Raw genomic sequence first — 72,089 nt, 5'->3', positions numbered from 1 at the left:
TAATTAACTAATATTAATTAAAATATTTATGTTCTAGTTATTTATAAACTCAAATATTTACTACCACAATTTGAATATAAATTAGTATATAGTTGCAACACCATCTTTTTTATTATTCAGTAAATTGTATTTTATTTAATATTAAGTAGTATTAGAATGCATTTAGAAGTGAGTATGAAGAATTTTTAGAGGAATTTTGGTGTAAGGGGTCTCGCTTAGGCGAGAGGCAAATCTCACTAAAGCAAGACTGAGCACCCTAAACCCTAAACCCTAAGCGAGATAGGATAAATTCATAGTCTCATGTGTTCTCAATTTCCTCTTATTGATCAAAATGTCCTTTAAAAATTTAGCATATTTTGGTATTTTGGAGATAGCATTAACGAAAGGCATATTGATGTGCATTTTGCCCAGTAAGTCGAAGAATTTACGAAACTCTTCATCATAAGGAGGGTGACCTTGCAGCCGCTGTGGGAAAGGGATGTTAGGTTCATAGAGCTTTGGTTGAAGAAAAGGCTCTTCCTTCTTTTCTCTTTTAGGCTTTTTGCTTGAAGCACAACCTTGCTCATGGTGATGTACGACCGTGCTTTTAGCATTGTCATGGGCGTGCTCGTAGAAGCACGGTTGTGCTTCAATTTCAGCAGGGGCATGCTCACCAGTAAGCACGGGAGTGCTTGTAGAATCAGCATAGGTGTGTTTCTTAGTAAGCATAGGCGTGCATGTGCTTTCGTTCTGCGATTCTTGCAATATCTTTCCATTTCTATGGGTGATGACATTACATTGCTCCCTTGGATTAGGTTCAGGCTGAGATGGTAGTGTTCCCATCACTCTTTGACTTAGAAGATTCGTAATTTGCTCTAATTATGCACTCATCTTAAAAGAGTTGGCTTGTATTTCAGCTTTGACTTATGTGAACTTCTTATCAGTTCTCTCAACATGTTGGTCCAACTTGGATTCAAGCTCTATCATCCTCTTATCAGAGTAATACACATATTGCATCATTTGTTCTTGAAAGTTGGATTGAGATCTAGGGACTTTTTTCCCTTCTGGTCTTGCTCCTTGATTTTGCATATGGGAGGGCGATACACGCTTGAATTTTGACTTCCAAAGCCATTCCCCCAAGAGTTAGGATGATTACTCTTCTACCTTGAATTTTGATTGCCCATGAAATTTGTCTCCTCTTGCTTAAATTCTGGGCTTGCAGGAGCTCTTACAGGTTGGTCTTGAGCCTTCATTAAAGATTCTAGTTGTTTTACAGGGGCTGTCATTTAGTTCATTAGTGGGCTGCTGCTCTCCGCTTGGTAGACTAAGACGGTCTCTTTCCTCTTGATGCCGTAAGAGTTAGTAGTGTGTCATTGAAAGCTGGAAGATGTCATCTTATCTTTTAGCTTGTATGCATCATCTGGATCTTTTCTTTTGAGGGACCCTCCTGCTGCGGCATCAATTGTAACCTTGATGGAAATTGATAAGCCACTATAAAAGATTTGCACCTGTCTCCATGTTGGGAAATCATGATGAGGACATTTCCTCAAAAGCTCTCCAAATCGTTCCCACGCCTCAAATAAAGATTTTGCTTCATATTATTGGAAGCAACATATGTCCGTTATAAGCTTAGAGGACCTTTATTGGGGAAAGTAATTTCCAAGGAATCGCTGAGTGAGATCCTCCCAAGTTATGATAGAAGTGGCTGGGAGTGAGGAAAACCGTGCATTCACCTTTTTAGATACTGAGAAAGGAAAAAAGCGGAGTCAAATAGCATCGGTGGAGAATCCATTGTACTTGATGGTGTCTGTCAATTGGAGGAACTTTATCAGATGTAAATTAGGATCTTCGTTCAGCATGCCTCCAAACTGGATGGAGTTTTGGACCATGGTTATTAGCGTTCGTTGAAGTTCAAAGTTGTTGGCCTCGACATTAGGGGCCGCAATGCTTGTTGAATTGATCTTATTCCCTCTACCATTCTTTGCTCTCTCACTTCTTTTCTTTGTCTACGCATTGTTCTTTCAATTTTCGGATCAAATAAACAAGTTGTAAAACACTAAGAACAAATGTGCATACATTAGAAAGAATTATGAAATAAAATAAAAAAATTAAAATAAAATAAAAACAAAATTATAAAATAATAAATAAAAAAATTAAGAATAAACAAAAATAGAATGAAAATAAAGCAAAATACAAATTGCTCAAATCAATTAAATTTGAGATTTTCTTAATATTGAAAAAGCAATCCTCGACAACGGCGCCAAAAACTTGTTTGGAGGGCAAGTGTACCCATCGAGAAGTAATAAAGGGTTTTTAATTTAAGTTCTCGAAATATCATCCCACGAGGATTATTTTCCAATTATTAAGAATTTCTTAATTCAATTGTTTCAGCTTCAAAGATACGAAATTAATTAAATCAAGAATTTATAAAATCAATTATAAAACTAAGAGCAAGGAATACAATGCACGTCTTGGTTAAACTTATCAGAGAGGAACCTAGGGCATATGGATTTTCTCATTCAATTATTTATGTTATTTTTCTGTTTAACTCTAAATCTAATTTCTTTGTGATTACTAATAATTCATACGAATACTTTTAATACCCAATGGCCATGCAATATTAATATTCTTTTCTCTAAATTAACATGCTCAATAGTCATGCAAGACATCAATTTAAGAAAGCTTAAGGAACCTATGAACTTGTTAATTTAATAACAATTAGAAGAGAAAGATTGGTTTGGTCTATCTAATCCTTTGTCTCATTTTATCCTATGGATCTATTAATTAACTGAGGTACGGTCGCCTGATAATATAATTAATTAAGATTAAGAAAGAAGCGCAATAAGATAAAATCTAATCACGAAACAGACATTAAATTTAGATTCAAGCGTAAAAACCCATAAATTCATGAACAATAGTTCCCATAATCCTAGCTATAGACTTAGTTACTTATGCTAAAGAAAAGAACTAAAACAATCATAAACAAAGACATAATCGAAAGAAATAGCAAACTAGAATGAGATGAGTTCCAGTCTTGAAGTACGTTCGCTCAAAGCTCCAAGTTCTGCCAAGAGTGTTCCCAAGATCCCATACAAGAGAGACAAGATGAGATATATCCTGGAGCAAAATTCAAGGTCAAAATCGTGTCATGCGCGAGGCATGAGGTCCCCTTTTAATAGGTTTGAAAAACCTTAAAGACTCTTCATAATTGGGCTTACCGCAGATGAGCACGGTCGTGCAAGGCCTTAAGCACGATTGTTCATTGGTTCGAAGCACCTCCATGCTTGTTAAAAGGGTGTGGGCGTGCTGCCTACTACGAAACTCTAATCTTCCTTCAATTTGGGCCTAAAACACACTTAAAGTTCACTTGTGACATCTTTACACCAAACTGCATAATTAATATATAAATTAGTATAAACTTCAAATAAAATATAGGTCAAATATGAATATATTTGCTGTAAAATAGGGCCTAATTACAGGTTTATAAACTCCTGGCTATGTCTTTGCTAAAGGGCTCGACTATTGTATACGTTGTATCCGTGTGCATGGGCTAACTAACAACTATTTACCTAGTTGAGTAAGACTTCAAGAAATGCTGGAGGCATTGATATCTATGATCACAGTGTACTAGAAGTACGTATTAGAAGGAGAGAATGAATAATGTACCATCAATTGTTGAATTGTGTATATATGAATATGTTTGCAATATGAATAAGTGTGAAAATGGATATATTATATTTATACTATAAACTGTGATCCTGTGATATAATGTTTTGTAAATGATAGAATAGACGTTTATCCTTACTAATATTTTCAGAAAAACAGGATGATGGAGCCTCAAGAAAGAGTTAGACTACTGGATAGCTCAGTACATAATAGACTTAACTATGTATTTAATGAATATAAAAGATTATGTTATTTTAAGTTTGTTGTTTTTATTGAAAATAAACCTAGGACTTTTGTTATGTTAGAGATGAATTTCTTTTGTAGTATTGCTTTTGATTTCCCTAGGAGTAGAATATATCAGATCCTATGTATCTATATTTATAGTGGTATTATTAGAACTCTGACAGCCCTTACTTATCTATTCACCTACCACAACCACAACTATCTCGGAAGATCGTCCAGATGGACCTTAGAGCGGGTGACTGGCACCGAGGTCACCTCTGATTCAGGTGATCGTTACCTTGAATCAGATGATGACCTTGATTTTGAAGATCTGGCAGAGATAGAAAGCTAACATGGAATCGACTAGTGTTGGGTTCTCAAGGTTGGGATGTATTTTGGGGACTGCTTTGGGACTTAAATTTTCATATATGTTATAATTATTTTGGTTATGTAGATATTATTTCAAGTCCCATATATTCTGACAAACAGTTTGTAAATTATTATACTTGATATATGAAATGCATGTTCAGCTTCTTAAATTGAAAATTTGATTATGATTTATTACAGTCTTTAAATGTATTGTTGTTTCTATTAATATTGCACGTGAAGGAAAATTTTTGTTTACAACAAACACATTTATAAAGTAACTTTTATTAACTTGTTTTAATAAGATTTATCGTATGCAGAAATGACATTTTTATCCTAATTGATAATAAAGAATGTTATTTTTATTTTAAAATTTTAGGATGTTACAATAGTCAATTTTAATACTTTCAATTTTTACTTTTACATTTTTTTTAATTATCTAAATATGTTCTTTAATCGTAAATAAAGATATCAATTTACATATTTTTATGTTAATTAATATCAAAAACAAAATTTCCATTATCATATTTATACACTATTTTCCAAATATAATTTGTTATATAATTAATCAATCAATCTTATATAACTATTTTTTATTTTTCTATTTTGAATATTATTTAACAATTTATTATTGTATTTAATTATTTTAATTTATTTTATTTGTTTTTAAATTTACACCTCAAATTACTATAATAATTCTACATGCAAACTTTAATTTTTACAAATTAAGATTATTTTTATATTTTTATAAAATTACTTAAATAAATTTAAATCAATTTTTAATCTAAATATTTCTATAAATATTTTTTAATCAATAAAATTTGAATTATAAAAAATTTAAAATACATAAAATAAATATTTAAATACCTGGTGCTGGATTATTCGGCGAATATAGCGATTTCTAGCGACAAACGGGTTCTCAATGACGGTAGCAATTTATCTGCATTGTAGCGTGTCTCCAACGACCAGCTCCTACCTTTGTTCTCCCCTATCAGCCCAAAATAGATTGTTGGTTCTACCAACGTCTTCAAACTTCGAGTCCAAGAACAACTATGATGGTTGGCAATGGAAGCGAAGCTGGACACAATTCTGCAATAGATTACAAACAAGACGACTTTGCTTACTCAAAAATCGCTCAAACGACCAAGAAAATGATGTTGGTGTGTGACCGGAAAAATTGGCAATGGGAGGGAAAGTTTTTGAACCAGGGCGCAGAAAGGGGAGAAGAGGGTTTCGCGGTGACCGTTCCCTCCGCCGACACGTGGTTCAATCAGGAACTTTCGTCTATGATTCAGACAAAATCATTGTTTTGTTTGACTCAGAGACAAAACTGCCTCCTGATTGGGCCACATGTCACCGATGCGGCAAAGTTAAATTCAATATTTTTTATCTTTTCGTATTTCCTATATACGAAACACGTGACATATGTAACATTTTCACTTATTTTGTCCCTCTTTTAGATGAATTGGATAAATTCAAAAAAATAAAATTTTGTTTGACTTTTACACGAAACATGAAGTAACAAAAATTTACCCCAAACAGAAAATATATATATTTTTGTTTTATTATGATAAATAGTTATTAAAAAAGTATTAAATAATTCATTAGTTCTATAAAGTTCATAACATTCGTTAAGTGAACAAATTAAATATTCTTATGTATTTCTTAATTTCACCTATTTCACCTATTATATAATTTCACCTATTACACGTTATGTATTTCTCAATGATAACTTATAATGTATTCGATATAGTAATTAAATTATATAATATAACTTCAGAAAGATAAATAAAATAACAAAATTTTATTTAAATACAACAAAATAATTAAATTTTTGAAAATGATCAAATAATTTTATCCTTATTAAGATAGAAATTGAAATAATATAATGCATATTTTAAATAAAATTTTCTATTTTCTTTATTAACGCTAAAGTGCAACAAAATTGTATATAACCTGGCTTATATTGACATGCAAATATTTAAAAACTAATAACATTTTATTACATTTGTCAACGCATAACATTCATTATGAACATATACACTAAGGAGATATGTATCAGCAACTACTACTTTTTTTATGGAAAGATAGCTTACTATATTTGGAAAAAAATGTTATTAATTAGCATATGAATTTGCTTATTATATATTTGTCTTAATTAGTTAATTTTATATTTGTTTTTAAAAAACTTTAGAATGATTTGTAAATATTGAACCACGGGAAAATTAATTTTTCTTAACTAACTATTGTTTAGGTTTATTATTACACTTGTCTAAAAAAATTTAATAATTAATTAAAAGTTTATGAAAAAAAAAGTTATTTAAACAATCAAATAGTCAGAATATGATATAAAAATTATGGCTTTTCATTAAAATTTATTTAATAGTAAAAAAGACTTTCAATGTAAATTTTAATTTTAAATGATATTTTTGTCTTTATACTTTATCTGGATTTATAAGTTAGTATTTACATGTAAAAATTTTGTATATATAAGTTATTATTATACTCATTTCTATAATTTTAGTTTTTGTACGTACAAAATTTATAAATTTATATATATATATATATATATATATATATATTCAAATTTATTCTCTTTTTAAAGCTATGCATAGGAACTAATTTATAATTTTTTTATATATAAAAAAACTAAATTTTACATTAAAGTTAAACATAGAGACAAAAATATCATATAAAGTTAAATATTTTTAAAGAACAAATATTAAAATAAAGGATGACAAAGTAGGGAATACATAAAAGCCTTTAAGAAAAATTGAATAAAAGAGCTAAATTTAATCCTTTTTTAAATGTAATTCTAAATTTATACATAGCCAAATAATTGTAAATGCTCTCAATAATCGCTTTTATTTAACCAATAGTTTTTGCAACAGAATAAGGAGCTTGTTAATGCTTTTTCGGAGGAAGAAGTGGGAAAGATGATTTTGGAGTGTGAGGGTGATAAAAGTCTGGGGCTTGATGGTTTCAATTTTGTGTTCCTTAAGAGGTTTTGGGGAGTGATCAAGGAAGAAGTGATGGGTATGCTTACTGAATTTTGTAGAAATGGGAAGCTACCTAGGTCTTTATTATCTTATTTTGTAGCACTTGTGCCAAAAGTGTCTTGCCCACAACAGATATCTGATTTTCGGCCTATCTCATTATTAGGTTGTCTTTATAAGATTATTTTCAAGCTTTTGGCAAATAGGTTGAAAGGAGTTTTGGATTCAATAATTTCAGAAGAACAATCAGCCTTTATCCCGGGAAGGAACATGTTAGATAGTGTACTTGTGGCTAATGAAGCAGTTGATTATGTGCGGAGGTATAATAAGAGGTGTTTTGTGTTAAAGCTTGATTATGAGAAGGCGTATGATTCGATAGAGTGGGGATATCTTTTGTTTATGTTACGTAGCTTTGGATTTTCAGACAAATGGGTCAATTGGATGGAAACTTGTGTGTGTCGGGGAAGTCTATCAGCTTTGATTAATGATTGTCCTACATTGGAGGTTCATATTGAGCGGGGCCTAAAACAGGGGGATCCTCTTGCCCCTTTTCTTTTTCTTGTGGCAGCAGAAGAGTTAGGAGTTCTTATGCTGAAGGCAGTGACTTGTGGGTTGTTCTCTGGTGTGACGATTGGGGAAGGGGGACCAGATATTTCTTTGCTGCAGTTTGCGGATGACACATTGATTATGGGAGAGGCTTCGATGTAGAATTTGTGGACTTTGAAAGCAGTATTGCGTAGCTTTGAATTAATGTCAGGTATGAAAATTAACTTCCATAAATCTTTTGTATTGGGGGGATTAACACTGGTGATGACTTTGAAAACTTGGCTGCGGAGTTCCTACATTGTAAGATTGGTAGTTTTCCATTAAAGTATCTCGGGTTACAGTTAGGTGTTAACCCGAGAAAGCCGAGTGCATGGAAGGGTGTGTTAGAGGCTCTTAAAAAGCGGTTAGCGTCATGGAAGCATAGGTATTTATCGATTGTAGGTAGGGTGACTTTGATTAATGCCATTCTTAATTCTATGCCATTGCACTCGTTATCCTTTTTTAAGGTACCGAAGTCGGTAATAAAGGAAATTGTCACTATCCAACAGAATTTTTTATGGAAGGGTGTTAAGAATGGATCTAAAATCGCCTGGGTGAAATGAAAAATTGTATGTAGACCGCGGAAGAATGGTGGCTTGGGCATTAGGAATGTGCAGTGGTTTAATTGGGCGCTTCTTGGTAAGTGGTTGTGGCGAGGTGTTAACTGTTCTAGTTCATTGTGGGTGCGAGTGTTGGAATCTAGATATGGAAGATTAGCTTCTTCTCTTTAGCGTTCATCAGTTCACAACAGATGTTCTTTGTGGTGGCGTGATTTGCTAGAGGTTATTCATCAAGGGAATTCATGGCTGGATGAGAAGTTTGATAGAAGTGTGGGTGTGGGTGTAGGTTTACACACTCTTTTTTGGAGAGATAAGTGGGTAGGAGGGGTGCGATTGTGTGAAGCATTTCCGCGATTATTTGCAGTGGCGAGAAATGCTGAATCACGTGTAGTGGAGAATGGTTTTCATGATGACACTAGATGGGTTTGGAATGTTAGTTGGCGAAGAGGACTCTTTCAACATGAGATCTCGAGCTTTAATTTTTTGTTGGAGCTTGTGGATGGAGTTTCTATTAAGTTACTACAAGAAGATAAATGGGTATGGAGGGCAGATTCTTTAGGTTATTATTCAGTGCAATCTGCGTATTCATGGCTATTTAAACTTTTTGGTGGTCCTAATAGTGTAGATCAGTGTACGGAAGATGCCTTGCAAAGGCTATGGAGAGGGAAGGTCCCTCTTAAGTGTCTGGTTTTTTCTTGGCAATTGTTGTTGAATGCACTTCCTTGTAAAGGTTTACTGATTGAGCGTGGTGTTCAAATTGATGATATAACTTGTTGTTTCTGTCATGGTTTGGAGGAACTTCCAACTCATTTATTTTTAACATGCTCAGTTTCATCTCAAATCTAGTACTTTACTGTGCGTTGGCTTGGATTCTCACTGGTTTTGCCTTCAGATTTATCGACTCACTTGCTTTCTTGGGTTGGAGTTGGCTGTAGTAAAAGAGAAGGAATATGCTTATTAATTATTTGAGTAAGTGCAGTGTGGTCTTTATAGTTGCATAGAAATAGAATTATATTTTCCAATGGTGTTTTGGATGAGAGGGAAGTCCTAGATTCTATTATTCTGAGATCCTGGAAATGGTTATCACTTGTTAGTAAGGGAGAAGCTATTATGTTAGCTGATTGGTATTTGAACCCACGAAATTGCATCTGTCTTAATTTTGTATAAGTATATTTTTTCTTTTTATTTCTCTGAGTAAGTAATTTTTTGTGTATATGGGTTTTGAGTTCCCCTTGAACTCTTTTTAATAAGATTTGTTTTGCCTATAAAAAAAAAAGTTTTTGCAACCTAAAACAATTTTTTCAATAGGGATTGTGGAAATATTTATATTGGACTATATTATTTTAATAGTTGTCTGTAGTCGTGGTCAGACATTACATTTTATAAATTTTAACATTATAAGAATCCCTATTGTTGTACCAAAAAAAGGATATTAACAAATTTTATAGTTATTGGTGTAACATAGTAAACATGTTACTCACTGTTAGGATTGATTATAAAAAATAAAATCAGTTCGGATTCATTACCCTTTAATTCCTTTTAGAGGTTGCCATATTATATTAAAAGGCTTGTTATTTAAATATAATTGCCATTGAAATTTATATAATACAATGTTAGGATTTGTTAAAACTTTTGAAATATAAAACAAATTTGAATTTTTTTTTATTAAATCTAATTCATAGGCGATTTCCACATTTCCGTATTAAATAAATATAGAATATCTTATGGCATCAATTATTACAATTACAACTTAAATGTAATTATTATGAATAAAATCATTTTACAGCTATGACGTTATGTAAAACACCGTGATCAATTTGTTTAATTTTCAGTGTATGCAAATTATAAACATTATGTATGATTAATGTTGGGAATGATTTTATAAATTTGAATCATTTCTATGACCAATGATATTATTCAGCGTCTCTTTATTTTTGAAAGCATTTGAAACTCTAAATACATAATTGATTTTGGATGACTAGTGAAGATTTCAGCCGAAATTCAGTCCAAACTAACCAAACCAATGAATCAGCCATGTTCGTAATGCAATTAAAGATGAAAATGTCAACCGCTGCTGCATTCAGGCGTTAGGACCCACGATATGTTAATTATGCATTAGGCTTAAATATGTTTTACCTCTAAATAGAGCTTATTTTAAATTAATATCTATTAAATTTTTTCATTTTAATACTTAACCAATTTTTTTTTAATGTTATACTTGACTTTAACCTTCATCAGTTAAATGGTGACATGACTCATAGTTTTTCACGTCACTTTCAATATCTCTCCACCTCACCCTTACATTTCCACATCATGAATCCAAATCAACATTTTAAAAAAAAAATTAAAAACCAAAAAACATAAGATCGCAGTCCTGAAGGAAGGAGCACTTGACAGTTTCTCAATCTTAATTTTCAAATGAAAATTTTCAAAATATAAAGCAAAAATCGTTAAATCCCTTATCTGAAATTCAACTTTGTTTCTCATCTTCGTCTTCATTCTTCATTATTTTTCATTTTAAAAACAAACATTCGCGTTGTTGTTTGTTCCTTGTTTTCCAAGCACTATTTTTGATGATTGGTTGTTCATGGAGGAGAAGTGTCACTAGAGGTGACATTTCCCATAAATAGGTGAGGTCCTTTGCTGTTCTAGAAAGCACCCAATGTTGAGTGAAGAGTAATATGAAGCACCGTTTTGGACATTGTTGAAGGTAAGTGTTATTCAATTTGATTATTGAGGATTATGGTTTACTTTCGTTAATTTTGCTTTACTTGACACAAATATTTGTTCTTTTTTGTATATAGATGGCTTTCCATGCTATTATTCATCACATGGGTCATTTTGAGTTAGACCCCGCAATGCACTATGTTAGGGGCAAAGAGGCAGTTCTTGTAAACAACATTGATATGAATAGGTGGTCGTACTTTGAAGCACTTGGGATTGTAAAAGAAGACTTAGGTTATGAAGAGCACTCTGTGAGGATATGGTGGAAATTTGGTCCTTATGACTTCAAGGAAATCAACTGTGACAGTGTAGACTGGACAAGGTTAACTTTGCTATGTTTAACAGTGTGGAGGTTGAAATGTATGCTATTTGTGAAGTAGGCAACGAGGGTGTTGTTGGAGACAATTTTGCCAGTAGTGAGGAGGAATCTCTAAAGGAAGTTCATTTAGATGATAGTGAGGAGGATAGGACTGGTGACATGGATGATGAATTTGATAGAGACATTCCAGAATTTGGGTGAGTAAAACGCAGTCAAAAGAAGACATTTGCAAAGAAAGTGAATGAAGATATTGAGGCTGAGGAAGAACATATTGCTCACGGTGTTCATGAGCCTGAGAAGGTACGTGTTCATGTAAAGGTTGTTTGGATTTCTGAGATAAAAGAATCTGTTGAAATGTCCACCCCTGAAGGTAACTTACCAAGTGTGCTTCAAAGTGATGCTCAAAATAGAAAAATGGTTGTTGTTGGTGCTGGTGTTGCTAGTGGGGCTGGAGTTGGGGGGGGAGAATGCTAGTGTTGGGGATGGAGATGCTGATTTACCTTTACAGGAAAAAATGGTGCCAAGAAGACTATCGAAGGGACCAACCACAAGACAGAAGCAAACATGTCAACCAAGTACTCAATCAGAAGGAAGATCAACTATTGCAGATCTAAATGAAGACATTGTTATAGCAGAAGGTGTAGCTAATCAAGGGCCAACTCCACCACCTTTATTAAGTCAACCAAGTTTGGAGGCAAGTGCAGCAGCAAGGGTAGACAAGGGAGATAGACAAATGATGTGAATTGAAACGGGAACAGTGTTTTTCAAGAACCATTTTTTAGGAGAACAATTTTCAGAGTTATTTTGTATTGGGAGTAAAGTTACTGCATAAATTTTTAAGCAATGTGCAGCACAATATCTTTATTTTAATTGTGAAGCATGTGAACGAGAATCTTTTATGGACCACAAGGTGTACCTTTTGATGACAAATATAAACAATATGTAGTATGCAAGTGCACCTTTTGCCACTATTTTGTATTTTTTAGTCTTATTTTCACACATTTCTAATCTATTACTTATAACAAAAATATAAAATATTAAGCAGTAATTTACGTTCAGTTATATATTGAAGGTAGTAATATGAAAATATTTATTTATGGAGGTAGTAAATCTTAAACGGTTTAAAAATACAAGTTCTGTTTTGAAATACTAAAATTATGGAGGTAGTTAATAACTAATCAAACTTATACATTCGGTTATCAATTGTTATATCAAATCATAATTAGTTTTTACAGTGAATATGACCAAATTCAACAGAGTGAATAATGCAAGTTGTTGATGGAAATTATGACAGAATAAACAGTGTGGCGAGCATAAATTCTTATGTCATTGAATTTATGCAATCATATTCAAAACCACTTTCATTACATTGAATTACAAATTGTCATCTTTTAAAACTTTCCTACCAACAATATTCATTACTACTACAATGCTCACAATGGTAATGAAAAAACAAAGCGCAATCACTAAACATCCTAAAATCTTCACCTATTCCTTTCAACAGTAATCTTCTTCTTCTTCTAGGGTATTTTAAACTTCAATAATGTAAGTTATTGATGGAGATCATGACATTCTTCTTGAAGTCTCACCATCTCTTCTTTACTTTTTGCCATTTTCTCCTCAGTTACTTTTTCAACTTCTATTAAATTACTAATTTTTGCCTTCAACTCTTGAATTGTGCGGATTTGTCTTGAGATAACAGACTCACTTTCTTCATCTATAGGCTCTTTAACGAAATAAAAATAATTGCAAGAATTAGGTTCCTACAAACTAAATACAAACAAATGTGTAAACACAGAAATACAAATCCATTCCTAAATACAACCAGTTGAACTTATATTTCAACCAGAGCATCTCCAAAACTTTCTACCAGGATTTTCCTTGCTCTGTGAGATCAAAATTATAGCGGGTTTCTTACATTTACAAGTTACAACAGCTCATGCAGAAGATGACCACGAGGAACCACCCACACTACTCATTTCGTGAAGACGAATAACAGAAACTGAGACCAAGATGAACAATGACAACCAACAAAAAAGGAACCCTAACCTTCTTCTTCCTTTCGTGTTCATCTTTAGCTTGTTTTTCTCCCTAGTGTTCTTCTTCTTCTTCAAATAGGTTTTTTGATTTGGCCCTCTTTCCCTCATTCTCCAAAATGCAACGTATAAGTTTATGATGTGGAAATGTAAGGGTGAGGTGGAGGAGAGAAATTAAGGGTGAGGTGGAAAACTATGAGCCACGTCACCATTTAATTGATGGAGGTTAACATCTGGTATAAAATTAGGAAAAAAATAGTTAGGTATTAAAATAAAAAAAATTAATAGATAATAATTTAAAATAAGCCCTATTTTGAGGTAGTTAAAACATTTTTAAGCCTATGCATTATAATTGCTTACTATCAGTGCCTTATTTTGTAGGCTATATGTCGTATTAGTCACAGTCACTGCAAAAGTTTGTTGAAACTTCCTATGTAGGTGGTAAATTTTTGGTTTATAATGTTAACATCTTGACACTAATTAATAATTACCATTTATCGATTTATCAAAATGAAAGTACATAACCATTTTACTGATGAAAAAGACAATAAAAGGAAAAATACCATGGCACTATGGTGAAAGCAAAAAATAAAAAATAAAAATACTATGTTGTCCATGTAGGGTGTAAACTAGGAATATACAAGACTTAGCCTGAATGTCAAATCCATATAGTGGCGCTTGCTTCAAGTCATTTGCCAATCTTGGTGATACTAACAAAAATTGGTTCTACTATTGCCAATCCAAAGTGCTCAACTCAAAAGATACTTTAGGTCCAAGCATACATCCTTTAGGGTTTTGTGAAAAAAAAAAAAAAAACCACAAATTGACGTCCTTTTTGGATGTGAATATCTTCACAATACCAAAGAATGTTAAGCCCAATTATCCCTCGATGTCAATGCACATATAATAGGACAATATGCTAGTGGCATAACATTTGTGCAAATGATGTTACTTGGTAAAATGTTGTTTAGGAATAAGTAGGTGAGCATGAGCAAGAGCGTTTGTAAGTGTTATATTAGCAACATAATTTAATGTTTAGGTTGTGAAGGTTAAGTGTGGTTCATTTTAAGATTGTAGTTGTTGATGAACGCATTAAAGTATTTATCAAATATTTATGGTTGTTATATTTTGTTATACCATGTTTGCATTATTTATCTATGACAATGGTAGTGACGTAGGAGTTAAGAGGATTTTGTGAAAGCTTATTGCTTTAAAGAAATTCCTTTTGGGATGAGATTAAAAGCAAAAATGTCGACTAAGGATATTTCCTACTAAATGTCTCCAAATATGATCAAATTTTAAAATTAACCCTTCAACATAATCGACTAGCTTCATAAGCATTGTTACAATGAAACCATTACTAATTAAAACCGTAACATCAACATAATATTTGTCATGTGAGATTCATATGCAAATTATGGGAATTATTGATGAACGATAAGTTTTCATTTCGTTTTGCAAAAAAATTTGTCGTCAACCTTCATCAAAATATGCATAAAAAGTTTGTAGTATCTAGGGTACAAGCCTAGGTTGTCTCCAACGACTTTGGTTTGTAACATACATTGAACATGTTGTGAATATTTACTATAAAAGCAATTAAAACAAGAGAGTTTTGTGTAATTCCAATTTTAATGTAAAGGCAAGTGATGAAATTAATGAATCCAATAAATGAAATATGCAATCCTTAGTTTGTTCATGCAATTCTATCCTTATCCCTCTCAAGATTCAATGCTTTTCCTCTTCCTCTCAATTAGGGTAACTCAAAAAGCAAGAATTAACCTTAATATCCCATACAAATTAAGCAACTTACATGGGCTCCAATCTCTCATTCCCAAGATAACGCTACCTTAGAAATTAACTTAGAATTCAGCAAACTAAGTTAAGAATTTCATTAAAACGAATTATGGTTAATTAAGCAATGTCCCACTCATTCAACCATTAATTCAATTCAAAGAGTTGGGAAATGTAAATTCATGAAGAAAAGAGAATTATATTGACATTCATACCCAGGGATTCAAGAATCCATGAACTCACTAAGGATTACAAGAAAGTTTAGTCCTCCATAGGGATGAGTCTTACAAATTCAAGATGAAAACAAAGGGAAATCAACATCATAATGCAAGAATTAAAGGGAAATGAAGAGAAATTGTAAATCAAACCCTAAGATTAGCCTTGGCTGTCACCCAAGGATCCTAAGCTCTGCAAAATGCTCCAAAAGTGGCAAAAGAATCTAAGGAAATATAAAAAGCTCCGTACCTAATTTCTCAAATCCTCTTTATAGTGCAGAAATTTTTGCCCAAAGTGACAACTATGGTTTCATAGTGATAATGCGCAACGTTCCATAGTGTTTACGCTTACTCCATAGTGGTTACGCGCAAGACCTGTGATTTGGGCCTCTTTGGAGTTGTCACTTTGGCTTCATAGTGATAACGCACAATGCCCCAAAGTGTTTACTCTTACTCCATAGTATTTACCTGCAGGTCCTGTGTTTTTGGACTCTCTGGAGTTGTCACTTTGGCATCAGAGTGATAACTTTGGCTGCTCCAGAGTGTCTGCTATGGTTCTATAGTAGCTATGCGCAAGCCTTGTACTTTTTGGCCTCTCTGGAGTTGTCACTATGGGTTCATAGTGATCACTCTGGTCTACCTTTCTGGAACTAGCTTGCTGCAGTGTTCACTATGGACTCTAAAGTGATCACTTTCACCTCAAACTTTCTCAAATGCTAAAAATCAATGGAAAAAGTCTAGAAACTCCTGCATAATTATTCAAATGATCAAAATTGCAAACTTTATCTATGTAAATCAATGTAAATTAACCAAAAATTAAGAAACCTATGATATTTGACAAAAATTATGTTTTTATGTTATTTACAATTCCTAAGTTTACTTTTTCTATTAAGAAACATTAAAATGACAAGTAAAAAACTAATAAAATGTGGATTCATCAATTATGGGATGCATTTAATGCTCCTTCATATTGTATTAGATACAATGCATCAATAAAAAATAGTCCATCCAAAATAAATATTGGTTGTATACTTAAATTTAAATGAAAAATGACAACACAGACACTAAACATACTAATGACAACATACAATTATATAGTTTAACAATCCTAGTGAAAAGGTACTTATAGTTAAAACTCTATTGTTATAGGTATTGATTAAAGAACATAGACACAACTAAAGTGAGTAATGACAACCTTGAAGGGCTAAATTATGTCCAAAACCCAGCTTCAAAATTACGTTCCAAGGTTCAAATGTATTTTTGATTCATGTGTAACTATACCATTATTTGATTATATTAATTGTTGTAGATGAAATTTAATGTTTTAACGTCTGAACATATGTCACACTTTCAAAAAGATGGATCACAAGGCATATCCCACACAAATTCAAATGCATGGGAGAAAATTGTTCAAATGATACACATAGGTTTTATTTGTTTAAAAATTTCCTGGTGTATAAAATTGTCATGCACGTATTATTAGAGGTGTCATGCAAAAAATTATTTATTTTAAATATTATTTTCGTATTCTAATACCTGTATAAATTGCAAAGGTTGGGGAAGAAAATGTTTGCAATAAAGAACAAATTAGAAATAATAGAAGTTGGAGTCATAATGATGTTGATAATAATTTGCAAGGATAATTGTGTAAAGACTGACATTGTTGTGACTAAAACACAAATTCATCCATAAACAAACCCTGAGAAGTCAAATGTGGGCAGAACCGCAGATAAAGGGGAATTACTTATATCATCCACCATCACCCCATGTCGAATATCATTTACGATCGCATCGTATCTAAGAGTTAAACTATACAATCTCCAGTGTGAAGACAATGATGATACATACATTATAGTCATGCTATCTGAAGAAGAAAACATTGACAACGATGAATTGCTTTCCACTCAAGCACAAAACTCACCCACCTGTAGGAACATGAATCAAAAGACAACTAATAAGTATACTTTATCAATGAAAGACTTTTCACCAAATATTGGTATTACATCTGCACAATTTTGCAAGGTTTGTTACTACAATCCTTAATAACGTTAAGACTATTCTGTACGAAATGTTGTTAAGACCTTCCATACAAGAGAATGTTGAGAAGCAATTCCCTACCTCTAAGACCCCAAAAAAAAGGCTTCTCCAAGTTCAAGCAATATTCCAAGTTCAAGCTACCTATCACAATGCAGTTCTTTTCATCTTTATTTGTGGTATTAACCCTTATTTTACATGACTATGTGTATGTGAATAACAAACCAATTTAAAGAAGGAATGTATTGTATGTATGAAAAACCCTATAATTCATAATGCAACATAATATTTTGGAAGAAATACAACTTGGGGATTTAATGACAAAATAAGTGATTGAGTGGATGCCTCTAACTATTGAATTATCATATGTTAGTGAATTTTTTTATCCTAATTTTATGTATACATACAAATTAGACTGCTATGATAATACTTATAGACCTGGTTATATTATATCTTTACAAATATATGTCCCATTCCATGAGAACAAAACTCATTGGTTGTTGATGGTCATTAGTGTGAAGGATAAAAAAGTCTATCATTTTGATTCATTTCAAGATGTGAACCAGTTAGAGGAACAAAGAAGAAACATGAACTACATGATAAATATATTTGAATATATTTTCCATAAATTATCTTACCCAACATTTCCACCAAATTACAAATGACAGAAAATATTAGTTATTATTTTTTTGTATAACAAACCCAAAAATGTATTTTGTAGTGTGTAGTACTTGAAAGCGTCTTATGTTCGGACTATTTTGCTCCTAGAATAATCACTAGTGGAGATGTTATTGGGTTAGGGCCAGTGGTAGAACCTAGGGACATTCCAAATTGTTGACGTATATTTGTTATACACTAATTATTTTATTTGGTAACGCTTGTCCTTCTTTAGATTATAACGAAAATAATTACACTACTTATAATATTTGATATTTAGTGGTGACTTTGCAACATGGGTTCTCGAATAGCTATCCATAGGTACTGCCTTTCAAAAATATTTATTAGGAGTGGTAAGGTTGTATGTGTATCGTAATATAGGTGGTTAGACATTGTACATCGTTATATGTGTCATTTTATGTTTTTTTTTCGTGCAGGTAGGTCAACCACAACAAAATGTGGATGAAGACAGTTTTATGGTTGTTATTGTATCCATTTAATGACATACAAAGATGTATGGAAACAAACACATAAGAAATGTGGAGACAATTGTGAAAATAATAGTGCTCCACGTGATGTCATATTTTGCTACCACTGTTTTGTCTCTATCGTTGTATATTTGGTACAAATTTCTCGTGTTTATTAGACTCTTGGTAATTTCATCATAGTTTGACGTGTATTAATGGGAAAATTACATAGAAACCTATTCCAGTTGTGATGTTTATTAAACCACCCTTGGCTAGTACCACAAACATGGAGTCATTTACAACTATCGCTTTTGCCATGGTTGGTAATGTAACATTTTATTTACGGTAAAAGTTTATAGATTGTAAACAAATAAATTCAAGATCAATCTCCTTGAGTTCTTTTAAGTGTGTTTTTTTTAATGTAATGACCGGAATAACATTGTAGGGCAGGAGGTTAAACAAGAATAATATATAATAATCATGTAAAACTGAATTTAATGTAAAAGTATATAGAAACGTACTGAGCAAGAATGAAATTGCAGGAATAGAAATGTAAAACAAACTAGAAAATAACAAACTGGAATTAAGCTGCAGAAATGTAACATATGACTTCTGTTGGGAACAACAACAATCGTGAATCTGCTTATAGCTAGTATCTGGTTTGGTGCAAAATTTTAGCATGCAGAGTTATAGGTGCAATGTCTGATGCAAAAAGTCATCCTCCATAATGTAAAGTTTGATAAAATTTATAGGCAGATGCATCTGAACAACTCTCCTCCTTTTGTGGGTCTCTTGATAACTACCTTTTGCATGTACTTGTCTTCAATTCCTGCCGTCCATTATATATAACCGCTTGTGATTATGCCTTCTCCATAACTGTTCTTGCCCACGATCAGTTCTTCGTGTCTCTGACCTTCAACTAGTGGTGACTACTAGCAATTGCTACTTTAGTAGTCGCTTCAAACCTTGTAGTTCTTTTGACATGTTTCTTCACTTTTTTAGCTCCACTCTATCTCTTGAACTTAGAACAATTTTCTTGTCAATTTTTGTTTCGACAAGTTTTAGGAGAAATCTGTGAGCTCCATCCTGTCTCGTGAACTTAGAATAATTTCTATTATTGATTCCTATTTCGACAAGTTTTAGGAAAAATCTGTAAACTCCATCTTGTCTTGTGGACTTAAAATAATTTTTCTTATTAATTCCTGTTTTGACATGTTTTCAATCTAGGATTCAAAAATCGCCAAAACTCCTTAAAATACAACCCTTTTTCCGACAAAAATTGAGGCTCCTCTTTTGACCCTTTAAAACTTCTCGAAATGTGGCATTCTTTTCGATAAAAAAATAAGGTTCTTCTTCTAACCCTTTAAAACTCCTCGAAATATAGCCTTCTTTTTAACAAAAAATGAGGCTCTTTTGCCAATCTTTATAGAAACGTGTCGAAAAGTAGTTCTTTCGACAAGATTTTAGGATTTAGATATTTTCATAAGTTCATGGCTCATCAAGGTGTAAGAACCTAGAATTCTCTTTGATTTTAGTCAAAAAATTTGTCCATACTACCAATTTTTTAGGTTTGTTTCTCCTCATAAAACAGTTTATTTTCTACCATGAAAGTCTAATAAGGGCCTTTGTAACTTAAAAATTTTTCTTTTCTCCAAACACATTCCTAAAAAATAAGTTGAGATTGAACTGAAGAAGGCTAATTGCTGAAAAAAGGCTCAAGTTTAGTCATTATAAAAGTTTCTTAGTATGCATGGGCTAATAACTCTCTTAGATTAAGTGCTCAAGCAATTCTAGTAATAATGAAAACTAAATGACATTAATGTGAAATTAGTATAGGCATATGATTCTAAGATGGATTTAATAATGTCTGTAGAGAATAATAAGTAAAGATGGATTTCTAATTTAACCACGTTATATGTCACCTCATCATGTCATTTCTGATAATTTTTCACCTGATAATTAGTCCTAATTAATTTACATCACATCGTATGCCTATCGGCTATCTTACACTTACACAAACGGTGCTACTATTCAATCTGATATTAGTTATTGTGGTTAATTTTCCTATCTCAGGTAGGCTTACTATCTGATGAGGTTTCACTACATAATGTGCTAGATGATTGCTGATTGGATCCCTGAAGACAAGCAGAATTTAAGAAATAAGGTAATGAAAAATACCATACCCAAGACATTTATATTGTGGGGGAAATTAAATGTTTGTTGGCTAGCACTCTTCTTTGGGCTGGATCTAATTCTTGCAGTTTATATGCTTAAGTTCCTATGACTAGTTTAAAAACTCCATTTCAAGGTAGATTGTTGCAACATGTTGTTGAAGATGTGTTGAAAGCAACCAAGGTGTCTCAAATGTCAATGTTAATTTTTTTAATTTTACTGTCTAGAGGTTTGGAAATATGTCAAGCATCTATCACTTTGCAAAATGACTTGGACAGAAGATGCTTAGGCATTTAATTTATTGAATTACATATTTATAAACTCAATTTTCCTTTTTCCTTTCCTTCTTTAACCTAGATGGAAAACTTCTCACTTAATGCTGCTCAATTGATCATAAAACATTGGACTTGTGAAAAAAAATCTTTCTCTGTTTGTATTCCCATTTTAACGATCATCATCTATGTTTATTTCAGCGCTACTAGTTATAACTTTTGCATTGGATTCATGTTTACATAATTTTAGTAAATATAATTAGTAGTATTAAATTTATGTTTACATAATTTTAGTGAAAATAGCAAGTAGTATTTAATGTGTTAAAGATCCTAAAAAAATGTAAAGTACATATAAAAAAAAGTAATAGATATACATAATAGAACTTAGTTTCATTCATGCGACTTTTGTTTTATTTATTTTCTACTTTAAAAAAATACAATTATTTATATATGTATGTAAAATTTCTTATAAAGAATTATTTAATATTCTATATCTTTACATTTATAATATACTAATTTTTTTATAATAATACTCAATAATGGATATTAGTATACTGTCAATATAAAGCACTAAAATTATTATTTTTTATTGTACATTATTTTACATGTTAATTAATAATAATAATAATTATTATTATTACTATATCAACAAAATAACATTTTCTTTAAATTTGAAGTTAAATTATTGTGTTTTCCGAAAAATTCGAAAGGTTTAAGAGAAATCATCGTAACATATAAAATATGTAAACGCGAGAGTTAATAATATCAAATTATGAATGTAAAAAGATACAAAAGCAAATACAACGTAAGGAAAACACTTATGTTAAATCAAGCAAATAAATTGTATTTTTTGATGTGAGATTAGATTAATAAAAGAGAAAAGTAATTATCACTAACAGGAAGAAGGTAATTAAGAATGTATTCAGGTTGGATAAAGGTAATTTAATGGGGTAAATGAGAAAAATCCTTTTAAAAATGCACGAAGGCAACCATGTGTATTCTGTGTACTGTGCGTATGGGAGTTGCACTGCCACGCTCATTTTCTTCTTTCTCGGGTAAGAATCAGTAATTCAGTAATAATATCATTATTAAATTTTAAAATTATATACTTTAAAAAATTTAACATATGTTTAATGATATATAGTAACAGTTTATATACAATAATTTTTTATTAAAAATATAAAATTTAATATATTAACAATATTAACATTATAATTCATAATAAAAGTATTATAAATAAATTTTTTTATTGTAGAATCTGTTAAAAAAATTGTTTGAAAAATACATTTAGAAAAGATGGAATTGTCATACACCAACTAACGAAAAAGAAAGAGACAAAAATGAAACGAATTGTTTGGCGGTAGAATAGTGCGTATCAAGTCCACAAGATTACTAATGTAAACGTACCCTAACTATGGAGTTGGTATATATCTATTTGGAAAGAAGCTTTAGTGTGGGATATGATACAACAGAGAAAACTATTTAATAAATGTTAAATTAATAAACCATTGTTGACACGTATTATTTATCTTAAGATGTTTTTATATCAGTGAACCAACAAAGGGTTTTGGTTGGTCAATACAGCAAAAGAAGGGTTAAAAAGGCCCTCGCAAATCTGGGGTACCGTACAAAGCACCTTAGCTTATTATCCATCCATCAAAAGCCTCTCCTTCCCCTTGACTTCGCTTACTCTGCAGTTCTTGGAAGGTAAACTAAACTGCAACTTGCAATCTCTCTCTGCTATTTGCTATTTGCTATTTGCTATTGCTTCGTGTTTGGTAGTTACTGTTACTGTTAGCTATATTTGAAGTGCGCACATACATTAATGAATTGGCGGTGCTGATAGATGGGGAAGGGTAAACCTAGGGCTGTGGAGAAAGGTGTGGTAGGGCCAAGTCCCAGCGTTACGCCGTGTGGATCGTCCACTATACCTACGGGGCCTGTCTATTACCCTACCGAGGATGAATTCAAGGATCCTTTGGAGTATATTTACAAGATTAGACCAGAGGCTGAGCCTTATGGAATTTGTAGGATTGTGCCTCCAAAGAGTTGGAAACCCCCTTTTGCTTTGGATCTTGAATCTTTCACTTTTCCTACCAAGACTCAGGCCATTCACAAGCTCCAGGCACGCCCTGCTGCCTCTGATTCCAATACTTTTGACTTGGACTACTCTAGGTTTTTACGTGATCACTCTAGTAAGAAGTCCAGGAAAAGGGCTGTGTTTGAGGGCGAGGAGTTGGACTTGTGTAAGCTATTCAATGCTGTTAAGCGGTTTGGCGGATATGATAAGGTTGTTGATGGAAAGAAATGGGGGGATGTTGCTCGCTTTGTGAGGACAGGTGGGAAGATTTCAGACTGTGCTAAGCATGTGTTGTGTCAGTTGTACCGTGACCGTTTGTATGATTATGAGAGTTTCTATAATCGCATGAATCAAGGGGCAACCCTGAATTGTAAGAAAGGTGGGCATGAGGACCGCAAAAGTGATCAAGCCAAGGGGCATCACAAGAATGTAGATTGTTTGAAACGTAAGGATTGTAAAGTGCAGGAAGAAGAACATGATCAAATTTGTGAGCAATGTAAAAGTGGTTTGCATGGGGATGTCATGCTTTTGTGTGATAGGTGCGACAAGGGCTGGCATATTTATTGTCTTTCCCCACCATTGAAACAAATTCCTCAGGGAAATTGGTATTGTTTCAACTGCTTGAATTCTGATAGGGACAGCTTTGGTTTTGTTCCTGGGAAGCACTATTCATTGAAAGCTTTTAGACGCATAGCAGAGCAGTCAAGGAAGAAATGGTTTGGATCAGGACCAGTTTCAAGGGTGCAAATAGAGAAAAAATTTTGGGATATTGTGGAGGGATTGATTGGTGAGGTTGAGGTTATGTATGGAAATGACTTGGATACGTCTGTCTATGGTAGTGGTTTCCCACGCGCATCTGTTCAGAGACCACAATCAATTGATGACAAATTATGGCAAGAATACTTGACTAACCCATGGAATCTTAATAACTTGCCTAAGTTGAAAGGTTCAATGCTTCGAGCTGTTCATCACAATATCACTGGTGTCATGGTACCCTGGCTATATATTGGGATGCTGTTCTCGTCATTTTGCTGGCATTTTGAGGATCACTGCTTTTACTCAATGAACTATCTACACTGGTATGCCATAATTTATTTATTTGTGCTTCCCATGTACAATTATCCTTTTGTTTTTTCATAATATATATTAATTATCAACATAATCAAGATATCAACTCTTATTTGTTTTTCAAAATAAAATAAAATAAAACCCTTTCTTTCAGGAATCATGTGCCTGTTTTTGTAGTATGTAAATAGGATAATTTAAGGTGATGTAGAGTTGGAAGCTGAGCAGTTTATGAAGAAAATTTGTTCCATAAATAATAGCATAATCATAGGAGCAAGATCTGGTTGTATTAGGGAAGATTCAACTATATTAAACTTGTCATTAATCATTTTCACTTTTGATGTGCCACACGTTGATTCGGTAGCAAAAATATTAATGAAAGAATCACGATGGGAAAGGTTGTCAAAATCAAGTTTCAAGGTTGGAACGGAACGGGGTGGTTGGTTTGCAGGAGTGGTGAATTATAACATGATTCGTAGAAGGCAACTAAAATGCTGAATTATATGTAAATGCACATATATACATGTAAAATATAGCATAAATAAAGAAAAGTAGCCCTTAAATCACAGGAAACACTTAATAAAACTTAAATTAAAGATTCATGACATCTTATACAAGTTAAAAGTCATAAGTCACATAAGTTTTTGACTTAACAAAGGCAATGCACCATGAAGTGTAAAATAGAATACCCACAGTAGGTATGCAGCAAACACCCCAAACATTGTTTTTTTGGCAACAACAGAAACCCAATTGCCCACATTTTCTCTTTAGAAAATCTCAGATATTTCTTGTACACACAATTCCGGCCCTTAATTTGCCCAAGACTTGAATCTGGATCACAGCATTTATTTGCACATCAAGGAATTCATGAATTTGGCATTTTCTGCCCTGCAATTTTGGCTCTGATTTCTATTTTGTTCTAGGGGAGAGCCAAAGTGCTGGTACAGTGTTCCTGGTAGTCAAGCCAGTGCATTTGAGAAGGTAGGTCTTGGATTCTTGTTATATCTATACACTATTACTTTTTTACCCATTTTTTAAAATGTATTTAATTGATTTTTAATTCTGTTGCATCTTCCAACATTTGCACTTGCAGGATTAAAGGTTTTCATAGGAATCAACCAAATTTATTTTGTTATACTTGCTATTAGATCCTGTTTATTTACCCATGTAACTTTTCTAGTGTATTTGCACATAAATACTTGCATGCATGTAGTTACTGTGGGTGCACATGATCTGTGTGTGAGAAGGAAATAACATTTTTTTTTTCATTCAGTAAACAAAGAGTTTATGAAAAGGGAATAGTTTCAAATGGATTCTACTCATTCATTGAAATCATTTTGCTTTTAATCTAAAAGGAGAAAAACATGAGAGTGTAGGTGGACTTCTAAGATGACCATAAAATGGTTGGCCACCTTTTCCTTATTAATGAATATATGGAAATAGAGTCATATGCGTTGTAGAAGGATTTTTTTAATAATTGCATTAAAGTGATGTTTGAAATTTTTGTTTCATTTTACCAAATTTTGACAATGTTAGTGAAATTTCAATTAAATAAACAAAATAAACTCATTATGTGAGATTATCAAATTTGGGCAACTATATTATTAAAATAATCTTTCAAGTGGTCTCCTATGAACTAAAATATAGTTATACTGAGTATAAACTGTTAAACATTTGTGTGTTAATATAAAATGAATTTTCAATTAAATAAAATCTGCTGATTATCTTTGCTAATAAATATGAGGTCATTATGTTTTTCTGTTTAATTCAAGTTTTTGGTACTACTGACCACATTTCATTTTATGTGAATTTATTTATTACTTGTTACATATTGTACCTCCGATATTGAAATCCAAAATCTGAAAAAAAATTATGTATCTTTTGAGACTATATTTCTTAACTATGTGCATGGACAAATATTTGTTGATGATATCAATAATATTGTCTACTTCCTTGTAGGTGATGAGAAGCAGTCTTCCTGATCTTTTTGATGCACAACCTGATCTGCTTTTTCAGCTGGTTACTATGTTGAACCCATCTGTCTTGCAAGAAAATGGAGTTCCTGTCTACAGCATACTTCAGGTTTCATATAACTCTCTTATTATTGGTGATTTTTTTACCCTTTCATCTTGCTGTGTTATAAATGCATGATTTTAATGAAATCGTGAAGTCAGAAGGCAAATGCATTAAATTGTTTGTAAATGATATGACATGGAAGATAAATTAGCACTCTCCGCAGTAAGTGGATGCATATAATTTAATTTGTCATCATATATTGGGTTGCTCTTGAAGATTTTACATTGAAAGCCTTTGGTCCAAACTTATGATAGGTCCTTTTCACTGTACATCCGTGCTTGTCTTCCAGGAAATCTATACAGCAGTACTACTACTTTTGCTAGTCATTGTCTTCTCTTTACATGCATTTAGTGTGTCTGTGTTTTCCATCGAAGTAGAGCCTTGTTTCACATTTTCTTCGTTGTAACCTGTGCAATGATTTTCCAATTAGTAACCAAACACTGCCTTAATCCTTGATTTGTTTCATTCCATTGTTGACATTTGCCAGGAGCCTGGGAATTTTGTTATCACCTTCCCCAGATCTTATCATGGAGGTTTCAATCTTGGTATGCTGATTGCAGTTTTATTTTGCAAGTTTAATACATTCTGAAATATGTCAAGCTTAGTTTGATTTGTTTGTGTTCTCAGGTTTAAATTGTGCAGAGGCAGTCAATTTTGCTCCTGCTGACTGGCTACCACATGGTGCTTATGGAGCTGATCTCTATCAGCAGTATCACAAAACTGCTGTCTTGTCTCATGAGGAGCTTCTTTGTGTAGTATCCCAGGTTTGCACACATTTTGACCTTACTGAATTTGTTAAAGTGGTAATTTCTTGATGAGAAAGCTAAGAGGGTGCTTGGTTTATTTTCTTGTTTTCATTTTCAGTTGGTTTGTTTTAATTATAATTACAAAAATGCAACCCTGTTTTCATTCTTTTTTTTTCTCCAAAATTTTGAGGACAAGCAAATATAATGAAAATATGGTAGCATTTTATAAATTATAATAAAACAAACCAAACAGCCCTAATATTTGAGGTATGTAATTTGTTATTCAAGTCTAGCAAACTAAACTACTCTTTTAAGTTTTTTTAATCTTATTATACAACAACCAAACCTTTTTTAACTAGGTGGGGTTGGTTACTTGAATCAAATGATGTCATAATTCAAAGAATTATGTCCATAGACAAATCATCGACATCTAAATCCGTTTTTATGTCTTTACTATAGATGCCAAAATAAATAACAGTTACTGATTAAAGAAAACAAGTATTGTACTTGTTTTTTTTTTTGGGGTGGGGTGGGGGGGGGGGGCTTGAGTGCATTTGTATTCCTAAATTGTGATGGCTTCTTTGGTTGAGCCATTAGAAAACAGATAATTCTGAACTTGTGCCTGATGTAAAGCCTTGTTAGATTGTTGTACTTGTTTATGTTGTTTCTAGATTTTCTTAATTAAGAGTTTTTTTTTCATCCTCCTATTTTTACTTCAAAAGTGCACTAATACTTTTCATATCGTTAAAGTTAGTTGTTGACTGGTCTGGCTTACTACATGTTGATTTTCATCATTTTCAGTATGGTGATGTTGATAGCAGAGCTTCTTATTATTTGAAGGAGGAATTGTTGAAAATATCAGATAAAGAAAAATCTTGGAGAGTGAAACTTTGGAAGAATGGTATTATTAAATCTTCTCGCATGGCTCCTCGAAAACGTCCTCAATATGTGGGAACTGAAGAAGTATGATTTTTTTAAACATATGGTAATATATAATGATAAGTCATTATTTCTGTCTCTTCTGATTGTGTTTACATGGTGTCTTTTGTAGGATCCAGCATGCATTATTTGCCAGCAATATCTCTATCTCTCTGCTGTTGTATGTGGTTGCAGGCCATCAACTTTTGTTTGTTTGGAGGTAAATGAATGTGATTGAGGTATTGATAATGTATGTGATTGTCATCAATAACTCACCTGCACCATTGCATCAATGTGAATGCTAAAGAAAAGTGTTAATCAGCACTGAGGATGTATGCACATTCATATTCACGGTTGAATCATTCAACTTATTTGTTTCAGCTTAAGATTGGAGGAACTTAAAGATTTATAAGTTCCTTCAGATGGCTACTCAACTGAAGTGAGCTCTCTTCAATATTCTGCCTGATGTGGGGTGTGAATGTATCTGAAAACTAACCTTTCCCATGGAAAGAGGTTGTGTGTTTATGTTTTTTATGTAAGTGAAAATAGGTAAAGTGTATTATGTGATTCTGTTGGTGTGCTTACAAAACTTGTACCAGTGCCGATAAGGGAAAGGATTGGTATTATTGCATGACAGATTTAAGGATGTCTGGATTTTAATAAGTTGATTATGGATTTATGGTATTGTGTCTGGTCCCTTCCTCTCGGTTTTTAGTTTCCTTCTTCTTTTCCTGTGTCTCTTTCTTGGTTTGTACTTAAAGTTCACACTGTCTTTTTACCTAGTGGTTGTTTGTTCTTTTAAATTGAATGACTTCATAAACAAACGTGGATGCATGTAATTGCCAATCAATTATGTATCAAGTTGGATTAGTAAATTTAGTCCATATAGAAAGTGTTTGTAATGATGATATTATAGTGGTAGGAAGTTCAGATTTCTAGGATTTGAATGGTCTTGGTTTTTCCCTTTACGGATGGTTTTTTTCTTTTTTTTGTTCTGGATTGACTGAATTCAGTTTTCTCTTGTGCAGCACTGGGAACACCTTTGCGAATGCAAAACTGTAAAATTATGTCTTCTCTATCGTCATTCACTTGCAGAATTGTATGACTTGGCATTTTCTATGGACAAATATGCTTCTGAGGAAAAAGTCGAGTGTAGAAGTGTGAAAAGGCAGTCTTCATGTCTTGGTGCTTTGACCAAAAAGGTCATATACATATAAGCATACTTCTTTTTAACCTCCCAAAATTTTCATATTATAATATTGTTTCCAGTAGTTAGATTTGCTTATCTTTCTGCAATTAAAGGATATATATGTCCTCATGCTTCTATATCTTTAACTGTGCTGTTCTCCTGTAAGTTGGATGTTTTTTATTTAATTTTTAATTTTAAGAAAAAAAGTTATCTAACATGGTGTTTTTATTGTTTTGTATACCTTTGTGTTTTTAATAAATTTACTGTTGTCTTCTGAGACTCCTCAATATATGTATGTAGGTGAAAGGTAGCACCATTTCTTTTGCTGAACTTGCTACAAAATGGCTTGTGCAATCTAGTATTATTCTTCAGAATGATTTTTTGAGTGATGCATTTGCTACTGCACTAAGGAAAGCTGAACAATTCCTTTGGGCTGGTTCTGAGATGGATTCTGTGAGTTTTAGCCATTGCTTTAGAGTTTGCTTCTATAAAATCATTATGTCCTATACTTAAATATTTTCTGCTGCTTTTTGGGATTCAGGTTCGAGATATGGTAAAGAATTTGATTGAAGCTCAGAAGTGGGCTGAAGGGATAAGAGACTGCGTAAAAAAAATTGAGTTATGGTTGTGTCATCAGGACTCTGTCAAGGAAGTTCAATTAGAATTTGTTGATGAGTTACTGAAATTTAGTCCTGCACCATGCAATGAGCCTCATTTTCATAAATTGAAGGTGCTTTTCTAAACACACTTCTAAGTTGTCTTTGATAGTTGCATTTTTCTGCCTTTTTTTTTTTGTTTAATTATGTTGATGCAGGAATACGCAGAACAAGCAAGGTTGTTAATTCAGGAAATTGATACTGCTTTGTCAATGTGTTCAGAGGTACTTTCTCCTAGACTTATTATATGTCTTTTCCTCATAACTTCATATTGATCATTAATATGAAGTAGAGATTTATGTTCTTGCTAATAATAATGACGTGTGGTAACATTTTGATTATCCTTTCCAGTCTATTGCATTTGATTAAAATTATTTATTCCAGATGTCTGAGTTGGAACTTTTATACTCCAGAGCTTGTGGCTTGCCCATCTACGTGAAAGAAAGCAAGAAATTAGAAGTGAAAATTTCTTCAACCAAGGTAGATGTTGCTGTGCATGATTGATAGTTTTGCACATCTTTTGTACTTTGCTTGTTCTATGCTTAATCTTTCATTTATATTGCTTGGTATTTTGAAACTTTTTTCCTCTCCAAAATGACATTTTCATTTGAAGATTAGGTATCTGTTGATGCATTTTGATCAGATTGTATTTTAACAACTTAATACAATGAGTAACTGTCTTTTTCTCCAGTATTTGACACATTTGCACTGAACATTCAACCCAAGAGAAGAAAACAAAAAGAATGACCAGTATTGGGTTTTAGGAAAGAAATTGCATTTGGTGTTTTTGGTCTTTTGTTGTAAATTTCTGTTAGATTAAAACCAGTATAAAAATTTGTTTTCCTGAACATGAGGATATGGTTACTTAGGAATGAAATTAAATCTGAGCTGGAAACTTGCAACCAATGGAATTGTTGTTACTCATCGTTAAAATAATCTGGAAGTGCCATAGCTATTTCTTGCTAATGAGACACAACAACGAGTGTCATCCCCTGATTCAGTTTTTTTGCTGGTTGATATTGTTCATCCTGTGGTGTGAAGGTGAGAATGATTGAGTCTCCAAATTCTCATGTTAACAGAATAGAGAAAACAGCTTTAGGAACGGACTTCAAGGACTTAAAACTTTGGTGAATTATGGTTGGCTGAAAGATTGGAGGATTAGGTAAATGTGATCATGAAGATCTTGAGTTGGAATATCAGAAGAGTAGGGAATCTACTGAATGAAACAAGTTGGTGGATGTCAATAGACTTTAGCTTAGACTCCTCTGGTTGGATGACAATAAACTCAACTCCCATTGTGTTGTTTACTTTAGTTCAGTTTTGCTAGCTTATAGATAAATGGATAGATGGCAGTGGTGGTTTGGTTTGGTCTGTGGTCTCACTAGGGATTGCCTTTTTCTAATGTCCAGTTTACTTGGCTAATCTTTAGAGAGCTTGCTGTTTGGCCAAGAGTCAAGACTGGACATATTTTTGTGCCCAAGCACCTGGGAGGAAATGCTGTTCTTATGCTAAAGATCTTGTATGACCTTGCTTCAGATGCCCATTAAATCTAAAATTTTGCAAAGTTATAGTCTGATCCATTTGTTTTAAGAACTTGAAATCAATCATCATTTTATAGCACTTTTGACAAAGATGTCTGGGAGAAGGTTCTAGATTGGAGGCCTTTAATTTTATTTATTGTTTTTTATCTTAAAAAACCATTGTTGAGATAAAATAGAATTACATGTAGTGAGGACAAAAAATACCTCCACAAACAACAGAAAATGCAAAATGTAAAAACATAAGGACAACAATAATAATTTATTTTGCCTTCCAATCTCTATAAATCTGAGTAAACCCTAAAATTACCATGTGCGGAACATAACATAAAATTAAAATGGACTTTTTATTTCTCAAATTGTAAGGAGCTAATAAGTGACTTGAAAAGTTACTTTGATTTTATCCATCGTGCTTTATTTGTAAGAGTCACCTCTTCCTGGGTAAAATCTTGAGTTTTGTTTTGTTTTCTTAACTGCCCCAATTTTCACAGAAGCAGTTGTGCTGTACCCTAGGGTCTAAACTTGTTGAATTATCCACTGTTTTTATTTTTTGTGGTGCTAACATGATTTCTTTGAAAACTATCAGGCATGGCTGGATGGTGTCAAAAAGTGCATCTCAGCAAGACATCCTGCTGCACTAAATGTTGATGTTCTTTACAAATTAAAATCAGAGGTAATAAGAAATTAAGAACTCTTGAAACTACTCTGGCTTTGTTAATTTCTCAACCCTTTTTCCTGTGAACATAAACTTCCCTGTTTATTTACAATGTTCAAAACAAAAGCTTAAGTTCATGTGTGAGAGGTGGGCAATTATTGATAATAGATGGAAATAATTTTCATTGCTTATGTATTGAAATAATATATTGCATTTGTTTTTCTACGGCATAACAATGAAGTGACATATAAATTTAATTATTGGACAAGTCATGCATTGCTGAATTACTTCATGTGCTTAGCATTTATTTGAGCAGTATAAGTCAGACACAGAGATATACATACACACATTGTGCATCAAATAAGTTATACTAAGATTATAATACGAAATTCATGGTTTCAATAGTTTGCGGATCTTAAAGTTCAACTCTTGGAGATAGACACACTTCAAAATCTATTAAGTCAAGCTGAATCTTGTATTGCTCAATGTCGTGATATGTTAGAAGGTCCTATGAAACTTGAGGTATGCCTTTTGTATTTCCTTACCTCTTTTACTTTTCTGTGATAGTTAAGAGGCATGAAATACTTTATTAACTAAGGAACTCTGCAGATTGTTGGTTTGCTGCTGAAGGAATGGGAGAATTTCACAGTTGATGTACCAGAGCTGAAGCTTTTAAGGCAATACCATTTAGATGCTGTTTCGTGGGTTTCCCACACTACAGATGTTTTAGGGAGAGTTCACATACTGGAAGATCAACATAATGCAGCTGTTCAATTGAAGAGCATTTTTGAAGAAGGTTTATCTTTGAAAATTCAAGGTATTGTGTTCTTGCAGTTTTATGATAGTTAAGATTTTTTTTTTAAGACCATTACATTTGTTTATTTTCATTCTGTTAATTTACAGTTCCCCAAGGTTTGATTTTTATATTTTGCAGTTGACGAGTTGGCATTAGTCGAGATTGAGCTGAAGAAGGCTAATTGCCGGGAAAAGGCTTTGAAGGTTAGTCATTATGTGTATTCATACTATAGCTGTTCTTTCATATCTCTCTCGGCCTTTCTTTAATATCGAAAGATAAAGGTTTTTTTTAGCATGCAAGGCTAATCAACTTTGTTAGATTAAGTGCTCAAGCAATTCTTATAACAATGAAAACTAAATGAAATTATTGTGAAATTGTTACAGGCACATGATTCTAAGATGCCTCTGGAAATCATTCAGCAACTGTTGAAGGAGGCCACTATGTAATTTTAACTCCCTTTCCTCATCTGAACCGACACATCATTGGTTTTTCTTTATTTAATCCGACCATTTTCTTTTGTTACTGATTCTTCAGGCTACAAATTGAGGGAGAAAAACACTTTGTCAATTTATCTAGTGTGCTTGCTGTTGCCATGCCTTGGGAGGAAAGGGCTAGAGAGATACTTTCACATGAAGCTCCTATATCTGACTTTGAGGATATGATCAGGTTCAACATTGCTTGAGATGTTATTTTATGTTTGTCAACTTAAAAAACTTATTTTAACTGATGCTAATTTTTGCTTTTGGTCTTCTTTTACAGAGCTTCAGAAAACATATTTGTTATTCTTCCTTCACTCAATGGTGTTAAGACTGCACTATCAGAAGCTAATTCCTGGTTAAGGAATTCAAAGCCATATTTAGTCTCTGCTACTCATGTTTCAAATTCTGTTTGGAAAGTTGAGGACTTGCAGGTTCATGCAGTGGTTTTGCGGTTTTACCTTTGTTGAAAACATGATCATTATAAATTTATATAATAAATATGACATTTTTTTTTTTTCAGATGTTGGTTTCTCAATCAAAGCATCTTAAAGTATCTTTGGAAGAAAGAAGGATGCTTGAATTAGTTTTTAAGAACTGCAAAATATGGGAGTGTGAAGCATGTTCTCTACTGGACGATGCTCGGTGCTTATTTGAATTGGATAACTCTCTCCATGAAAGAAGTAGTGGTTTAATGCATAAAGTGGAAGATTTGATTGTAAGAATCAAATCTGCCATTACATCTGGTGTATCACTTGGTTTTGACTTCAATGAGATTTCAAAACTTGAAACATCTTGTTCTACACTTCAATGGTGCAAAAGAGCCTTATCTTTCAGCAATTACTCTCCTTCTTTAGAGGTTACTATTCTTTTCTAGTCACAATTTATGTTTCTTAGCCATGTATTTTCACAAATTTGTCTTTTCTTGACTTTTATACACAAGCGTATGCTTTCCTGCACCCCACCCTTTCAGCGTTCAACTGCTGTCTTTATCATGCACATGCTTCTTCCATATTTACCTGCCAACAAACACAAAATTCTTGGTGTGCAGCTAATTTGGTTTATTTGATAAGTTATTAATAGCATGGTATTAACTTGATCTACACTGGTTATATAAGGTCGTTCTTCTGGATGCCTTAAAGTAAACTGTATATCTGGTTTTATCGTCATGTCATATCAAATTAATTTCTTGTTGCAGTTCAATTACAAATGAATAATTGTAGTGTGGTGCTACAATCTCAGTTTTTCCTTACGTGTCATGCCTTCACAGTTTTTTCCTCGTTAAATAGTTTTCTTTTGCAATTCCTTTTTTATTCTTTTTCGTTTACATGGGGCATAGCTCTTGATTTAGGATAAGTTCAGGTGTTTGGCATCTATTTGGGGTAAAGCACATTAGCACTTGGCCTTTGGAATGTGGTTTCACTAAAGATATGTCGAGCGATTTAGCTTCTTTATTCCATTTAATTTTGCTATTTTTTTTTTTATCTTTGTAATATTTTCCCTTCATCTTATTGAATTTCTTTTATCAAAAAATAAATAAAGGTTCTCGGTTATACTTATTTATGAGAGATGTTTGCTAATCATGTAGGATGTTTTGGAGGTTGCAGAAGGTCTTTCTCATTCTTTTGTTTCTGGTGCTCTGTTGAAAGCTTTGATTGATGCCGTTGAATGGCTTAGGAGAGCATTGGAGGGGATTTCTGGACCTCGCAATTCTAGAAGATGCAATTTGACTGATGTTCAAGATATTCTTACCAATTATCAGGTACTAAGGTTGTGTAGTTTTTTAATCCATTGACTTTAAGTTAGTGCCTAAATTTATTTTATTTTAAATCAATATCAGAGATATTTTTTAGAGCATTTATTAATTAGGTTCTGGAAGTATGCAAATTTTTTCTTATCATAGGGGGATATCCCACCCTCTTCTTTCTATACCCTTTGTGCATGGCATGGGTTGAAAATGAGGGTAAACATTTCACGAGAATGAGATGAGACACATGTACTGAAGACTTAAAAGCTCATTCTGCTTTATATAATTAATGGATTCCTATAGTTTCCAGCATTCCCAGTTTGCGTTATTTGCAGGTCTAGCTCAGAATAGTAATAGTTTATTTTTGTATCATAAGGCAGCTGCTTCAATGCTACCATATGCAACCAAACATTTTTGGATTCTAGATGAGCACTAGATTCACTCTTTCTTTGGAACAATTTCTGTTTGTCTGTTTAGGATATAGTTTTGTTTATGTCATCTTATTGATGGTTGATTCATGGGAATTTCCATTTCGAATATACAAAGAGACTGGTCAGCTTTGGTGTATTCTCAAACCTTTTTTTCCTTCCTCTTCTTCTGTTTTGGGTATATCTTATCCTCTTCCTAATTTTGCTTCTTTCCTCTAATATGTTTTTTAATAAAAAAGGCTAGAACTGTGTTATGTAGTTAGTCAGTTCTTTGGTATTTTTAGTTGGAGCATAATACTCTCTCACAGTCTCATATTTGAAGCTAAAAATGATGCATCTAACATTCTATGAAATAGGATTGGGTTTATGGTTTCTTTGTGCTGTTACGGGCATGACCCTTTCAAAGGAGTTGCTAGTACCCACAACCCTTTTGTATTCTCAAATATCATATTTACAACTCTTTTCTTGTTGCATATCTTTTATTTTATCCACCCGAAGTTATGTTTTCCTCATTATAAAATGTCCTTTTTCATAAAAGATGAAGTGTTTGCTATCTCAACTACTTTTATTTTAAAAATGATTTTAATTATTTAATTAAACATGCTAATTAATTAAGGACATTTAAGTAGCTTTGGGGACAAAAAAGTTAGTGAGAAAGCTTCTTGCATGAGTGGGTGGTGGTTAAGGATATAGTGGTTGGTAAAAATTATTTTGGAATTTACAGCTTATATCTATGTTTCATCTGCAGACTATTAAAATGACCTTTACAGCAGTTAATTGTCAACTTGAAGAAGCCATTGGAAAACATAAGTAAGTCTTGTTTATTGGTTGTTGTAGAATTAAGATAATATTTTGTTAGTTTGATTTATCTAGTCTTCCAAATGGTAGTTTATCCTTCTTCTGGTCTTCTGTATATGTTGTTCTAGTAATTCATAAGGTCTTCACTCTTCATTAAAGTTTCAAGTAAAATTCTAGATATTTAGGTTTTGCACTTTTGAATTTTTTATAAGCTTTTATTGAAGTCATTCCCATTTTCAATTTGATTCTTTGCCTTCCAACACTGCTTTCTGAACTACATCTATCTTCCTATCAATGTATGCCATCATCTTGGTTAAAACTATATTTGCTCATGTAGTGCACTGTTGACTGAGTGGATGAAGACTTGTGCGTTTCCAATTATTTATGTTTAAATATTTTTAATATGCCTACATAATTGTATTTTATTTCTGCTTTAGGTTGTGGCAAGAGCGAGTCCATCAATTTTTTTGTCTAAGTTCTAGGGAACGCTCTTGGTCATCAATATTGCAGCTCAAGGTAAATTTTCTTGTTATGACTAGGTGGCCTTTATGTGTGTTATTGTTCAACAGATTGACTTTGGCTGCATTACACAGCTATGATTTTCTTTTCTGTGTGACTATGTTGTGGTGTCATATCTGAAAAAGTTGAGGTCACAATGGTCTGGGTTTTCCTTGTATTTAATGCAAATTGTTAATGGCATGGTTTACTTTCTTCATTTTCTCTCATTGCTGATTTACTTAGTCCTTAAGGGTTGTTTTGAGTTCCTTGATAATTTGTTTTTCATATTTTATGGCACCTTTCGGTTTAAGCATTTCATTCAATTGTTTTAAATTTTGTATATATTCTTGGGATTTATGACATATCAGGCTTATTCACGCATCAATTGTGAAAATTCTCTTTGAAAAGGTGAAAGCTTTCACAACTGTCATGAAGCCTTTACCAGTTTGTGTTTTATTTTAGTATATTAGGACTTGACATATCACTGGTCACTTGCATAGCATTGACATCAATTGTTTACATTCAGGAACTTGGAGATACTGTTGCCTTTAGTTGTTCAGAACTGGATTTGATTTTATCTGAAGTTGATAAGGTGGAAAATTGGAAGAAAAGATGCATGGATAAAATAGGAACTGTAGTCCAAAGTGGGAATTCGCTGCTTCATGCACTGGAGAAGGTTCTCATTTTAAGATATTTCCCTTTCCATGACCAGTTTACTAATTACTTATACTTAAAATCTTGCTTGATGTTTTCAGATAAAACAGACTCTAGATAGATCGTTGTTCATATATGGCAAGTTGGAAGATCTGGAGGGACAAAATCCATGCATCTGTTGCTTTGATGATTCTGAAGATCTGGAATTTCTTACTTGTTCCACTTGTATGGACTGGTAAAGTACTTGTTTCTAAATATTGCATTTCCATAGCTCTGAAAATTAAATCAGATGCTAGCAGATAATCCTCATATATGTGGTTGCTTTTATTATTCCAGTCATTGTAAAGAACAACATTGAATCCTACTCTTTGCCGTTCTAATTTCTGATTAAAAACATGGTCTTGATTTTGTCAATTGATTGTAAAAAATTTCGTTGTTGTTTCTGTACTTTTATTTCATTATTAAGAAATTACAATGATTTACTTGTTCTGTTCATTTATCTTTCATGTGGACAGCTATCATTTACAGTGCATTGGACTAACAGGAAAAGTCAGAGGCATTGAAAACTACAAGTGCCATTATTGTGAAATGTTGAAGGATGAATCCCATTATCAGAATGGAGGTGCCTGCCTGGTAGGATTTATTTCATTTAGCAGTAGTTGAGTGGTCTCTTTTAAATTTCCTTTCATAAACTAATATTTGTCCACCTATTTTTTGCTTTATGCAGACATTTGGAAAGAAGCGTATTGAATTGAAAATTCTTGCTGAACTCATGGCTGATGCTGAACATTTCTGTTTATGGTAATGTGGTTCACAACTTGCACATCATATCTATAAGTACAGCATTTATAAGATGACCTGATTACAAAACAGCTGATTACAAAATAGATGAGTTTAATGGATGCAATTTTAAAATAGAAAAAGCATAGTTGCCAAAATTTACAAGAAATTTAAGGTTTTTTGAAGCCACAATTTCTTTGTAAAGCATGTCCTGGTTTGCTTGTTAAATTACTTGTGGTACTCTAAGAAGCCCTGCTGAAAACATTTTATCAATAAAATTTTGAAGCTTTTGCTCTCAAAAAACCACTAGCATCGAAAGCTACAATTTTACCAGACAATGCTTATATAGAGCATTAATTTCTAGGTCAGCAGCAGTAATATTATCAGTGATGTATTATTTTCTCTAATCATTGGCATCAGTAATCATCCATACGTGCCATTTATGTACAGTGTCTTGATATATATTATTTTTATTATTAAGTACTACCATGAATAATAGATTCAGTTCTTGCCACTCATATTCTTAAGTGTTTTTAGGGAAGGTATTGAGTGTGTGTTGGATGCTTTTTGTGGAGGGTTCTATTGGTGTGAGGCAGATCATCATATATTTGAGAACCGAAGGAAGAAAAGAGTGGATTATGTAATTTGTGTGCAGATGCTAGGACAGATTGAGGACTGGATCCCTATCAGAATGGGAATATTTGTTGTCAGTGTGTGTGTATTAAGGAGTCATATTCTAGAGGAGAAAGAAGCGGAGGACAAAAGTTTTATTCTAATTAATATATCTAATTTCATAACTTTTTGAAATGAAGGTTGTAAATTGATAGATTAGTATAAATTAAATGTGTTAATCTTTTATTCATTTTTTATAAATATTATATAACTTTAAATTTAAAGATAAAATATTTGTCCTCTCCTCCCTTTCCCTTTAAAACTGAACTCTCAATCACACCTTAAGAGTTGCATATGGCCTGTGCAGAGTTCAGATATATGTGGGATCCCTGAGGACAATTTTATGTTATCCTGCTTATATTTTTTTTGTTTAACAAAAGAACTGTCATATTATAAAGTGAATTTGGGTTATATTAGCATGAACTCTGCAACATGCTACTCATATAATTACACATATTTCTGCACTTTCTTTCATGGTTTTCTCTTTCTTTTCTATATTGTTAAGGGGGTGGGACTAGACTGGCATTCTATAAGAGTGGTGGACCTTTTTTGTTGGAAACTCTGTAGTGTCTGGGTTCATTGTATACAACAACAAGAAGAAGAGTCTCATCTCACTTAGTGAAGTCGGAACATGGATTACACGACATAATTGAACTTGATCAAAAGCCAAATTCTTAGAAATATTATTTACCATAGATTTCTTTTAAAAATTTCCGCTAAAGTTCTTGGCCTTCCTCTTTTCCATTTTCACAAAGCTAAAAATCGTGCAGTCCAATCTCTTCACTAGTGCTTCTAGTTCTAGTGACCTTTGCATATGTTCAAACTACCTTTGTATACAATAATTTCTTATTGTATCTTGTCTAGTTTCATTGTACAGGCTAACAAAACCAAGTAATTACAGTGATTATGATGAATGTAATCTCTTTTTTTTTTGGGCAAAATAATTCAGCTATGCTGTGCAGTGTGGACGTGGATTCTGTGATCTGCCTATCGTTTTCTCTTTCTTTAATAATCTTTAACTGTTGGTTTGTGATTATTGGTAAAAATTGTAGTTCATCGGTTGTGTTTCTTGTAAATGCAGGATTGATGAAAGAGATGTTTTGAGCCAACTTGTTGAGAAAGCCCTTTCATGTAAGTCTTGCTTAAGAGAGATAGTGACCCACGCATCAGCTGATGTTTATGAAGATATTAGTGCCATCTCTGAAAAGTTAGCCACTGCCCTAAAGGCATGTTATTTATTTATTCCATCAGTCTATTTCTTGTATTATTTCTATCGTGTTTGCAAGTAAAATGTCATATATATTCTTGGATATGCAGTGTCTGTATCCTCTATGGTCTTGATGCATAAATATTATTGAAAATGATTTTGTTCACATTTTACCTTTTAAATGGAACACTTGGTTGTTGCAATTGAATTGATTTTGCAACTTGAAGTTGTTATATAGGCTAGCAAAGTGGCTGTTGTCTACGATCAGCATGATAATTGTGATCTTGAGCTGGCTTTAGCAAAAAACTTGTGGAAAATTCAAGCCAATAGATTGTTAAATGGTGTGCAAAAGCCCTCTGTCAAACTGATTCAGAAGCATCTGAAGGAGGTATATGTTTTTGTCTAGGTTTATATTTGTGAGCTCATTGCATGAACGGGATAGCCTGCCCCCTTATTTATTTCTAGTACATTTTTACTTTGGTTCTTTTATAAAATTCGTTGCTGATAAAAACAACTTTGAGCCTGCTGAAATGTCAAATTGCATGGCAGGGAGTTGCTGCGGACATATCACCTGAAGATCACTATATGTTGAAACTTACAAATGTGAATTGCTTGGGTTTGCAGTGGGTAGAATTAGCCAACAAGGTTCTGAATTTTTTTAGCAATTCCTCTGTGCCCTTTCTCTTTCATACAGGCTTTTATTTAATATTTAAATATCATGGACAGGTGGCAATTGATTTTGGGGCACTCGACCTAGATAAAGTTTTTGAACTTGTAGCAGAAGGTGAAAACTTGCCTGTTGATGTAACTGAGGAACTCAGGGTAAGAGTTTTTCATGTCTGTATTATTAAAATTAGGGGATTGTTATTTACAGCATGATTTCGGTATGATTCTAATCAAGTATTGCCTTTCCTTCACAACAGATATTAAGAGCTAGATGCATGCTTTATTGCATTTGTCGAAAGCCGTTTGATCCACAAAGGATGATTGCCTGTTATCATTGTAATGAGTGGTATCACTTCGATTGCATGAAATTGCCATGCACAAGAGAGGTCTACATTTGTCCTGCATGTAACCCTTGTACAGAAGGATTGCCTACAAACCATGACAGGTCAGTTTATTGTATGCATATCTAATTAGTTCGAGAATAAGCTTTTTATATTGGCTTTGGGATATGTTTTTCTTTAGATTTACACCACATTACCCTTTTTAGCTAGCATTTCCGAAGGGTTATCAGTTTTCAAATCCAGATTACCTGCCGAAAAAACACATTCTGTTGTGTCGTAAAACATATCTTGTATAAAATTTGCTAGGTTTCAGCTGTCCTACCTGCATACAAGCCCTACATAGTGGCAAATGCTCTTTCAGCAAACTTGGTTGCCTTTTTATTAATATATGTATAATCCCATCTCTTTTGTTCATTGATAAATCAACATTGCGTCTGAAAGAATAGATCTGTCTTGTATTTGTGCTATCTACAGAAGGCTATTTTTTCATTTATTTATTTTGTTTTTTAAGTGATTATCTATTATGTTTTGCAGATTAACTAGTGGTAAATTTGAGGAGCCTAAAACCCCGTCTCCCAGGCATACAAACCCTAGAAAGAAACAGAAGAGAGATGTGCCCAGTCTCACTTGCAACATGTTTGCAACGAGGAATCAAGATAGTTGTAATGGGATAGAATCCCTAAGGTGGCAAAGTCGAAAGCCTTTCAGAAGAGCAGCTAGGAAACGTGTTGAGCTTCGAAGTCTTTCTCCATTTCTATGCATACAACGATAACTATGCATAGTAGATAATCATTGATCATTAAATTGATTCAATTGATTCTTATGGTGTCATTTGTCATTTTTAATCCATGGTAACGTGAAAAATTCATCTTCAATTCATTGTCATTTGCATGTCACACCATTTAAAATTACTAGGATAAAGATGGTGTGAATTAATGTTAGTAAGGATTAGAGTTATACAGCTTACAAAAAAGTGGGTAGGATTTCGATAAAATTCAGTTATGTTTTATGGTGGATTAGATTAAATCATAGTAAGAATCATTCATCCATCCTTTTCTAATTGTCTTTGTCAAGTAAAAATGAAATTACATGGAATAAACTCCCCAATTTTAGTTGTAGCATAAAGTAATTTTTGGATATTAGACTTAAAGACAAAATAAAGAAAGACCATAAGCTCACTTCTAATCGAGTTAGTTTTTATTTTTAATTAGTAACAGGGTCAAAGACCCCAGTGAAAAAACAAAAACGAAGTCAGAAGACAGGGAAATGAAACTCCTATTATACAATTCCTTAGAAACAGAACAAGGGAATAGGGAGGATAGTCCAATGCAATTGAGAAGACCCATGACTCTTATCACAAAATGCATGTGGTCTTGACCACTACCCACTCATGGTACAAGCGAAGCTTTGATCTCCTTTTCTCGCAAGTGTGGGTAGCCGGACAAGGATTCTGGACCAACTTCTGAGCAATTTCCATGTCCAATTCAATCACGAGCAATCTTGAGACCATAACCCCACAAATAGGTTGTATGTAAGAGCAAATGTCTAAATCTGCCATGAATCCTTCCATGAAGGACCCATAATTCCTGCGAAAAAGGCTTTTACAAGTCGCAGCACCTGTTAATATTTAAATCCTCCGTTTAGTTTAATTTTGTTATTTCTTTTCCTTTTCTTCAACTTAGTAAACGATAAATTACATTCAAACTTTTAAAATGTTTAATAAAACTTTATTAGATATTTTTTAACCTTGTATAAACCTTCCTTAATTCATATAACTTAAAAAAAACAATGAATAAAAAATTGCATAATTAAGATAATATAATAATATTATATAAATTACGGGAGAGTTGTGTAAAGTAGAACAGAGAAAAGGTAGGATTGTACTAAAATTCGAAGGATGTGAGTGCAACTTATCTTAATTAAAATATATCATTATATATATTTTTTTGTTATTTTCTTTCTTTCATCCAAACAAAACATAACTAATCCATTGATATTCAATTTCACCACCAAAAGGTAGAAAGCACCAGGTTATTATAGCTTTTGGGGGGAAAATATTTTTAAAACATGTATCAAATAACTTGTGGTTATTCAATATTATAATGCAATCTTATTATTATCGATGACATGTTTATGATCCTAAAATACTGGCAAATATTCATCTAAAACATTGCATTTACTATATTTATTCAAATGATTATTTCATTTTAAAACTGGTACATTAATAATGTGTTTAGTATAGTGTTAATTCCCTAAAGATATACGTAATTTTGTATAAATATTATGTTTAATCGTAAAAAATTAACATTATGTTTAATTTTAAAGAATATAACTGCTATATTAAGTTAAAAATGTTATACTAAATTTGACTATAAATTTACTTTATAAACATATTTTTTTAACACAACTCACTTTGTTTTTTTATGTTCTATTAAGAATCTCCAAACTTAAGTTTAGAAGACTTTGATTTTCATTTTTTCTCCCTAAAGCTGTGTCATGGGTTTTCAATGATTCTGTTTGAGCCCTAAAACTGCTTTTTTATTTTTAATTCTTTCCACATACGACTCATCTTCTCTGTGGCGTTCTTAGGTTGTTCCATCATTCACTTGACATAACTGCTAGCTGCCGAGAGAGAGAGAGAGCTTACACAACCGAACTGAAACCTAACTGCACCAATTCGTAACTTAGGCTTTAAGTTTATTTATCCGATTACGACTGCTAATCCGAATTTATGCGTAGATGAGATGAGGTACGTGAAGCCCTTGCAATTGTTTCAGGATTTGGTGAACACAAGCAAGAAGGAACATGCAAGGTTGCTTGGTTTGGATGTAGGCGATAAATATGTTGGCCTCGCTCTTTCTGACTTTGATAACAAAATTGCTTCACCTTTCAGGTATCATTTCCATCATATCATTCTCTAAATAAATTCAGCTTTCTTGGGTCATTTTTTTTCTGTAAATAATGCACGCGCTTTTTATGTTCGATGCCACAGTGTTCTCCTCAGGAAGAAGTCAAATATTAGTTTAATGGCTTCTGATTTTCAGACTCTGGTGAGCTTCCTCTGTTCTGTTTCCTGCATTCAAATTATACTTATATTTCTAAAGTAACCAGAAATTAACTTTATCATCGCCAGTGTTACAATTTGTTTTGTTAAATTGAAACTCTCTTTTCAATTTGTTGTCCTTTTCATGTCTTGAGGAACATATATGATATATTTGTTTTATCATTTATAGATACAAAAACTTAGTGATTTCCGTAATACTCCCAACCACGGTATGACAACTTCAGCTGTTTTTATGCAGATCTCTAAGTATTCCTTGAAGGGCTTTGTTATTGGCCTCCCTTTTGACAGACATCGGGTGTCTTCTGACGTGTGTTTCCTTTCTTTAACCATCCATATGCCACGCCGTACCGCTTTTCCTGTACTCATACATTTTTCGTTTTACTTTTTATCAGGCTGTGCAAGTGAAGGTCTTAATTGACTACCTCTGCAGAACAAAAATGCTTGAAGGTGTAAAGTATACATATTGGAATGAATGCTACACATCAAAGGTGAATTCACATGATTGCTACTGAGAAACTTAATGACTTCAAAATCTGTTTCATGTCTTATTTTTCTAACATGACTACAATCTTTCCCTTGGTTGGTGACTATGACTACAATCTATGAAGTGTGAACAAGTATTGTGTATTGAACATTTCTCTATGGGATGAAATGATTTCGCACATATCTGTATGAAATGATGTGGTTAAACATAAGTGGACAATGATTACGTTAATGAATGAAAGAGAATTGAGAAACTTGATAGAAATCACAAGCCACATCATTCATATAGTTTTCTTTTTGTACTATATGATAACTCTTGTGTATATTTAAAGAGAAGCTATTTTACGCTATTTCATCCAGCTAAACAAACTCAAGTCTATCTCTCTCTCCCTATTAATGAGTCAAAATCTGAAGTTACTTTTTTGTTTACAGAATGTGGAACTGCTGTTAAAGCCTTTGAATTTGAATCATCCATTTCATTCCAAGACTATACTAGACAAGTTTGCTGCTGTAGGAATACTTCAGGTATGTTCCTGGGTCTGCTCCTTGACATAATCAAGGCAGCATATTCACTCTTAAATTGCAATTGTACTGAAAGCATAATTAAGAATGTATTTAACCAGTTGGGCCTCATTGAATCATGTATGCATAGTTTTTCTATGTTAAGGTTTATTTGCTTTGAGCTATTCATTGTATGGGATATGTATGACCATGATAACCTTGATCTGAAGAATAAATGATTTCCACCTTTACAATTATTGAGTCACATTCTCAGCAAGATGACCATCTGACTATTTTTGTATTACACCAATATTTTCTGTCTGGTTTTCATCGTTCTGTCTGTTACGAGTTAGATTCAATTGAAAAGTACAATTTTTTAATCCTTTATTTGCATGGGACTCTGAAATTTAATCTGAACTATACAAACATACTGCTTAGTTGTTTTTTACATTTTAGATTGGAATTTTGAACTGAATTAGGTTTAGCTTACATCTACTTGTATGTCGGTATTTTGTAGGGATACCTGGATTTTGTCAACAGGAAAATGAAGATGACATCGACGGAGTAAGATTCTCTTAATAATGCTAGTTTTCAAGTGTGCCAATGCTAGCCTCAAACTTTTTATTTATTTATTTACATGATTGTCACTTATCAAAACTAGTCACTTTCTTTGATGGTTGTTTTCTTTTCCTTTTTACTTTTATGTACCTTTTCTCTTTTTTGGTTTCTTATCATTTGATGGATTACTGCTCTTTCTTCAGGTAGAGAGGCATGCACCAGAAATCACAACTAGAAATCTCTGAATTAGGGGTAGGTTGGTGGACAATGTAATGAGTTTTATTTTTTCCTATATTTTCATTATCTATTCTATATATAGCTGAAATGAAATGAAATTAATCCCATTATCTTTCAGTTTGATTAGGGTTAGTTTACACTTTACAGCCTTTCTTTAGTGAAAAAGATTAAGTGGAAGTTGGTGAATGCCTCGTTATTATTTGATAAGAACTGCCACACAACTTAGGTTGTGTACCTTCCTTTTTTATTCCAGTAGTAAGTAGAAAGAGGTTAGTAATACAATCTGTACAACTTTTTATCTCAAGACCGAGAACAAAAAAACTCGACAAAATACATAACTTGTTGGATCAATTTGTTGCATTTTTGTTGCGCTGAACACTGAATTCATCGTGAAATTCAATGTTTTGATTGAATTGGCTGGTAAAACACACGTTTTTTCATGCTTATGATTGTCGTCTCTTGATATGATGAATGATACTTCTAGAAATACTTAACCTTCATCAAGGTTCATTGGAAGCGTTATCTTCTTTATTATTATTTCTCTGTTACATTGAAGGTACAGTAAGCACTGGAGTAGGGTAAGGGAAAAGTTGACTTCGACAAAGATCAAACTTCTAATTAGAGATAGAAATAGGCCACTGACAGGACCTACAGTCTAGCCTTTTTAAAATTTAATCCAGTCTAACTTATTTAATTAATAGGCTTAATTTAGACTTTTTAAAAAGTCTAATTAATTAAATAAGTCAAATTTAAGTTTAAGAAAAAGTTTATTAGATCTATTAGAATGGCCTATTTAAAATTTATAATAATATATTAAAATTTTATATAAAATTTTTAATATAATAATATATTAAATCAATTAAATTTTAAAATAATAAAATCTTAAATTAAAATTTTTAATTCTTTTCGCTAGAGTTAAAAAATGTATTTATTACATATTATCTAATAGTTTATTTAGATATAAGTTTTATGAATTTTAAAAAGATATACCTATTTAGATGGTTTAATAGTCTGTTTACAAGAAAATTTAATAGTTTATTGAATATATCAATACGAAATAGGTCGTTAAACAGGTTAATGAGTTAAATCAGGCTTTTAAAAAGGTAGTTAAGTTCAATAAAAAGTCCATGACAAGTAATAGATCAGGTTTAGACTTTAAAATTATTAAACAGGCTAGGTCTATTTATACAAAGTCTAGCTTAGTCTATTTCTATTACTAATTCTCACAATATCGTACTCATATTTTAGGGATTTGAGTGGGTTTAAATTGAGATTCAAGCTTAGTAGGTTGAGAAAATTTTGAGGGGCATGTGAACAGTTCTCATTATTTGTATGATTTGAAGAAAAAGAAAAGGAGGTTGAAAATACTCGAGTTTTGCTGCATTGCAATATAATATAATTTGAAATAAAATGAGCAATTTTGTGTTATATGCAATTTTTGCTACTCTCCTTCAATGTGATTCAGATTATGCCCCTTTAGGGTTGTACGTGACTGTCAAGACAAGATGATCCTTGCAATAAGGTCATTGGGCCCAAGGGAGGCAATAGGCTGAGTAGCAATGTTTGTTTATTCAACCATGACGTAAAAATACGTATCAAGAGAATGCATATAATTTGAAGAATGACATCCTCAATGGTTGCAGCTGGGTCAACAATGGGTCACAATTAAGAAAGAATGCATATGATTTGAAGAAACGACGTCCTCAATGGTTGTAGTGAGGTAAACAGTTGCCAGGAAGGCAATGCATGGCTGTCACGCGTTGGCGACGAACCCTACAGTGAGATGGTGCATGGCGGATCTCAGAGCTGTCAGGGATGAAACACTAGGGATAGGCTGATCTTGGTGGTGCACTGTCGTCAGAGTTGGTCATTGGTCTAAAGATAGTGATCATGGCAATAGTGATGGTGGTGGTAGTGAGAATGACTTTGTGACTTCGAAAAAAAAAAAAAAAAAAAAAAACTAAGCACAATGTACGTGTTATGGGTTCAAAGATACGTCGTAATGAAGACAATTGTTAGGTAGGGTTTCGGCACCTTGATGAAGATGACTAGTGTTCGTTATGCTGAAGCAAAGACTATAGGATGAGTCTCTAATATCAACTTAAAAACTAGTCAATTTATGTCTGGTTTTAAAGTGACGACAAACGTGTTTTAAAAAATATCTTTAAAAAATAAAATATTTTTTAAAAATTAAAAAAGTTGTCATCAAAGTTTATTTATATAAAATCTTGAAAAAAATTTTAAATGAAAAATCTTTAAAATAAAAAATAGACTCGATAGTCGTTTATTTAAAAAAAGGTATTAGTATTTTATAATATATGTTTAAATAATGTTTACTTTCAATTAATTATGTAAGTTTATTATAATTGTGAAAATAATTTTTTAACTATTAAATAATAATTTTTATTTTATTTTTTAAAAGAAAAAAATTTATTTAATAAAATATTAATTGATATTTTAAAAAAAATATTTTAAAAACTGTTGACTTGACGAGTCCAACTTCTTATTTTTAAGTGCAATAAAAAAATTAAAAGTTACGTAATTTTATTAAAGAAAATTGTGTAATTAGTTTGTTAATTTGAAATTTATAGAAATTTTAAAAGAATTTATTATAAGATTAGTTTTATTTTTTAAAAATAAAATTATATCTTTTAAGATATAAAATAGTACAACTATAAATTTTATTCTATGATGGATGTTACAAAAGATGAAGAAAAATAATATATTTATATTGTAGATCGTTATAAAAGAGTAGTGAAATTAAGATAATGTATTTTAATTTATAAAAAGTATTTGAGTATATATTTAAATTCAAATTTTGATATAAAAGAAATTTAGAGTCTTTTAAAAAAATAAAATAAAAATTTCATGTTACATAAATTTTTTAAATTAAATATGGTTAAATAAGTTCCTAATTTGAGTATAATAGAAGCCAATTAAAATTGCGCGAGAAGTAGAAAATTCAACTATAATTGATTTTAATTTGCATGAAGAAGTGTTTGAAAAATTAATTATAATTAACTTTAATTTATATTAAAAATGTTTGTGAAAAGTCAATTATAATCATTCGACTTTGGTGTAAATGAAAAAAAAGTTGACTTTAATGACAAGCCTAATCCACAAAAGACCTTGCAAATAATCAACTTTTTTGTTTAAAGATCAAAGGAAGTGGAAAGCATTTTCAAAGAAAAGATAAAGACTTCACAAGAAACTTGTAAAAATCAATACAAAAATAAAGTAAGGGCAGATTTAAGTACGAGTTATTTGCAAAAGAATAATCAAGAAATCATTAAAAATAGCAAGATTGAGAGAGAAAATGATTTTAAAGAGCTATAAATGAGCATATTTGAGGGAATTTTAGTGATTATTTTGCTTGCTATATATTTTATTCATGCTAATTTACTGAATATAAGTTGTTCTATGCTTTAGAATTGTTTGAATAATTTTTTGATATGTCTACAAATTTCTGTGTTGGTGAAAGTTATATTGTTTGCTGTAAATATTTTAATGACATTATGTTATGCACTTTAATTCTTTGATTTTGACATATATGATGGTGCAATATTATCCTGACATATAATGGTTATATATTTGATTGTACTTATAAAGAGATTTTTGCAAATTTTTAAGGAAGATTCATAATTTTTGAATATATAGGTTGTTTTAATATAAAATTGATTCATAATATTTTCTAAAAATTACAAAAATTTCATATTAGGCCAGAGAATGAATTTTTAACAAATCTGAACTTGAAGAGATCATTTTGAAATTATTTGATAAATTTGAAAGATTGGACTATAACTAAATACTATGACTTTGACTTGAAAATAGGCTTCAACCATGTATGGAATATGGACCATATGAATGGGGACCACTTAGCTAATTTTAGAATTTTAATAATTAGACTTTATCTCTTGAAATGGAGAGAAAAATGTGTCATTTAACTCACAAAAAAGACCTTTTTAGCAAAATGATTAAGTTTGAAGACCAGATTATAAATTTTATAAATTATGTGTTCTATTTTGAAATAAAATTTAGAGATATTTTATCAAATAGAAGACTATATTAAGAGTAATTACTCACTGGTTTTATTGAATTTGGATTTATAATGAAGTGTAATTATGAATTTTTTAATATGTTGTGGAAATGACATTTTGTGTATAGTATAGTTAAATTGTGTTTCATCTTACTTTTTATAAATCTTTTAATTATGTGGATATTTTTATGATAAAGTAGACACTCTAAAAAAAAAATAACCTCACTGATTTTGTGAAAATTGGACTTGTATTGATTTAATTATGATTTTTTTACTAGATAATATTGGAAAATGGTGTTTTGTGAATAGTAGGGAAAGATTGTATTTCATATTGAATTTCATGAATACTTATTTTGTTTGTATTTCTATATAAAAATATACACTTAAAGGGAAATAATTTGACTAATTTTTTGAATTTTGAAGTTGAATTGAATTGGTTATTAATTTTGCAATGTGATACATGAAATTTGGAAAAATCTAAAATTTGCTAAATCTATGATGATAAGATTTTCTTGCATAAGCATAAAAGTGTACCTTGTGAACTGGAATATGGACTTAGATTATAATTACAATAGTAGAGTTCTTTTGTTGAAAACTATGTAGTATTTGCGTTTATTATGTATAATAATAGTAAGAGTAATTTCGATATTACCCTTCAAATTGGAGTATATAAATCTTATACACTAAGATTGTTACATATATAACTAATATGAAGACTTTTTAAGGATTTAGTTGATATATACTAATTGATTATTAGAATTGATGAATTAAGTAGTATTATCTTTAAATAAGTTTTTTTTTTTTTAATGAAGTGACAATCTATCTCTATATGTTTAGTATTTTCAAAAAAACTAGGTTTGAAGCAATATAAAGAGCAACTTGAATATTACATATTAGGGTCATTTGCATGTTCTTTCCAAACTTTAATTCTTTCAGCAACTACTTGAGTCATATGAGCTCATAAGTGGCTAAGTTATGACTCCATCTACTTCTACACTTGATCGTGTTATAATGCTTTGTTTCTTACTTTTTTTAAGAGATGAAGTTGCTATTAATGAAAGCATACTACTTAGAAGTTGATATCTTATTTGTAGGAGAATATATACAATCTACATACGAATATCTCACAATTTGAGTGTGTCCCTAGAGATCCCTTGATATATTTTATGATAAAAATAGTTGTATTCCAATGTTCTTTATGAGGAGAATTAAGAAATTGACTTTCAACACTCACAATAAAAGAGATATCAATATAAATAATAGTGAGATAATTTAATTTTTCAACAAGTCTTTCATACTTCTATGGATTTATAAGGCTCTCCTATTCTAGTAGGAATTTGATATTAGGGTCTTACGAGTATCAAAGGATTTGATACTTATCAATTTTGTCTCTTCTAAGATGTCCATGACATATTTTCATTGAGAAGTTATAACACAATTTTGACTAAGCTACTTCTATCCTCACGAAGTACTTAAGTTTATCAAGATCCTTTGTCTAAATGTTATGGTAGAGATGTTTCACTTGTGAAATTCTGTGATGGTCACTACTTATGATGATAATGTCGTTTATATAGACAATGAAGTGAATGCATCTTGCATAAACTGGCATAAAAGGCAAAGTGATCAACTTCACTTGAAGTCATATCAAATTGTTGAAACACTATTAACTTGTCAAACCATGCTTAAGGAGATTACTTGAGACTAGGAGGTTGTTTTATATAGACTTCTTCCTAAAACTCTCGATATAGAAAGACATCTTAGCTACAGAAAAGAATGTGTTACATTAATCTAGATAAAAAAAGAAAGAAAGAAAGAAAATATAGGTGTAACCTCTGGCACACTAGAAAAAGAAAACATCAGAAGAGATAAAATAGCAATAAAGATTAGGAGAGTAATACATATATTATTTTTTAGATTGACTACATTTGTGAGATCAAACAACAAGTTTATCTAACCTAAGACTTACATTGTGAATAAAATAGGTAAAACTGAAGACATGAAGTAGTAGCGATGGAAAGATTGATGTAAATATAAGGCTTGTTGTATTTTTTTTGTTTTTCATCTAAAATGGATGAAGGCGTCTGATTGATGGGGTAACACACGATAAGGATGACATCACTCTAGAAACAATGGGAAACATAAACATGAAGCAAGAGGGTATGAATAGTCTCAGGAACATGTTTACTTTTACATTTAGCAACCCATATGAGGTCACGAAACTACGAAATGAATAAGACAAATATTATTTAGTATTATCACTTTATAAAGTATGAATAGAAAGTCAAAAATGAGTTTTATTTTCATTATAAAAAGACTAAAAGATTGAGAACAACTTAAAATAACTTTTCACTAAATAACGTATTTTGATCCTAAACTAGAAATGATATGACTAGGACCATATATAATTGAGTGATCTAAAATTGAGACTAAGCTTGACTAATGACACAATTAGAAAATTAACTTCAAACATGTTTACTTAATTGACACAATTTATAATTTAAAGAAGACAACTTAGAAAGACTCAACATTAAATTATAATCTAGGGAATTGTTGCTTGAATGTAGTGTGTGCTTAAAGGAAGACATGGTGAAGAAATTTTATATCAATGCATGGCCCTTGGAACTATAGAAGATGGAGAAGTATTAGGTTAGAAGGTTCATAGGATCATATGACAAGGATGCAATCAACGCATTGCTTAGTGACCCTTTCACCTTACAAGAAGGGGATTTATGCCATTACTAGCAGAGGAAGAGTAGTATAACTGGATTTGTAGATGACAATGCAGCTTAAACATTGTGCATTTCTCAACAAACCATCAAGGCAAACCAATAAGGTTCAAGAGGGGAAGTTTGAAACTTTGATATGGATTTAGAGTTCATTTCTATTTGCCAACATTGCTTCAACCACTCACATATGATATGTGTGCATACCTTGAGCTTACCTCATTTACAACATCACAAAGAGGATAATAGTGGACATTGCCATTGTGATCTTTGAGGAGATTCACTAGTTTGTGATATCCAACCCTTCCTCTTCTGCAGCTATAACAAAACCCTTGAGATTTCCCATATTGATCACTACATTTTATGCTATCAAATATGTTCAGAGACAAAATACTTTAGCACCAACCATCAAATTGAAAAAGTCAACAACGTCCACTTTATCAACAATTATTGCACTAACTCATTGGAGCAGGTATATGCACCTTATAATCTTTTTTCATCAGCACCACCAACGAGACCACCATACATCCCAATATGACATCCATGGAGTCTTATCTCACACACATCTTACTTAAATACAGTAGAAGATGGAGGCCAATCATTAGGCCTATACACACATACACCACCAAATGATGGCAAATCATCGAGCATACACACACTTAAATGAATTATTCTATCATTTCACCCTACACGAATATCAACGAGACACTTTTACATTTTCATGACCTATACCTGAAGAATTTGTAACACAAATCTCATGGCTTAGAGCTACCCTTCCCTTCTCCAATGAGCCCAATCAATAATAACAAAAAAAATTAAAGATGGATATGATGGGGGTTGGACTGAATAAGGTGTAAGACAAGAAAATGAGCTTGGTGAAGAGCAACATGATCTGAAGGAAAGATACCACATGGAGGAGGATTGTCCAATAAATAATGATGTGAATGAAGTTGTTTTATTTTTACCTTATTTTTTTATTTGACATTGTATTTAATTTCAAGGACCTTTAAACATTTAAACTTAATTACACAATTTTTATATATAATAAACATCTAGTCTATTGTAATTTCTGGACTTTATTTAAAAATTTGAAAAAAAAAAGAAAAAAGAAATGTTTGAGGAGTAAAGAAAGAAAGATAAAGAAAAGAAAAAAGAACATTAATAAAAAATCTCTTAATTTAAACTAACTTAAAAATATAAGTTTACAGAAATTTTAGAAGATTTATAAAAAAATATTTACATTTAAAAACTTTTAATAATTTTTTTCTCTCATTCCTAAAATTAATTGTGAAATAAAGTTTTAGAGTTTTGTTACATGTCAAGTGAAATTCATGATGGTATTGTCAATACTTTTTTGTTTCTTTTGTGTGTAAAAAAAATTAACTTTTATCAGTTTTTAAGTTTAACTCTAAAAATAAGATTAATTTTGATAGAATTATTAGTCTCAATTCTTAGAATTAGTTTAACCAATTGATTATAGTTTTATTAAAAATATTATTTAGTACGCTTTTATATCTTCAATGTAATAAATATTATTTTAATAAAAAATTATTACTTTTAAATACTTAAACTCAGTTTAAAAGCTGAGGTTAACTATTGTATTTTAGAAATTCGTAAGATAAAATTATACTCATTTGATTTTTCTTTTCTTAAAAAATAATAATAATGACACACTACAATAAGTATAAAAAGTATGCAGTTGACTATGCAAATATACATTGGGCATGGCAACAATGAAGGCAAACTTTTAAATACCTTTACCTTCTTCAATAATAATGTATTCCCATTAACTTTATTCTCCATGACACTCGTCCATGTATATGTGTATACTGCATACATAAAACGCCCTCTACATTATATGCGAAGACAGAGTTTTCTACTTTATATCTATACGCGCAAACTTGATTTGTGTGCCCTATGTTTCCCATGTCTTATGTAATTATACATTATATATACACATAAACTAACTTGCACGTCATAGTGCTTATTCTTTAATTAATTATGAATATACATTAATATCTATAATCTTATATGCGTATACGCCACAGGAATTTCTTAGAGGAAATCAACTATGAGTCTGAATTCATCCAAGCTCACAGCACCATCTCCATCGGCATCAAGAGAAGTAACAAGATGTTGACAATTTTCAAGCGACAAGTCTAGGCCCAAATTTTCCATGACCTCATGTAACTCTGGCCCAGTCAAAATTTCGTTCCCATCTTCATCCAGTACTTCAATTGCTGTGCTGAGGATGTTTGCAAGATTTTCAGCCTCCAAATCCTTAGTGTTGAGCTCCAAGAACTCATTTATGCTAAGCAACCCATCTTTGTTCTTGTCACCTTGTTGCATCATTGCCCTCACTTCTTGCTCACTAGTATTGAACCCAAGTGACCCCATGATTCCTCCTAGCTCTGCCTGTGTTATGCGTCCATCGTTGTCCACATCGAAAGCTCTGAACGCCTCCACTAGTGATAGAACATGGTTCAGTGTCTCCATTTCAGAAGAGAGAGAACCCGTTTGAGCCATGTTATGATGAAGTATATTGAAGCTTAGAAACTGGTGTGCTACTTTGTACTTGTCTATTGCTAGGTTTGTACCCTAAGTCGATGCTATATATAACTGGAAAGAGGAATGAAGGGTGTCATGTTTGCATTTGTGTGATGCTGAAGATACATGGAATAGGATCTAATGCTTGAAAACTTTATTCATTCTTATCAACACCCTTTCTTTAGGAATAAAGTTAGAAAACGTGTATTCTTATCAACCAACTTGAGCCATGTTATAATGCAAGTTTATGAATGATTTTATATTATATATCTAATAAGACAATGTCCATTTTATATCGTTAAGGTCACTTAATGTCATGTATCCTATTTTCCGTTCGGTAGCAAAATCATCACCACATTGGACAAAAATAAATATTACTCTTCAATTCTTTTTAATTGAATTTATTTATTTTTATATATTAAAGTTAAATGTTCTCTTTTAGTAGTTTAATCTCTTGCTTTTTTTTCCCTTTACAAAAAGCCATATATTATTTTTAATTTTATAATTTTGATTTTTTTTCTTTTGATTGTATTTTAATTTTAATATTTTACTCAATATTAATAATTTCAATCCATGAACAGAAAAAAAATCTATTTAGTCATAATAAGGGCTTACTTTCGTTGATGCAAATTTTATTTAGTAAAATTTAAATTCTTGAAAAAACGAGAGTAAAGTTTATGTATTATGATCTATATTAAATTTAGATACTTATGTCACTTAATAATTTTTTATAGAATATAAAATTGATTATTTCAATTATTGAATTATTTTGTATTATCTTTATGATCATAGATATTAAATTTTACATAATTTAGATATTTATAGATATGATATTCAAAATTTGATATTTAATTATAAAAAAATTTATATTGAAATAAAATAATAAAATGAAATACTTATTTATTTAGTTTTTATATAAAATTAATCTACTCCAAAAAAACTTTCAAACTAATAATTGAATTAATTAATCATTTATAAAAAATTATTACGCAATATAAATATTTAAAGTTTCACACCTACTATTAATCGTCCTGACTTTATTAGTAGAAATATTATAAGTCTACATTATTAATGTATGTTAATTTTTTTTATTAGTCTAAACCACATGTGAGAGTTTGATACATATTTAATAGTGGCCTAAATGAAACAAATTCAAATGAACTATCCAAGCAAGAAAAGAAGGTCATGAAACTTGGGCTCATAGATGATTCTTGAACTAAACAAGAAGATGTGGGCATGACTGAAAAAACATATAGGTATATTAAAGTAGTTTTGTTGACAAAGAGATCAAATGTAGTTTTATTTTTTCAAAAATGTTTAAGAAAAAAAAACATTTAAAAGGCTTCAACTTTTTTGCAGCTATTCCTTGGAAATAGAATTTATTGATCACATGGATTTATTTGATTTCTAATAAAAGCCAAACACTGCAATGCTTCATTCATTTTAAAAACATGATTGAAAATTAACTTAATTCCAAAATCAAGTACATACAAACTAATGGAGTAAAGGAATACTTGGCTTTTTCAAAATACTTAAATAATCATGGCATTTTTCATAGAATAAGTTGCCCATATACACATGAGTAGAATGGAAGTGCAGAAAGAAAGCATAGACATATCATTAATATGGGATTGTCTCTTTTAGCTCATGCATCTATGCCACTTAAGTTTTGGGTAGAAAGGTTTCAAGGTGCTATTATAAACAAACTTCCAACACCTATTTTACAATTGATTTCACCAATTGAGAAACTTTTTTCTACAAAACCTGAATACAACAACCTTAAGGTGTTTAGATGTGCTTGTTACTCTTACTTAAGACCATACAACAAATATAAATTTGATTTTAGGTCTGAAGAAAGCATATTCATTGGTTACAAACCTTCCTATAAAGGCTATTTGTGTCTATCATCTTCAGAAAAAATCTTTATTTGTAAGCATATTTTTTTCAATGAACATGTATTCCCCTTTGCTACTAATTCAACTTTCTTTAGTTCATGCAAAAATAGGTTTGATAATGATGTTCCTTTAGCTGTTCCATCTATTCCTATTATTCAACCTTCTCCTACATCAAATCCATCTATCACACAAAATATTTTTCCACCAAATTCTGAATTCTCCTACAACCACCACTACCTTACCTCCAACCAATCCTAAAACACAAACTCAACCATCATCAACCAGTGACACCACTACCATCACAAACACTCACCTTATGGATTACTAGAGCTAAAGCTGGAATTCATAAACCAAAAGCATACAGCACTGTCAAAACCACTGCTAAACTTAATTTTGACCTTTTTCATGAACTTAGATCTATCAAAGAAGCTATGGCTATTCCACATTGGAAAAAGGCTTGGAGGAAGAATACAAGGCCTTAATAAAGACCAACACCTGGACATTGACTACTCTTCCTGCTGGCAAAAACTTGATAGGATGCAGATGGATTTTTACAGTCAAAACTAACTCTGATGGCTCTAAAAATAGACACAAAGCACGGCTAGTTACAAATTGATTCCATCAAAGAGATGATTTTGAATTCTCTTAAACTTTTAGCCTTGTTAAACCTACAACAATCAGGATTATCTTAAGTATTGTTATATCAAGGAACTAGGACATAAGACAGATTAGCATAGCTAATACTTTTCTAAATGGAGACCTTCAAGAAGATATATACATGGCTCAACCCCTAGGCTTTGTTCAACCTGACAAAAGTTTCTTGCGTACAAGCTGCAAAAGTTCCTCTATGGACTCAAACAAGCTCCAAGAGCTTGGTTTGAAAGGTTAAACCTATCTTTATCTAAAATTGGCTTCAACTCTGCAAAAATGGACTCATCTCTCTTTCACAGATTTCATAAGGATCATATCACCTTTATTCTTGTATATGTGGATGATATAATCATTTGTGGTTCTTCTACATCAGCTATCTCCTTTGTAGTTCAACAATTACAAAGTGAATTTCCTATTAGAGACCTTGATTTCCAAATTACTTCCTTGGCATTCAAGTTGATCAACTTCCTAATGAAACTCTAATGCTAACTCAAAAAAAGTACATCATTGATGTCTTAAAAAAGGCTACTATGTACACGGCTAAATCTATTAAAACACCAATGGTTGCTGGTTTGAAACTCCAACCTTTGGAAGGAACAACTCATGATGAAGTAACTCAATATAGATCCATTGTGGGTAGTTTACAGTACATCACAACTACAAGACCAAAAATTGCTTTCTCAATTAACAAAGTTTGTCAATTCATGCAAGCTCCTAGGGATATTCATTGGATGGCTGTCAAAAGAATCCTAAGATACCTAAGTGGACCTCTCAATACTGGTCTATATCTCACCAAGTCTCTTGACTTCACAATCAGAGAATTTTGTGATACGAATTGGGGATCAGATTTGGAAGATAAGAAATTAACTACTGGTTATGTAATATATCTTGGCGCTAATACTATTAGCTGGTCTTCTAAGAAACAACAAGTAGTCTTCAAGTCTACAACTGAAGCAAAATACAAAAGTATTGCTGCTATAGCTGCAGAAATGGCATGGTTAAAGAATCTTCTATATGAGTTTCACATTACTACAACAAGTAGACCCACAATATATTGTGACAACCTGAGTGTTGTTTTATTATCTGTCAATCCTACCTTATACGCTAGGACTTTTTGAGATAAACTTGTATTTTGTTAGAGATAAAGTTCAAAAGAAGCAAATGGCTGTCCAACACATTCCTTTATCAGAACAAACAACAGACATTTTTACTTAAGTCCTACCTTTTCCTACCTTCAATTATTGCAAAAACAAACTTAGTGTTCGTTTACATCCCACCCTGAGTTTGAGGAAGGGTATAAGAGATATCTAAAGAATTTTAGTTATGTACTTTTATCTTTTATTAAGTATAAGTTTGTTATTTAATGGCTCATGACAGTTATTTTTTGTTACATCTATAAGTTCTTAGTTTAGTCTTTCTTTATGTATATAAAAAGATTCTTTTATACCTATTTTCTATATGTGCATTCGTATTCATTTTTATTCAATTCAATAATATAATTCAGTTTTTCTCTTTCTCTCATCTTTGTCACTGACTACTTGGATTGTTTTTTCATTACCGCGCCCTACCTATCTTGACTTATATAACATAAATTCACTTGTAAATACTCATATATACTCATATTCTTTGCTGTTTGCAACTTGATTTTTCAATCAATTAAGTTATTTATTTAGTGGTCCCTGAAGTCGAAAATATTATCTAGCATTTTGAGGAATATGATTTTATGTCCAATGTTTATGAAAATGACTCAACTCTATCAAATTACATTGCAAGTAGCAGACTCCAATCACTTTCAGCTAGTTGCCAGTATATACTAACTTTAATATATTAAATGGACATCTGCATTGAATTTGATAAAATTTTGTCACTTTATCTTCCTTCGCTAAGTTAGATAATGAAGGGTAACTTTGTCTTCAACTTGCCAATAGGATATTTTTATATCTTTTTTATAAATCCGTTTATTTGAATATTCTTATTAAATAAACTATTTTTATAAGATTTTATAAAAAAATAAAATTAATAGATATTTTAAATATTAAAGTTTGAATAACAAATATGTAAATTTTTATATATACAACCGTGAAGATAATATAAATATTATTAAGGAAGAACTTGTATCATTAATAGATATATAAATTTATTATATATGATTTCAGCTGTGAAATTATAATAATATATTATTTGATTGTTAGTTTTAAACTTTATTAAAATTAAATAATTATAAAAATATAATAAAAGGTTTTTTATTTTATATATTTTAAAGTTCTATTATATTAATTTTAATAAATATGGATAAATATTAAATAATTTTATATTAATATAAGATTTATAGATATAATTTATGTTATAAGAGCTTTCAATCTAATAAAAAAATATATAGAATGGTATACGAATTGTGTAACGCATTATAAGTGGATCCTTATTCAAAAAGTTTATATACATTATGGGTATCTCTCAATCCATATTTGAAGATTAATCCTTGACGAGTAAATATAACCGAAATGAATTGTACATCTTTCTATAAAGTTTTTTTTTTTCATGCATATAAATAAGAATGAAACTCGTATTTGCATGCTCAAGGAGATTTAACTGGTCAAGAATTTGCTGATAATAATAAAATTTTAAATATACAACAAGTTAAATAATTTGAAAATTTTAATTAAATTGAAGAAAAATTTCTTCACATCTTTTTATAGCTTTATTTTGTGAATAACTTTAAAAATAAAAAATAAATAAAATTCATAATTATATAAACAAAAATTTAATTAAATTATTATTTTATATTTAAATAAATAAATAATCCCTATAAATAGTTTCATATTATACTTGTCACATGTTGCTTCGAATATCGAAAAGTTTAAATAAATAATTAATCTCCATAAAATACATCTTTTTTAAATTAATTTTTATTAAAATTTTTCTTTTATTTCAATTTTATAAAGTTTTATTTTAAAATAAACTCTATTATTATTTATTGAACCACCATTCGTGATTTAAGTAACATTACTTACTTCATCTTCCTCTTAAAAATATTTGAAGATAATATTATTTAAAACTAAAATATTATTTTTTTAAAGAATTTGTAATTACTTTAAATTTATATTTCTAATTTTTTTATAATTTATATATTTTTTATGTGTGAGGTAAAAAAAGTTTAATTTAATCATAGTCAAATTTATATTAAACGGTAAGAATATAAATTTCTTTTCTCGTAACAATAAAAAAACATATAAATTAAGAAACTTTAAAACATTTTCATGTTGAAACATAAGTTGCAGACATTTCTGCATCATTTTTAAGAGATTACTTTAGATAATAATAATAATAATAATAATATCGTTTAAATAAAAATTAGTTATTACAAAAAATAATTTTTATGATTTTTTTTAGACATTTACATTCTAATTAAATTCTTATTTTACAGTTGTTATTATTTTAATTTCGTAAAATCAACTTATATGAAATATTCGTACTTTTTATTTTATCTTTCTTTGACTCCGACTCACAATCAAATAATTATAATATGACAATATGATTACAAAAGGATTCATTGTCCAAGTGACATAATCTACTTAGAACGTACATTTTTTTTTTCGGTTTTTCTCGCCTTAAAGTTTAAGTAGCCGCCTCTGACACGAAAAATGTAACATGCTTTGTGTTTTAAAATTCAACTCTAATTTCTTATATTCTGTTTTTAAATCTTATTGACATTTTTTTTCATTAAATTTTATATTTTTACACTTGCTTTTGTTTATATTTTTCCGCTTCTTTTTTTATATAGATATTTTTCTGATCTCTCTATGTTCCATTCATTTTACACCATAAAATAAAGTGTTAAATACTCTCTTTTTTTATCTCTTTCTTCCATCTATTTCTATCATATTACCGATTACATTTTTTTTTTCTTTTCTCAATTTTTTTTCTCTATGTAATTTTTATCACAGTCCCTTATTTCATGTATTCCATACTGTCATACCCCATAATGATCTGCTTTCGTCATTGATCAGAACAACAAATCAAAGATGATTTCAATGTTTAAAAATTAGTATCTGCCTTTTCCATTCATAACAAAAAGGGACAAAATACGTGTTTGCAGTGTAAATATTTGACTATTTCCTCCCAACGACCTTGGAGATCATTCCCAAATAGTGTGGATTTTATTATTATTATTATTATCTTAATAGAGATAGCTGGCTTGCATATAATTGTAGTTAAATCTCTTGACGTTATATATCAAATTTTCAATTCATTAATAGAAATTGGTCAACGAATTCAACGGCAGGCGTGTTATTTATTTAATACGTCCAGTTAAATATAATTGCTTCAAAAGTGCTTCATTAATAAAAATTGCTCCAAAAAAACACTTCAAGTTTTAAAAGATTATAATTAAATATAATTTAAACATGTATTAACTATTGATTTAAATTCTTAAAACGTAAACATTTTATCTCAAGACGTATTATTACAGTTTGAATTTTAAAACTATTTGTCGCATCACACGTTTCATTATATGTTATTAATATATCCCCACAGTAATTAAAATTTAATTTACTAGCAGTATATTGACAATTTATAGACAAACTTCTCAGCTTAAAAACCAATCCAGTCAAACGGAGAACCCCAAAAGTAAAAGAAAAGTATAATATTTGAAACCATGGACAAGTAATAGTATCAATGGTGTTAAAACAGAAGAAAAGGGTTGATTTGACTAACACATGGATAGTTCATATTGGCATGTAAGAAACAACCAATGGGGAGTAATTTATTTGACGTCCGACGGAATCTTTTCTAGAAAAGTAACAAGGAAATGATATTTTATTTGAATACATAGACAATATATATGAATAAGATATTGGTGCTAATGCGGATTCCTTAATAGGACAAAAGCGATTTAAGTGAGAAGGGACGGATGGGTGTGCGCGGAAACTGGATCATACATAGTAAGATGACCTTTCCGCTCAGCAAACAACACATAAGTTTTCTTGACGTAAGGGTAATGTGAAGGGTGACAGTCACGGTTGAGCTAATATTGTTTATCACATTTCATGATCGATCTTTCCACGTAGAATTTATGCGAACATAAAAAAAAATCATTCTAGAGCAAATCAATTCTTCAATAGAGAACCAAAACAACTAAATGGAAAATTCTGCCTTTAATTAACTTTTATTTATTTACACTACAGTAGTCAAAAGATCTTGACTTGCATGTCTACAAAACCTAAAAAGGAGGAACACTTAATCCTCATAATCATCACATGGACACAGTCCATATACAATTTTTCATTTTCATTTTTTTTTTTTTTTGCCCTTAAAAAGAATGAAACAAACGATACTCCACAATAGCCGAAACACAAATAATAATAACACTACTCCACATACATACATATACAACACAACCTCTTTGTATTCACCCTAAAACAACAACAAATCATTCTTAATGTCATACCCCATCTTCTCCAAGTTGGGTTGCACCGCGAACTGAATCATGGGTGGTGGCCCACAAGTCAAAGCCAACGTGTCCCCCGAAGGTTGTGGAAGATGCTCCTTCATGATACCCTCCGTGATGAAACCCACACTATATTCCCACTCTTCCTTGGCGGTTTCCACAACATACCAAACCTTAAACCGTTCAGGATAATCCTTCGCCCACGCATCCATCTCTTCCCTCAACAATATATCATCCTCAGTGCGGTTCGCATACACCACATGCATTTCAGTGTGGTCCTCAGGGTCCCTCAAAATCGCTTGTGCCACTTGGTAAATGGGTGTGATCCCGGTCCCACCAGCCAACATGGCTAGCCTCTTAGCATATCTATGTTTCCCATGAACCGAAAAATTGCCTCTTCCATTGTACTCTATGTGACCCAATGGCCCTTTAACGTCCAAAATAGACCCAATAGGGCGTGAGTCCAAATGCTGAGACATGAGTCCTCCATTCGGGAACTTGGGGTGCACACCTTTGAAGTAAACCTTGATGACTAGTTCAAAGTACCCCACTGCGTCTGCAGCACTAGATGGAGTGTAGGCGCGCATGCATAGCTTGCCATCGATGGTTGCACATAGGAAAATGTGCTTCCCCACTGGTAACCCCAAGAGTTGGTCCTCTGAGGGCAGTGCAAAACGGAAGAGCCTCACGTCCCGCGAAATGGAGGTTTTGGACACGAGCTTACATGGAATCTTCTCGCGTGGGTTCAGAGCCACGCTGCAAGATGATGTTGTGGTGATTTCCTTAATGGGGGCCAAATGAATGGTTTCGGAGTTTCCATGCATGGAGTTATTGGGTGATGAGTCTGAGGAGTAGCCTGTTCATGCATAGCAATCCATATAAAGTCAATTAACAACAAAATAAAATTTCTAACCAGACAAAATTTTAATAATAAAGTAATCTCAAATAAAAATTCTTCTTTACAATCATAATATTAAGAGAAAAACTTTTTTTTTAATCAAATATTATATTTTTATATTTAATTTTCATTTCAAAGCATTCTTTCTATTACACATTTTATTATCGAATAATTAAATTTTATTGTAAATTTTCAAATTAAGTAAATTTCAATTTTTTAATTTTTATCACATTTATATTTAAATTTATAAATATTAATTTACAGTAAAAAGTGTGTAAATAAGGAGGTTAGAGCGTTATTAACATGAAATAAGCAAACATAACGAACAACCCAATCAATAATATTACCTGAACCCGTGGTGATGAGCTCCCCAATTCGGTAATCCTCAAGCATTTTCTTGGCTTTGTCGGAATGGATGGCGTCGAACTCTTCGGTGCAGTCAGTGCCGGCATTGATGAGGATGCTGTCGGTACCGCCGGGGTGGTCTTTGAGGAAGTCGGTGCAATCATAGACATGGCCATGGACGATGATCCATGCGGAATCGGGGGTGTTATGTTTTTTAACTTCGGAGAGGGAGAACGTTTTTGAGGTTGTATTCATGAATGGTGTGGAGACACTCTTCTTCATGGCTGGGGTTGGGTCTTGTGATATCTCCAAGTGTCTCTCCTTTGCCATCCACCCACCGGGCTTGTTCCCTGGTTGGGTTGGGTGCTCAAACACAATGCCAATCTCACCCTTGTGAGGCTTGCACACGTTCGTTTTCACCCTGAACCAGCAATTGTTCATCATACCCTGCACGGAACCAAACGTCACACCAAAAGCTTTGTTAGCACTCAACGAAGAAATTCTTAGCAATTCGTTAAAAACAGCGTTAATGTAATATGAATATAAATACACATCATTGGATCTCATTTATATGCTTTTATATATAACAAAATATAGGTAAGATGTCTAGCTAGAGTTGAGAATATTAATTTATAATGGTTAAATATCTGTCCACTCAATGGGGCAGTGCAAATGATAGGTGATGAAGTCAAATTGAAGCTCATTAATTTTAATTTCCTAGATGGTGGACCATGGGACCCAACTTCTCGGAACAAATGGTAATTCGCCAGTGTGGCCATAGTTACTATCTCAATATTCCTATTTTTGACAGATGCCTTCTAAATAATGAACTGCTCTTGCTACCATTTCAATATGCTATGGAGCAAAAGCAAATAAAGAAACATTTGTTTTAAATATATCAAAAGAGAGTTTCTTAGAGACATATAGGTACCATAACATTCCAAATGAGGTTTTCAGGCTGGGTGTTGAGGCCCTCATCCCAGGCACGGACCGCAATCTCCTTGGTTCCAAGGAGGTCCAAGACCTCCACCTCCAGAGACCAGAAGCACCAGCACCAGTACTTGCCATATTTGTTGGGTTTCTCTGTATGGTCAATTGTGCACACGTCCCACGTTTCTCCTCCGTCCAATGTTACCTCAACTCGTGTGACTTTCCTTCCTCCCCCTGCACGTACAACATGTCAACATCAACTGCATGTTGCAGCCACAATCCCACTCCCTAATTAAATGTGCAGCCGCAACTCCAATCCAAAACACTTGACATCAATTCAGCGCCAACCAGTTGAAAGGAAAATCAAACATTATTCTTTTAATTCTCACACTAAAATTTATTTGTGCACAAGTAATTATTATTAAGTTAGTACTCGTAACCAATTTTTCCTTTTCCCCTTCCAGGCTAGGGTTATTAATGTCAACAAATTATGTTATTTTTCCTTAAAGATTTAAAATATATAATAATTTTGTATTTATTTAATGTTAAAGAAATTTCATATTATCTTACCATGTGGAAATTTTATGGTGATAATTCATTCCAATAGTTCCCTTCTTTTAATGACGCTGTACTTGTTCCTCAAAAGAAGAGGAATGGAAAAAACAAAAACTCACCAGAATATGCGTAACCTCTCAGTACATAAGGCCTCTGCGTAGTCCATGAGTTGATGGGCAGAATCTCCTCGTGACCCGGCGTCGTTATCACTGAGTTAATGTTCAACTCGTTGATGATATATTCCGGCTTGTACCACCAAGCTGCAAAAACACAGGGCAAAGAAAAAAAAACAAAAATTACTTAAATTTCTATCCACAAAAAGTTTCTTGGACAGAAACATGTCATATGTTGCACACATGTAAAGTTAGAATAATGCACCAAAATATCTTTAAAAATTATGAATATCAATTAATTAAGAGAGGTGAAAGGAAAAAAATTAATTATGAGATAAATAAATTATAAAAATGAATAAAGATAATGATTAAAAAAAAGAATAATTAGGATCGAACACTCTTATTTTTATCGTACAAGATGTTTAAAATAACATAATAAAAAATATAAAAAAGTAGAAATATTTCTTTGCATGAATACTAATGATAAAAAAAAATTGTTTGGTGTTATAAAAATGTATAATAATAAAAAAGCTTTCATGCAATAATAATAACACTTGAGAAAAGAAGTAAGAAAGCATGAGAAGAGTAAGGAACACATACCTTCTTCGTTGGCAAGTTCTGCATAAACGTGAGAAGGGAGTACTCTATTATCCTTAAAATGGTAATGATTGTTACACTCAACAGGAGTGACCACAATGCGCTTCAGCCATTTAACCATTCGGCCACCAATAAACCCGGGTATAATCATGCGAACGGGGAACCCATGGTCCGGTGTCAAAGCCTCGTCGTTTTGCATGTAAGCCAATATGATATCACGCGAAGGATCCATAGCAAACTCCCGCTTAATACTCGTTCCATACTTTGAACCACCACCACCAGGTAGATCCTCCTCGCCCTCGAAGCACACGTGCAACGCACCCTTCGCACGTGAGTAGATCCCGCACCGCTTTAACACGTGCCGCAGAGGCACGCCGCGCCACACCGAGGTTGAGACAGCCGCGGGGCCCCAATTGAAGCCGACGCTTTGTTTTACCATGTTCTGCTCCTTGCGGCGGTTCCCGGCGCAGACGAGAGTGGCGGGGAACTCGCGGCTGGGGAACTCGCGGATGAGCCGCTCCATGGTGAAACGAGTGGGCCGTTTAACGAGGCCTGTTACCTCGACAGCCCAATCCTCCCAACGGGCCTTGGGAACAGGCCCGTGGTTGCGCACGTAGTGGAGTGGGACCGGGGTGATGAAACCGTGGTGCATGAGGCGTGGGAGGGGTGGTTCAGAGTTGAAGGGGTGCTTCCCTGTGAGGCGGACCATGGTACCGTTCCGTGGGATCCATTGATCCGCGGTTCCCTCGTCGCGTGGGTCCAACACTGACGCCTCTACCTCAGCGTTTGCCTTTTGTATTAGCTCTTTCAGGTACGAAGCGTCGTCGTTTTCGTCATCATCGCTGCTCGAGGAATCGTAGTGTAAATCAAGAGGCAGAGGTGGTTTTAAGTCGTGCCCACAACCGCGAACGACACCGTTTATGTGGCCACCGTATTGACGGTTGTCAACCGAAGCCGCCATTATGAGACTTGTTTGGAGAAAGAGAAATTGGTGTTAAGATGAAGTGGTTTGGGGTATTTATATAGAGAAGGAGGGCTCTGTGGGCGAAGAAAACTGATATACGGAAGCATAGCCTTTAGTATTTGACCCCACTCCAATCAACCATCGCTCGTTCACTTCACTTCCTTACATCACCTCTTCTTTTGCTTTTTCCAAATTTACTATTTTTTCAACTTCACACCGTGTTTTAGTACCATAATATCTATCTAACAAGGGCATCAAATATCTTAAACTGGAACGAAACATGCATCTTCTTACTCCACTCTTACTGTTTACTAATCACATTTCTTTCAAACAAAAACAGTAAAAGTGTATATTTAAATAACTATGTTCTCTTTTTTTGTTTAATAAGTACAGTAAATATAACAGTATAATCACCAACGTTTTTTTACTAATAGTAAAATTTTTCACATACTATTTGGACATACTTTTTATTATATTAATTTTATAACAATTTTTCTATCCCATGTACGAAGTTTAATTAATTATACGTTAATCAGTGAAAAATAAAAATTATTAAAAAAAATTTATTACATTAAAACCATAATTGTTTATTACATTGAATTTTTTATTTTTAACTCATTAATACTTGATGCTTAGGATAAAAATCGTCTTATAAATTTTTATTTAATTTAAATCGCATGTCTAACACACAATCATCTTTTGAAAAAAAAAAATAGATACGACAAAATGTACAAAGAAACATAACGTATAAGAATTTCTAATATTTTTAAAGATCAGTAAGACTTTTTTTTTTCTCTTGGTTCAACTAACCAAATTTTATATAATTTTTTGCTGATTAACTATATTAACTATTTGTTTAAATGCATCAAAGAGTCATAACAGCAGGAAATTTAAATCTATCCTTCTTTTTTCTTTTTTTCAAATTGGTGGTACCCAGATATTACTTAATTTGAAGTTTTCCTCCAATTTTGTAAAATGGTTGTTTTATTAAAAACTTGAATTTAAGACCTCTAGTTAGGGGTGAATAATTAGTTTGGTTTCTGGTTGAATAATTACAGCTTAACTTGCATTAAGTTTAAATTAGTTTAGTAGCGTATTTTATTTCACATTAGATTACATATGAATTTATCTTTAGTTTTAATCTATGTTTAGTGACTTTTTAATGTATTTTGAACGCCACTAAATCAATTTACAAATTGTATTAAGTTAGTTTTTAATTTAGTTGTATATGTTAAATTCAGGGTTATTCCAAAATTATTTTAACTATAATAAGATGATTTTTTAAGATAATAATTATCATTTAAATATATTTTATTTATTTATTTAAACAATCAAATTTACTAATTTACATATAAATTTAAGTTTAATACTATTTAGAGACAATGTTTAACCCATTCAAAAGGTCTTACTATTAAATAAGTTTTTCAATAAGTTTTAGGTCGGGTAAGTTATTTATAAGTTTAGTTCAGATCATAAAAAAATTTATAAACGTAATAGGTGAGGCTTAAATTTTAAGTTGAAAAAATAAGTTAATTTCTAGTATCTTAATTCAACTTTATTTTTACCTCTATCTATATTTAAATTAGAACAATTTCCAATCATGATTAATTAATCCACATGTCTAGTTGATATATATCACAAGTTAATAAAGTTAATTCATATATTCAGAAATTAAAATACCATATTAATTGTGAATAACCAATTTTATTTTGGTTTCATTTTAAAATAATAAAATAAAATTTCAAAATTGCAAAATAAAAAAGTAAATATAATGATTAAATTTTATAGAAGATTAAGTTAATGAATAAAAATTAACTTAAAAAAATTCAAAATGGTAAGAGATTAGTGATATTTTTTTTATGAGAAATAGGATTTAGGGTTTAAAATAACTTAAAATCTAAACATCTTTGATTTTAAAGATTAAATTTCTTTTTTGATAGACTTGAAATTATATTTTTAGATTAATGTTAGAAGAGTTCTATATTTGATATTATTTTTTTCTTTGCTTTATTAACCAAATTTAAAATTAAAAAAAGTAAGTTATGAATAAAAAGCATATGTGGAAGAAGAAAAAAAAAAGAGAGAAAAAAAAAAGTAAAGAGAAACTATAAAAAGTTGTCTTTAATCTTCCTTTGATTGAGAAAGTAACTAAACATTTAAACATAAACTTAAGTACTAATTGTGATAATTAATTATTAATACATGCATGTATGTGAATAAAAGGATACTGACTGGCCAGATGGGATCTGTCCACATAACCATCGCGACTTTCTCCTCAAAGGCATATCGAACAAATATCACTATTTTCTATATAAGGCCTTCATTTTCTTCCTTTAATAATACGCAAACTGTACTTATTGGAGCTATTTTTAGCTTAAATATTGAAGACTGAAATTTTATTTTCACTGAAGACCTTTGACTATATTTATTCATTGTACATTAGCCAAATTATCAAACAATTCAAACTTGTTTGAAATATAATTGTTAAGACAATTTTTGAAAAGATAGTGTAAGTTTTTATTAATTAATAATACTTCAATATGAATTATTTAAAAAATTTAATTTGAGATAGGTGAATGAGTTTGAAAAATTCTTTAGAGAAGACAATTGTTTTATGGGAGGAGGATTTATAACAGAAATTGTGAAAAATTATTGAAAGTAAGAGGTCGAGAGAAAATATGAATAACATGTTATTGTGAAAGTGTGATGGTGACAAGAAATATAGTGTATAATCCACTTATCACTACATTTATCATTTTTTCATTGCAGGTAGCAATTTAGAATTGGGTCTAATACAAACTTTACGCAAGATTTAGAAGGTCAGTGCACTGAAAAAAGTAGATATATTCGTTTAGCACCTATTGCTTAATACAATCTCAATGCGAAAGAACTTAACTAAATATGAATTGACAATTCCTTTAGAAGCATGTGGATTGTGTGATACTTAAGATGATGACATATTACATTTTTTTTTGCAATGCGGTGTCTCTATGAAGTTGTGATACATAGTGTTTGAATAGTTTGATGTCAATTTATAGTTACCTGAAAATTTGTACAAAATGTTACTAAGCATGTGTGGAATACAATGTGAAAAAAAGAAATAAATGTGAGTTATAATGGTTGGTTTGTAATAGTATGAACAATTTGACTTCAGCAAAATAATATTTTCTTCAATAATAATGTTAGATGCTAATGAAATGTTTGATTCTATTAAGTATCGTTTGGCTTGCAGTAAGGTCTTTGAAAAGATCGATTGTATATATGAATTAGATTAATGATCTCTTGACATGTATTCTTAATTTTCTTTAAAATTATAACGGGTTAAAATATCTTTTGTGCTCTAAATTTATTCTTAATAAAATATTAATATTTAGTAAAAAAAATATTTTAATATTATCTAAAAGACTATGCATTGTTACATTAATGAATAATAGACAACAAATATTTTTTAAAGCGGTGCAAATTTTTAAGATATTAATGCACTGAGTAACATAGAAGTTGATCTAACTAAATCAAAATAGACATTAAAAATAACAAAGATAATTATGTGAAAATAAAAGTCATGTATTTTATTTTCTTATTATGTCGATAAAAAATAGAGTCAAGAATTCAAGAAGCATATTACTACGTACGGTATTATGAAAGATGTTTGACATATAAGAAAATTTACATTAAAGTTAATTGATGTGTCTAATAAACAAATGATTGTGTCCGAAGAATATTTTTTTTTAAATTTATTAAGAAAAATACGTCCATACAAAAAGAAAAGATATGAGCACAGAAAAATTTGTGCTTAAAATTAATTCTTCTCAAATTTTTTATTCTTTTTATATAAATTTTTTTAAGTGAAAATGAGATTTTACAAGTTGTCTAGAAAGACAGTATAGGAAATATTTAGAGTGTGTTTTGTAATTAATTGAAAAAGTTGTGTTATAAAAGAATATTCATGGTTGATAAGCTCAGGGAATAATACTCAAGGATGATAACTCTAGAGAGGTTGCTGTAAGAATCCTTGAATTGTAAGGTACAAATTGTAACATTATTAGTAGTAAAATTTTTAAATGCGTTCTAAACATAATCCTTAGCTATTTCAATATAATTGAGGGCAAAACAGTATAAAATTCCAATTATTTAGTTTTCCAACTCTATCTCTCGTGCATTTAAATATTTGTTCTTTAAGCAAACATGATAAAAATTATTCAAGCCTTCCTTCTTCTATTTTTTAGCTATTTTAATAAAATTAATTTTAATTTAAACCTTTAAAAAGAATACAATTTTTATCAATTTGAAAATAATTTTGTCTTTAATCTGATAAAAAAAAAACAATAAAGAAATTGTAATGTCATATAGGTATTGCTCTCACAAAAGACATGTCACAATCATGTGCTCGAAAAGGAAAGGAAAATGAAATGAAACCGCATTTAGGGAAAATTTATATATAGAGATTAGAGACAATAATAATATTACGCGATTGGAAGGGCAAAAAAATGTTATTTTCA

General features: G+C 31.5%; 4 protein-coding genes and 1 non-coding gene across 12 annotated transcripts; 3 read left to right on the top strand and 2 right to left on the bottom strand.

Moving 5' to 3' along the window:
- The first annotated feature begins 1,503 nt into the window (after positions 1–1,503).
- On the top strand, positions 1,504–1,610 carry LOC113848621. The gene has a single exon (XR_003501885.1). It is a non-coding gene; the product is annotated as a small nucleolar RNA R71 (small nucleolar RNA).
- A 21,071-nt stretch (positions 1,611–22,681) lies between these two features.
- On the top strand, positions 22,682–42,166 carry LOC113846104 (lysine-specific demethylase 5B). Of its 2 annotated transcripts, none has more exons than XM_027474007.1 (33): positions 22,682–22,768; positions 25,130–25,187; positions 26,166–26,288; positions 26,770–26,827; positions 26,910–27,046; positions 27,830–27,991; positions 28,080–28,166; positions 28,975–29,148; positions 29,436–29,588; positions 29,677–29,865; positions 29,950–30,015; positions 30,176–30,271; positions 31,916–32,002; positions 32,390–32,506; positions 32,594–32,801; positions 32,919–32,983; positions 33,164–33,222; positions 33,315–33,446; positions 33,540–33,690; positions 33,780–34,115; positions 34,845–35,018; positions 36,180–36,241; positions 36,667–36,745; positions 37,254–37,403; positions 37,483–37,616; positions 37,897–38,014; positions 38,109–38,182; positions 39,915–40,059; positions 40,279–40,428; positions 40,590–40,685; positions 40,767–40,862; positions 40,964–41,151; positions 41,582–42,166. In XM_027474007.1, the coding sequence occupies exons 3-33, from the start codon at positions 26,169–26,171 to the stop codon at positions 41,817–41,819; spliced, it is 4,101 nt and encodes a 1,366-aa protein (XP_027329808.1). In that variant the 5' UTR covers positions 22,682–22,768; positions 25,130–25,187; positions 26,166–26,168; the 3' UTR covers positions 41,820–42,166. The 2 variants fall into 2 exon arrangements, with proteins under 2 accessions (XP_027329808.1, XP_027329807.1); XM_027474006.1 differs by lacking the exon at positions 22,682–22,768 and adding an exon at positions 22,908–24,220.
- Positions 42,167–43,478: 1,312 nt separating this feature from the next.
- On the top strand, positions 43,479–54,775 carry LOC113846326 (putative pre-16S rRNA nuclease). Of its 5 annotated transcripts, XR_003501665.1 has the most exons (9): positions 43,653–43,940; positions 44,040–44,097; positions 44,350–44,418; positions 44,504–44,599; positions 45,027–45,119; positions 45,613–45,659; positions 45,857–45,905; positions 46,448–46,508; positions 47,115–47,132. XR_003501665.1 is itself a non-coding variant. In XM_027474438.1 (8 exons), the coding sequence occupies exons 1-7, from the start codon at positions 43,792–43,794 to the stop codon at positions 45,858–45,860; spliced, it is 516 nt and encodes a 171-aa protein (XP_027330239.1). In that variant the 5' UTR covers positions 43,653–43,791; the 3' UTR covers positions 45,861–45,904; positions 54,698–54,763. The 5 variants fall into 5 exon arrangements, 2 of the variants coding, with proteins under 2 accessions (XP_027330238.1, XP_027330239.1); XR_003501664.1 differs by lacking the exons at positions 46,448–46,508; positions 47,115–47,132 and adding an exon at positions 54,698–54,775 and having other exon boundaries at positions 45,613–45,666; positions 45,856–45,904; XR_003501663.1 differs by lacking the exon at positions 47,115–47,132 and having other exon boundaries at positions 45,613–45,666; positions 45,856–45,905.
- LOC113846327 (probable calcium-binding protein CML29) lies at positions 54,216–55,413 on the bottom strand. The gene has a single exon (XM_027474439.1). It carries the CDS (start codon positions 55,173–55,175, stop codon positions 54,705–54,707), a length of 471 nt encoding a protein of 156 aa, XP_027330240.1. The 5' UTR covers positions 55,176–55,413; the 3' UTR covers positions 54,216–54,704.
- A 7,492-nt stretch (positions 55,414–62,905) lies between these two features.
- On the bottom strand, positions 62,906–67,823 carry LOC113848520 (nitrate reductase [NADH] 2). Of its 3 annotated transcripts, none has more exons than XM_027478093.1 (5): positions 66,630–67,636; positions 66,036–66,176; positions 65,363–65,595; positions 64,434–64,878; positions 62,906–64,032 (listed from the first exon to the last, which is right to left on the bottom strand). In XM_027478093.1, exons 1-5 carry the CDS (start codon positions 67,585–67,587, stop codon positions 63,155–63,157), a joined length of 2,655 nt encoding a protein of 884 aa, XP_027333894.1. In that variant the 5' UTR covers positions 67,588–67,636; the 3' UTR covers positions 62,906–63,154. The 3 variants fall into 3 exon arrangements, with proteins under 3 accessions (XP_027333894.1, XP_027333893.1, XP_027333892.1); XM_027478092.1 differs by having other exon boundaries at positions 62,906–64,044; positions 64,440–64,878; XM_027478091.1 differs by having other exon boundaries at positions 63,026–64,044; positions 66,630–67,823.
- Positions 67,824–72,089: the final 4,266 nt, after the last annotated feature.

The sequence above is a fragment of the Abrus precatorius genome, unplaced genomic scaffold (genome assembly GCF_003935025.1).
Source record: "Abrus precatorius isolate BTA unplaced genomic scaffold, Abrus_2018 Scaffold8, whole genome shotgun sequence".
NCBI lineage: Eukaryota > Viridiplantae > Streptophyta > Magnoliopsida > Fabales > Fabaceae > Abrus > Abrus precatorius.
This window is presented reverse-complemented; position numbering and strand designations above follow the sequence as displayed.

Excerpts from the sequence above, each read along its gene's own strand:
- LOC113846104 (XM_027474006.1), top strand. The coding sequence starts at position 22,908 with ATGGGGAAGGGTAAACCTAGGGCTGTGGAGAAAGGTGTGGTAGGGCCA. Across the intron at positions 32,003-32,389 it reads TTTACAAATTAAAATCAGAG|TTTGCGGATCTTAAAGTTCA; the intron begins GTAATAAGAAAT and ends TGGTTTCAATAG. Across the intron at positions 32,984-33,163 it reads GCCGGGAAAAGGCTTTGAAG|GCACATGATTCTAAGATGCC; the intron begins GTTAGTCATTAT and ends AAATTGTTACAG.
- LOC113846326 (XM_027474438.1), top strand. The coding sequence starts at position 43,792 with ATGAGGTACGTGAAGCCCTTGCAATTGTTTCAGGATTTGGTGAACACA. Across the intron at positions 44,419-44,503 it reads GACATCGGGTGTCTTCTGAC|GCTGTGCAAGTGAAGGTCTT; the intron begins GTGTGTTTCCTT and ends ACTTTTTATCAG. Across the intron at positions 44,600-45,026 it reads ATGAATGCTACACATCAAAG|AATGTGGAACTGCTGTTAAA; the intron begins GTGAATTCACAT and ends TTTTGTTTACAG.
- LOC113846327 (XM_027474439.1), bottom strand. The coding sequence starts at position 55,175 with ATGGCTCAAACGGGTTCTCTCTCTTCTGAAATGGAGACACTGAACCAT.
- LOC113848520 (XM_027478091.1), bottom strand. The coding sequence starts at position 67,587 with ATGGCGGCTTCGGTTGACAACCGTCAATACGGTGGCCACATAAACGGT. Across the intron at positions 65,596-66,035 it reads GAGAGGTTACGCATATTCTG|GGGGAGGAAGGAAAGTCACA; the intron begins GTGAGTTTTTGT and ends TTGTACGTGCAG. Across the intron at positions 64,045-64,433 it reads GCTCATCACCACGGGTTCAG|GCTACTCCTCAGACTCATCA; the intron begins GTAATATTATTG and ends ATGCATGAACAG.